The 72,089-nt window shown below is 37.9% G+C and overlaps 2 protein-coding genes across 3 annotated transcripts; both read right to left on the bottom strand.

The window, feature by feature from the left end:
- Positions 1-12,514: 12,514 nt before the first annotated feature.
- Positions 12,515-52,154, bottom strand: LOC145786088 (exostosin-1-like). The gene is made up of 11 exons (XM_082597732.1): positions 51,355-52,154; positions 50,549-50,701; positions 32,934-33,135; positions 32,041-32,160; positions 29,194-29,326; positions 21,803-21,921; positions 19,274-19,471; positions 18,742-18,902; positions 18,310-18,440; positions 17,538-17,664; positions 12,515-16,821 (listed from the first exon to the last, which is right to left on the bottom strand). The coding sequence occupies exons 1-11, from the start codon at positions 52,152-52,154 to the stop codon at positions 16,704-16,706; spliced, it is 2,262 nt and encodes a 753-aa protein (XP_082453858.1). The 3' UTR covers positions 12,515-16,703.
- A 6,924-nt stretch (positions 52,155-59,078) lies between these two features.
- Positions 59,079-66,618, bottom strand: LOC145786711 (small ribosomal subunit protein mS35-like). 2 transcript variants are annotated; one of them, XM_082598432.1, is made up of 7 exons: positions 66,470-66,618; positions 63,249-63,338; positions 62,187-62,382; positions 61,103-61,227; positions 60,548-60,687; positions 59,863-60,045; positions 59,079-59,522 (listed from the first exon to the last, which is right to left on the bottom strand). In XM_082598432.1, the coding sequence occupies exons 1-7, from the start codon at positions 66,567-66,569 to the stop codon at positions 59,244-59,246; spliced, it is 1,113 nt and encodes a 370-aa protein (XP_082454558.1). In that variant the 5' UTR covers positions 66,570-66,618; the 3' UTR covers positions 59,079-59,243. The 2 variants fall into 2 exon arrangements, with proteins under 2 accessions (XP_082454558.1, XP_082454559.1); XM_082598433.1 differs by having other exon boundaries at positions 63,264-63,338.
- Between the last annotated feature and the right edge of the window lie 5,471 nt (positions 66,619-72,089).

Here is a 72,089-nt window from a genome sequence, read left to right as displayed (position 1 = left end):
GAAAATGAATTGTTTAAAAACTCGGTAGAAAAAGCATTTCCTGAGTAAACATTCTTTACAGAAGAATAGTAAAAGTGAAGAATCACTACATAATACTTATGCGAGGTGTAGGCTACCTGCTGCCCAATTTTTTAGACTGCTTTCAAAGGTTTCTTTTGAAACATTTTTTTATTTTCCAGCACTAGAAGAAATTTCCAACAACCTTATCGGTTTACTTTTCATGTTATTGATGTATCTCAAGTTACATATACATGGTAAGGTTAGCAAGAAAATGTACCGACATAAAAACAATAAAATGACAAAGTCTATATTCCTCGAAAAAGCTAGAGCTCGGGCAGCTCTGGTCTTGCAAAAAAATGTTGCCCGATGCTTTCAAATCAAACAACAGAAGGTTAAGAACTAAAGAAGTCCACCATAGGCTAATGCTTTTTTTCTAATAATTTTAAATATTTATCAGCATTAGTCGGACCTTTCAGTATGTAGAAAGAGTGATTTCTTCTAAACAAAATTTGGAAATTATATTTTGGAAATCTAAGCAACTTTTTGACCTTCATACAGATTCAACAAAACAGGTTAAAACATTCTTCAAATTCCTCCGTGTTACCTTCTTGGTATGTTTGTGAAATAATAGCGCATGTTGAACTTTACACTATTCTGTGTCCCAAAATCCTTCAAATATTATTTTATTGTTGGTAACCAGGCAGCAGAGATATACGGATTTTAGAATTTGAAATCCCAATCCACATCCGGATTTTAAGTTAAATATCCGAATCCAGATTATAAGCATTATAAAATTTAAATCGGGTGATAAATCCGACTACAAAGGTAACATTAATAAACGTCTAAAAGTAAGAAACATGCAGTAAGCTACATTGCATGTAGCCAGAAGTTCGTTTGAAGACAGTCTACTGCGCAACTAAACTTGAACAAAGATTAATTACACGTGTGATTTGGAAAGAAACGATATAGAACCCTATATTCCAACAAGCACACATGACAATTAGCAATTATTGTCACAATAAAAAGATTAGGATCATTAGCCAATATACTATGGATATAGATTTTAATACAACAAGTTTATAAATACAAAATCAAGAAAAATTATTTTTTGATAGCTTTTAGAAACAGCTTCGGTAGAGAGTTTGTCTTGTTGAACCATAGGCATACGAAGCCGAGCAACGTTATCAAGTCTAACATATTTAAAGATTATTATATTTACAAAAAAACACAAAACTACGTAACAATTAAATATCAAACGTTTTCGACATCACAAGATGTCCTCTTCAGGAATAATATACATACAACTTAACTACATCTGAATAAAATACAATGGTTAACTAAATCTATAAACAGGAAAAGACAAAAACTGCACAGTACATCTGACTAGCTCAAACTCAACGATAGGCTCCACGAGAATCAAAGGTAACTGCATCAAAAGGTGTTAAACAGATCACATGATATGGTAGAAAGGCAAGGTGCGAAAAAACTAATTTTAAAAAACATTTTAGAAACACATTAAAAAAGTGATATCCAAACTAGCAAGTCAAAATCCAAATCAAGTGGTTAAAATAGCTCAAATCGAAATCTGGTTGCAGATCTCATACCCGGCCGATTTAATCCCTGTACAAATTGTACATCTCTGCTAGACAGTCTCTCAGTCAATAAAACGTTGCCATATTTACATCGTTTTAACGTCATTAAAAGCGATATTTAATCGCAACCTCTAGCAAACATTCATCACGTTTGTCCAACTCCTAGTACCTTTGGTACTTTTAAGCCTGAATTAGAAATTCCAAAATCTGAATTTCCAGAAATTTTAATTCATAACTCTGGGACTTTCCTGCATTTACAAAAATACAAACGTCGGCACATCTTACTAAAGAAAAAATGTTTAGCTCAGGCTATGTACTGTATTACTGATTAGAGCTAGTTGAAATAAAAAAAAATTGCCTTGATGTGAAGTAGACCTTTGCTTCGTCTAGAAATCTAAGCAATTTTGATTTAGAATGCGTTCAAACCGAAAACAAAATTATTTCAGAATGCACGAAACGCAGGAAACATCACACTGGATAACAATTTTGTGACAATTTTTGTTTATCATAACTTTAGAGTGTTTTGTATGTTTTTTGGATCGCTGATTTCAAAAATAGCGTTAAAAATTTTTGTAATGTTAATGGTTCTGTCACAAATGATAAGTTTATAAAACCATGATTTCAAGTTAATATGTATTACAAATAGCTCTGGAATGACATAAAAATTGAGCACCACATCTAAAAAAAAAACACAGTAAAAGTACAATAAAACAAACAGTAGGAACACCTAACTAACCTGCACATTGAAAAAAGTCTTCTCTACCAAGCTTCAAATGTAACCTCCCATCATGATTTCATTTCACCAGCCTTGGTAGCGTTTTTCCATCTAAAACGTCTTGATGAAACCGTTTACCATGCTTCTCGCTGACATCGCCTAAGTTACCACGCAAAAGTCCAAATGAGAATGCAAGTAATGCAATTTCAAGGGCATGAGGCATCCAAGCTTTCAGTAGCTTTCAATCAAGTTTGACACGACCATAACGTGATCTTCTCTTTTTTAGTTACCAAGGAATCCTTCCACTGTCATTCGAAAAGCTTACCTAGCACTTTTTCCAAAGCAGTCATTAATTCCTTCAGTTCTTTTTATGCCAACATTTTTCTTATTTGAGGCCCAACAAATATCCCATCTTTGCTTTAGCTTTAGAAAGGTTTGAAAACATTGAGCGAATATGTTGAAAGGCATAACTTGCTGGACCCAATGCTTTTGGGTGTAGGCCTAAGCTTTTTTTTGTGTAAAGGTGGCAATAATACTTTAATCCTTACAATGAGGAGTAGCCTACGTCTGTGACATTGTGGAAGCCTGAGGTAATTATCCAGCCTTTTATCAAGTAGTGCTGCTCATTTACTCTGATATTCCACAAATAAAGAAAGCAACAATGTTTGGTACAGCCTCCTTGCAAATTCAGCAAAAAAGAAATCATTTTAAAGTCTTTACACACGATGCAATTGTGGTTTTTGTATTGTGTCAAGTCCAGCAATATTTTCACAAATTTGCGATCTTTCATTTGAGTAGAATAAGTAATGTAGCTTAAACCAGGCAACTTGGGTCAAATGTCGCGGGCTATACTGCTGGCGCGGTCCCGCGTTTCGGAATTCAATCTAGCAATGAATTTTTGAAAGATGCCTAACCGCATTCCGACCAGTAGGCTACTTCATCGACACGTAGATCTACCGTTGTGTTGCGTTATATGATTGTACGCAGCGTTTGCAATGCTTGCGGTGGCACTTTCTAACTATGATTCCTGACACTCATTCTTAATTTTCTGAAGTTAAGTTAACAATGTAGAACGACAGCATACTGTAGGCTAGGCTACTGAGTTCTGGTGGTGGAATCGTTAGTTGTTCTGGTGCTTTCAGTTGGTGTTCTGGTTGAATTCTGTCGTCCGACGCTACTCTGTTGAGACAAGTCAATAAAACAAATCAATAGTAGATATACCGGTACACTATATAATGGACGCTGTTCTCTGGTCATTTCCACTGCACTCGGAATGCTACTGTGCTGACTACAGCTGTGTGTGGGCGGTACACACTTAAATAGTGCCGTTACAGTAGACTGCACCTGCAAACTTCACTGGTCACGAACGTCCATGCCTTTAACGGCTGACTAACTAATAAATTACAAAGACTTGGCCATTAACCCAATTCTCCTAGAAATATGGCGGTAGCCACTTTAACAAGTCGAAATTCTGCCACTGAAATTGATTAGAATGCAACCGCCAACCAATCAGAACATGTTATAAGAGGCTACCGTCCAATTGTGATCCTTCTCGCACTCATCCAGAGAGTTAATGCTTGTTTTAAACTTTATTTGGTAAATACAGAAGAAAAAGAGCAATAGCAGTAGTGGGAATCGAACCCGCGTCAATGAAATGACTACTTTCTAGCCCTAACCCTAACCCCTAAGCCAACCAGTTGACAAAAAATCCATCACTTAATTTGCTTTCTATCATCTTCTTTTCGCCATTTTTTACGTCACTTAAACCGTAGCTTGTGATTGGATGGCGGTTTCATTCTAATCAATTTCAGTGGCAGAATTTCGACTTGTTAAAGTGGCTACCAAATATGGCCAGTTGTAAATAACCAAAATTTTGACCACTCACGTGTTAAAAACTTTTACGTTGCAAGTTTGTAGCTTTTCACCATCATCTAGCGAGTGATGAAAAAGAATAATAAATGATTTAAGCAAGTTGTGTGATATTGAACAGAACTAGAAAATGATAATCCCAATTAACGCACTATATTTTAACTAATTTTTAAATTTCCGTAAAAATGTTTTTGGCAAATATCTTCCAAACCATTGACACCAAAACTAGCACCAAATTCAGCATCAGCGACCCCAAAAACATATGGAACACTGACACTGGCGTAGCCAAGGGGGGGTTTGGGAGTTACAACCCCCCACCCCCCCCCCCTTTGGCACGCATGTGACGTCACGACATTGAGAATGATGCTTTCAGTCTCTATGTCTCTAAAACAAAGTTTGTCTAATTTTAAACGAAACTGCATTAAAAGAGCGAGTTTTGCCAATACCAAACATTCAAATAACTCAGCCAAGAAAACATAGAAACTTAGCTTTATTTCCGAAAAATGCCGAAGAAAACATAATCTTATCCTTTTGTCATGCCACCGGACAGCACCATTTTACAGGAATGTTTATACCCACATTTTTGTTGAAAATGCTCTCAGAATGCACCAAATTCAAAGTAATTTTTCAAAATTTTCTGGGGGAGGCTCCCAGACCTCCCCTCGCAGGGTATCGACTTTGGCGAAAACGCCGTCGGGCTTAGCCCGCCGGCCGTCAAACCCCCCCCCCCCCCCCTTTCACAATTCCTGGTTACGCTACTGAACACTGAATAAGATAGATAAACAAAAAATTGTTGTCTGGTGCGTGCGTGTCTTTGAGCCACGTTAAAGTTTACCAATCACTCAGGCTAACGATTAAGAAAACAAAACTTCAAAAAATTTCGTTCTGTTTCAATTCAAAATTCCTTCGTCTGGATTTTTTTTTTTCACGAATTTATTTTCTTAAAAACTATTAATAAGTCAGATTTCGAAATGCCTTTCATGGAACAAAATTTCGCTTTGACTTGATCAAAAATATCTATTCCGAACAGACCTGAAGTTATCGGAAAACAAACATGTATCAAGAATGTAGCCACGGAATGGGAAAACAATCGCCACCCAAAATTTTATCTTGCTTTCCCGAATGGGTTTCGAATGCTATCAGGCTCCAAGATTTTGACAACATTGTATCACATGTTGAATTACGTTTCGTAAATGTTTGGCTGCATTCAGTAGATATATTTTTAACAAACTCTTCATTTCAAACATTAAAATATCTGCTCCCTACAGTTGTTTTTGTCCCTTCTTCGTCACTGGTCAGTGACAAGGATTTCTGATTTGATTGACTGAATATTTAATTCTTAGGGATGAGAAAATATATTCGTTTTAATAGGTCGATATTCCCCTGGAAAAAATCTTTCAGAAAAACATTCAACGAAAAAGTCCACCTTGGTAAATCTTTTTTAAAAATAATCTACCCGTATAAATATCGCCCTGAATAAAATCTCTCTGGTATTTTAGTCTCATATTCTCCAGCCCAGGGAAAATTGAAACTATGCGATTGGGAGACATCTTTTCCGAGGCTCATTTATCTGGATTGATTTTTTTTTTCAATTAGCCTACCGGTCTTAGTTGAGTCAGCCTTGGTATAATAAAATTAATCTTGACCGCCATTAAAAAATAGTAAGTTTTGTGGCTGTTTTTTACATATAAATTTTCAGCAAACTTATTTGAAGCCAAACAACTTTTTGATACCGTAGTAGTCAGGTAGCCACTTTAACAAGTCGAAATTCTGCCACTAAACTTGACTAGAATGAAACCGCCAACCAATCATAAGCTAAGGTTTAAGTGACGTAAATAATGGCGAAAAGAAGATCATAGAAAGCAAATTAAATGATGGTTTTTTTTGTCAGCTGGTTGGCTTAAGGGTTAGGGTTAGGGCTAGAAAGTATTAGTCATTTCATTGACGCGTGTTCGATTCCCACCTCTGCTATTGCTCTTTTTCTTCTGTAATTACCAAATAATGTTCAAAACAAGCATAACTCTCTGGCTGAGTGCTAGAAAGGTCACAATTGGACGGTAGCCTCTCATAACACGTTCTGATTGGTTGGCGGTTGCATTGTAGTCAATTTCAGTGGCAGAATTTCGACTTGTTAAAGTGGCTACCTAGTAGTCAGTAACAGAAATTAAAGTTTTGGGACTTTGGGATCGAGATTTTCCGGAATGCCAACTCAGGAAGTCCAAAAATCTCCGCAATTCTCATCTGATTCTTATGTACATTAAAAAAAAAAATTACACCTAGATTCCATTATAGCTTACTTTGGCTTGATATTTTTTTATCCGCTATAGATTGCCAAAAAGTGCAGACGAAAAACCATGCTCGGCATATGTAGCAGAAGGAAGGTTTCCCGTGTCGATGAGTGCTTTGGTACCGTCAGTTGTGTCGTAACGGCCTGACTGACCATTCACTTGGTTAAATAAATAGTCTTGCATCTTGCAACCGTCGGCTCGTCCCAACAAATTGTGAAACACTTTTACAACAGGTTAAGTTTTAATCAGATTGACGAAAAGTGTTTGACCGAAATTAATTCTTTGGCATCAAGATTTATCGAATGTTTAAGATATTTCAAACAGAAACTTGCTTGGAGCGTGCACGTTTTGTGTGCACTGTGGGTTCGGCGGAAGAGATAAGCCAGGTGTCTTCGTGAACACGCCAAACATGTTTTTTCTAACGATATAAGACTAAAGTGTGACAAATTTAAACAATAACACTTTGAAAAAACAACATACAGTAATCTTTGTATGAACTCTAGAACGTGTTTTCACAGAACAGATGTAAAAAATACGAAATCATCATTGTTTTTAATGATAAATGGGTCCATATGTCATGTTTAAAAAAAAAATTGATCTTCTTGAACAACGGAAAAGTGCAGTGTTTTGCACAATCAAAGGCCGCTATTTCCTGAAGATTATTTTCTATTGAACTATTTACTACATTTTAACAGAAAAAAACTTTGAGTCATTTATTTTTAATGCGATTAAACGTAGCAAACAACGAAGATTTTCAAATAGCAAGATTTTTCAAAGAAACCAACCTACAAAAAATTGATTTCCGTCCAAACCACAAAACTGCTGATCTAAGGAAAAATTGTATTTTCTTTACACTGAACATGCAAGGAATTTGAGTCTACCAGCTCAAGCGCCGGTTGCAAGTTATTGTTGCACAAATACCAAAGACGATTAGCAGTCACAGGTACCTCAGAAAAAATTCTATTTACCTTTTATAAGTAGGGTAATATGCAGTTGCGCGGTGCGCCATCGACACCGTTGCAGCGAAAAAACAAAAAAACAACGGCGTAATGATGATGATGATGATGGCGTATGAGCGATCTTTCCAGGCTAGATTGGAGGGCAGGAAATCTTCAGCCACTCGGCAGTCTCGTCGTCCAGGATTCTCAGACCATGCGCACCGTGTGGAGGCCGGTGGGTTAGGCAGTGGTGGATGACATGGTCTGCGGTCTGTTCCGTGGCACCACACTCGCATTCTGATGAAGGAGCCAGGCCCCATTTGTGCATGTCCGAACGAAAGCGGCCGACGCCAGTTCGCAGGCGGTTAAGCCTGACCCACGCAAGCCTTGCTAGGGACATCCCTGGTGGACGGGGATCGGCGTTGGGTATGAAGTCACGGAGTGTGGAGGTGTGATTTTGCCACTCCGTGTTCCACATGTGGTTCGTCCAGTGTGCCGCACTTAAACTAAGTTCTTCTGCGTTCTTAAGGAGTTGTTGTGCGGCAGGCACAAAGGGGCGTCTTGATTTCAAGCGCTGCTTTATAGGTGGTGGTCTCTTGAGTGTTGCATGGAGGAGATGGTCGGGGTCCAAAGCGCGGCGAGCGAGAGGAATCGTGGCTCCTTTACGGCGTAGCTCAGCGGGTTGGATGCCTGCTAGGATGGGTAGGCAGTCCGTTGGAGTGGGACGCAGGCATCCAGTCACAGTACGCAGTGCGTCGTTAATGGCGGTATCAATCTGGTGGGTGTGAGAACTACGACACCAGACCGGCGCGCAGTACTCAGCGGTGGAATGAACAAGGGCTAGGGTAGCTGTACGAAGAGTTTTAGCACCAGCTCCCCAGCCGGAACCCGCCAATCGCCTCAAAAGTGCGACGCGTGTAGATAGTTTTTTGCGCAGTGACTTCAAGTGCCGGCGGTACGTGAGTGACCTATCCAGGGTTATGCCGAGGTATGTAGGTTCGGCACAGTAGGGCAGGCGTTCCCCATCAATCTTGATGTTTATCTCACGCTGTGCCTCCCGGTTGTTAAGGTGGAAGGCCGCCGACACTGTCTTTGGCTTGCTGAGCTGTAGCTTCCATTTCTGGAGGTATGCTGATAGTGTTTGCATGTCTTGGCTGAGGTTCCTCTCCACTGACTGCCAGTTTCCTGCTGAGTGCAGGAGTGCCAGGTCGTCTGCGTAAGCATACATCCTGGAGGTGGTGGGGGGCAAGTCGTAGGTGTATATGTTGAACAGGAGAGGAGCCAAGACTGAGCCCTGTGGGACGCCATTTTTAAGTCGGCGTAGTCTGCTTCGACGACCGCTACCGGTTGTGAGGGTAAAACTGCGGTTTTGCACAAGTTCCATCATCATATGGACCATGTGTCTGTCAGGGAGCAGACGGAGTAACTTGCAGGTAAGGCCGCTATGCCATACGGTGTCATAGGCAGCCGTGAGATCAACAAACACGGCGCCAGCCTTCTTCTTAGCCGAGAAGCTGTCCTCAATGTCTTGGGTCATAAGTGTGACCTGATCTACGGTTGATCGTCCGTGTCGGAAACCAGCTTGTTCACGGGGGAGCTGCGGATCTATTATTGGTTCGACACGGGCGTAGATGAGTCTCTCGAGGATCTTGAAGGGGATGCAGAGCAGTGAGATTGGACGGTAACTCTTCGGGTCCCCTGGGGGCTTCTTCGGCTTAGGGACTGCAACCACAAGGGCTCTTCTCCAGATTCTGGGAATTCTCAGGTGGCGCAAACAGCAGGAAAGGAAGTCTTTTAACCAGGACTTTAAGGAGGCAGCAGCATGGAGTATCAACTCCGGGCATAGGTGGTCAGGGCCCGGGGCTTTACCTGGCTTTATGTGCTGGAGGGCGGCGGAAAATTCTTCCGGGGTGAACTCACCCGAGATGTTGTCCCCGTCTGGGGTTGTTACCCTCCAGAGGTCCGTCATTTCTTGCAAGACGGATCTATCAGATTCACGGTCTCTCGGTTTGTATTTCCCGTTCTCCACAAGTTGTGAGGCGATGGAGTTTGCTGAAACGGGACATTGTTGACGAGAGGCACGTGATCTGCCAGTTAGGTTGTTCAGTGTACTCCATGCTATGCGGCTGGAGTGCGTGAAGTCGATTGATTCAACGGCTTCTGTCCAGCGCTCCTTCCTCTTTAAGTCCAGCCTTGCCAGCAGAGCTGTGGCTGAGCTGTTGGTGTCATTGCCCTGAGGGGCGTGGAGGAAGTCGGAGTAGAGGCTTTCGCACTCCTTATCCCAGCACGGTATGTAGGTCTTTCGTCGGCCGCGGGGGATGGATTGTTTTGCCGCTGATGTTATTGCATCACAAAAGTCCTGGTAGGCTTCTTCCATGTTGTTGGTGTGAGGGGATGGGAGATACTGTGTGGCTTCATTGGTGAGGAGGCTATAGTACTCCCAGTTAGCCATTCTGAAGTTCCATCGATTAACAGGCTTGCTCGGGACAGGCATTATGAGCGTTGGAGCCGTGATAATCGAGGGTCGATGTTGGGACCTGGGGAACTTCTCTAGCACACGTCTGTCCGGTTGGCAATTATCGGGGTCATCACTTGCGAAAGCCAGATCGGGGTTTGTACCAGTGTTCCAGCGTCCGGAGAAGAAGCTCGCTGCACCCTTGGGATCGTGCAGTAGGGTGAGGTTGTTATTGGCTGACCATGAGGCCAGGCTTTCTCCGTCGGTGTTGGTGGTGTTGTAGCCCCAATCAATGTGGTGGCAATTAAAATCGCCAGCATAGAGGCTGGGTTGGGAGAACACTGGGATGGCTGTTGGTGTTAAGCGTGAGGGTGGTGGCTTATAGACATTGATGATGTGATAGCCTGATATGTCTATGCATAGCCACTCTATCTCCGACTGGGCACTGGACTGGTCTATTGGCGTCCAGCTCAGTTGCTCATGGACAAACGTGGCGAGGCCGTGTTTCCTGCTGATGGTTGCGCCTGCGAGTGTGAAGTTGGGTAATACCAACTTATCCACAGATGTGCAGTGGGTCTCCTGGAGGAGAATAACGAGGGCCTGATGTTTTGTGGCCAGATACTCGATGATGCTGAGCTTGCTGGCCGTGATGCCCTCGGTGTTCAGCTGCAGTACGGTGGGTCGTCGGTACTTTTCGACAGAGGAGCTGCCGCGCCCTGACAAGGGCGTTTCCCTATCCACCCTGGGCTGAACCTGGGCCTGGTTTGCTCGAGTGTGACAAGCTTCGTTTCGCATATCTTTTCTCAAAGATATGGTACTGACGGGAGGGACCACGAGAAGGTGCTTGTATACAACCTTAGATAAGCAACGACAAACAAGGATCTGTAGTCGCCCATATAAGTCTTGGTGATTTCGTTCCGCTTTTATTACTTGCAGTTAACCAATTAGAGCAGCAACAAAAGTAAAAACAAGTAAAACATCACAGGTTGCATTCGAAGCCTAAGTGGATCATAAAATATGTCACTGTTTTATTTTTTTTCAATTTCTGAAAAGGAACCCAGAAGCCTCTCTCCAGACATCGGCTATTGAATGATCTGATAGGCTACAGGAAGTCAGAATATCGTCGATAAATTTGGAGCAGTAGGGATACAAATGTCATATGACGGTATGTTTTGTGTTTGTTCAATCCATCACTACTAACACCACCGAATTACAGAAAGGAAAATTTCACAACCTGTTAAAATTGCATCGAAATGTGTGACTGCAAATTGTTAAAAACTTTTACGTTGCAAATTTGTGGCTTTTCACCATCATCTAGCGAGTGACGAAAAGAAATAATAAATGATTTAAGCAAGTTGAGAGATATTGAACCGCAGTTTAAAAATGATAATCTCAATTATCAACGCACTATATTTGGACAAATTTTTAAATTTCCGTAAAAATGTTTTTCGCAAATATATCTTCCAAACAATGGACACTAAAAAAAAACTAGCACCAAATTCGGCATCAGCGACCCCAAAAACATATGGAAACATTGAATAAGATAGATAAACCAAAAACTGTTGTCTGGTGTTATCACGGGTGTCTGAGGAACGTTATTTAATGGTTTACCAATCACATGGACTGCAAATAACAAAACGTAAAAATATAAATTTCTTAAAAGATGACCAGCTGGTTAAGCTACAAACCAATACCTATGACGGTTTTGACACCACTCTCCCAATCAAACTGTGTGACGTCGTGATCTTTGAAATTTTGACCGGTCACTAGTTTGAGGTCCTTCTGTGCCTAAAAAACGTAGGCGTCACTTCCCAAACGATACCGTCTTTGTACATCTTGCAAGGTTCTACTGCAATTGTCCTATCATTGGATTGCTGGAGGCCTTTATCAAATGGGCTACTGTTAGCTCGAACTTTCTCATTCGCCTCTCTCGCACACGTGACGAAAAAGTATGGAAAGCTCAAACTACTTGCTGATGACTGGATTAGATTTGTCGATGAGGTGAAACAAAAAAGGTGAAATGTGACGAAATGATTCAGGTTGACTTAAAGCGCCGCCTAACGGCATAATTTTTTCAACGTTACTTGTCCTTGCAGTGATAAACTTTACAGCTCTATCTCCACTATCATGGTGGTTGAAAACAGCCATTCGCGTTTTGTCGCTTCTGCTTTTTCTATGTCAATGGAACAAATATTTTTTTACTTTGATCTTCTTTGCTACTCCAAGGGTCGAGGAGCTCTGCCTTTTACCACCATTTTTTTTTTTTTTTTAAACACCATTGATGATCGGACATAAAAGCAAACTCTGATAGGTTCAAATCAGTACTGCATTAATACGTTTTTTGGTCTCAGCGCTATGGACATTAGCATATAATGATAAAACAATTGCAACTCTTCTAGCAGCAGCCTTGATCGTCGCTAAACGAAAAAAAACTTTGTAAGATCTAACATTTGACAAACCGTAGATTTTCGAACCCAGTAGTTTGCTGCATATTCTGCTGTAGCCTAAGTGAGAGGCCAAGTAAAGTTCTATCGCTGCTAAAGCCTCTTTAAACAGGGTGACGTTCGCATCGTCCATCGACAGTTCTGATATTGAATAGACATAATACCGCATCTAACTTCTAACTTTCCACTTCAGATGAATAAATTCGGTTTCATGAGAATGCTTCAATCTATTTGAAAAAAAGTAACAAAAAAGCCGCTTACAAAACGCGCACCATGTTTACATTGATTCAACGCAAGTTGATGTTACAGTTGAAGGTGGATTTGATTGGCTTGGCCATCCAATTCTATGCAATCTACGATCTTCCACGCTACCAATAACCATACAGCAAAAATCTGTCATTTTTACATTGATACAGCGTCTGCAGATTTTGCTGTCTGAACAGTTGCTTGTCATTTGCTCTGGAGTTTAATCCAGGTCAATGTCACTGACTTGAAGCGGGGGGGGGAGGCAAAAAGCAAACCCCCCTCTTTAATTTTGGACTGGAGAGAAGGTTTATGCGCGAGAAACGACATCAGACGTTAAATCAACAAATGCGCAATGCAAAAACAGGTTAAATTGCATACACTCTGCATATTGCGAGAAAAAAATGTTGTCAATTTCATATCTCAAACAAACCATGACATAAATTGTGAAAACAATGCGTCGCATTCACGTCGAATTTGCGTAGATGCGACATGAATAAAAGGAAACCCAGTGGCCATGGAACGAGACATAACCCAGATGCAAAAGTGGTTCTTTTTTCCATTGATTTAACGTCTGCAGACGTAAACAGTTAAACAATCAATGTAAAAAGAAACAATTTTATTAGCTGGGACAAATCAAGGTGGGAACAATAAAAGTAACACGATTTGTTTTTTGCAAAAACTCCACATTTTAACCGTAAAAATGATATTATTTTTTTTTAGATGAAGATGAAGCAAAACTAAGTTCAATTTACCGCCTCCATCGGTGACAATCCAGTTGGTTGAACCAGGCCGTACGCAGACCGCAGCGCCATGGGGCGGTCAATCTGCAAAGAGGGAGGAAAACAGTCTCAAAATAGGCAAATTGCAAGCACAAGCATCGGGGAAGGGTTAAATAAATTACGAGCATTCGCCCTCTCTCGCCTTCCAAGTAGCTTCCCTTACAGGTGGACCATGCTAAACGAGAGGATTGACTATTCTCACAATGAGAACCTAGACATCAAAATCCGTCATTTTTACATTGATTCAAAGTCTGCAGACGTTGAATCAATGCAAAAATGACGGATTTTGTTGTTAGGGAAGTCAAGCTTTTGAATGTTGAACGATAATTTGAGATATTTTCAAGATTTTTTTTATTAAATACCGGTAGCTGAGCAATGGCATTGTGCGATGGGGCACGTAATCAATTGCAACCTTTAATAGAAATATTTATGACATTGTTCCAACATAAATCTACGAAATTTGCAAACTACGATGAAGCAAAAGGACTTTTGAGAATTGGCACAAGTTTTCAAAAACAAACAAAAAAGCTACACAACAAAACTGATAGTTGATAACACGTAGTAATACTTGGAAATAATGTGAAAGCGCAGAAACACGACAGAAGGCGAGTTATGGAATACACGCACAGCACCCGATTAGCCAGCCCTTGATTGGCAAGCGCTCAGTGTATTGTACGTCAGCGATCAGGAAGACGCAAAGACAGAAAGTTTTCAAATGTTTGAGGCAGTGCATTGTAAAAAAATAAGCGTTTACGTCGAAAATCTGTAAAAATAAGTTTGTCAAAACAAAATCAGTTCGCATTAATAAGTTTCTACTTTTTTATTCAGTTCACATCCTGTCTTGGTCTTCCTGTGACCATACGGACGTAAATTTACATCATAACAGCAACGAATAGGACGCTGAGCTGGAACGTTGAAACTTCAAGCCCAACACAAAATAAACGGTTTATCAGTAACTGATGCTGGACCCAGCCTAAGCTTGTCATGTTAAAATGATGTAAAGATTAAATAAAAGTTACCAATGACAAGTTAGTATCTTTCCGTGTCGACCGATCTCGATTCGAGTCGACAGATCCTGGGTAGTTTTGTCCATCACTTTTGCATTGATTCAATGCATGCAGACGTAAAGGGTGTAAAAATGACGTCTGGGGTGTAAAAATAACGGGTTTTTCTGTCTGGGCGTGACTGTAGACAACAGTGGCTTTGCTTCAAAAAACAACAACAACTAAGAAACTGATACAAAAAGCATCGCAGCACCCACAGACCAGTGCAGCTAACAACTCAGACAGCAAAATCTGCCATTTTTACAACGTCTACAGACGTTGAATCTAGGTAAAAACGACGGATTTTTCTGTCTGGAAAACACAACATAGACTTATGAAATGCAACAAGAGATATTTTTGCATGGATTCAACATAGGGTGACATTGTATTATTGTTCAAAAAGTTGCTTACTTTAAGAAAATGCTGAAAAATACAGAATTCACAGCGCCGTTGCAAAGGGTATGCGTGAAGATGAAGTCACTTGAGCTTTTTGATTATTAAAAGATGTGGCAAAAAGATCATCCGAAAGAGTTACAACAATTAGCACAGCATTTCTGCACGGATTCCGTGCTAGTTGCGAATACCTTAACCTGTAAATCAGTCGTTTCTTTTACATTGACACAACAACGTCTGCAGACGTTGCATCAATGAGAATATTACTGGTTTGCTAGCTGGGAAACGCTTCAGTGAGAATTTCAATCAGAGATAACCGTCAAATAACGTAATATTAACGTTTAAAGTTACAATCCCGCTTGATTCGAAAATACCTCTAGATACAGTGCAATTCAAATATAGAAGATTTGAAACTAAAAAATATACATATAATAGTTGGATATTATCAAAAATATCATTTTATGTTAATTAAAAAAAAACGATGTATTTTGCAAAAACGCCCCTTGAAACCACAGCACCAGTTGGTAAGTGCACTGACACTTACAAACAGTTTGGCACCGTTCAACTGTTAAAGGAACCCTAAAATGCGTCAATGTGCGTGATATTATTAGCTTACAGAGGGAGCATTTAACCTGTGGCACCAGATAGTGAGATAATTCCAATATCCGGTACGGTGTTGATTATTTGGCCTGCAGTGTTTTTCAAATGAAACCAGTTTAAAATTGCTTCAATGCTAAACCTAAACAATTTTTTATAACTTAAAGGCAAAAGCCAGTTCTAGCTTCTTTGCTCATAACACAACAAAGCAGGCTCTCCTGCAAACGTCAGAAAACTGTGATTTGACAAGCAAAACGATGCTGTGAAAATAGAAAACATGAAGCAAATTGAGGCTCTCGGCTACTTCATGTCAATGAAAAATTAATCTGACGTAAGTGACCGACATTACAGCGTAGAAAATTACCAAAAACTAACTTGCAACTTGCATTCGATGCACTGCAAATGAATATAATCTGCTGCTCATTTAAACCCCTCGGGTGTAATCAAGGTGAGTTACCCGGGAATAACTCAGATAGCAAAATCCGTCATTTTTACGTTTGCGGAAGTTGAATTAACATAAAAACGATGCATTTTGCTGTCTGGAAAATGAGCTTATCACAGCTAGCCAATCAGTCTTTTTTGCGTTGCTTCAACGTTTGTTTCAATATATAAAGACTAATTTGCTGATTGGGATATAGCCTATATCAAAAGAAAAAGAACAAAGTCCATATCCAGTGATACGCATCTTCAAAGTTACAACTGATTGAATACTGTGAAAAAAACGACTTCACTCAATTCACTTTGCTTCATTCACTTCTAAATTGCGAGAATTACGAAATCACAAAAATCAGTAACCGGCATGAAATTAAACCGTGACGTTTGCACAGGTCAGGTTGATTCTATGTTGAAATTGCGGAAAATGTTGACTGGACACAAGTAACTGCGAAACAATAGGCTCAGTAGTACCAACGACACACTCAACTTGATTTGTGGACCCTCAAAAAAACTCAAGCCAGCAACCAGTTTTTTTTTACATGGATTTAACGTTTGCAGACGTTGAATCAATGTAAAAAAGGACAGATTTTCTGGCTGAATACGAATACATTTACACTTCTCAAACTATAAGCTGTATTTCGCAAAAATCACACGCGACAAAATAAACACTTCCATGATGCTACAAACGAAAACGCGGATGAACTCATAAATTAACTAAAATAAAGCAAAATAAAAAAAAAATCAATTAAATAAAAAAAAATAGGAAACCATTGCGATTCGGATACGATGGACTATCATGTGTTCCCATAATCCTCTGCTTCTAAGCTCTTGGCTCCGGCTGTTGGCGCGTGGCTTCTTGCGTGACGTGGATAAGCGACGTCATCACTTGATGACGTGGAAACGTCGTCATCAGGTTTCAATCTTCGGATATCGTTTCCGTTTGATGGAGACATTATCCTTGTAAAGACTGGGGTCAAACCTTGCTTCAGACGAGAGAAGTGGAAGATAGCCAAAGAATTCAATGAATCTGCAAAAATAAATCGAGTACGCCGGATTAAAAGCTGCGTCATGAACTGTTTAGAATCAGGGGTGACGAACCTTTTTGCAGTCGCGGGCCACTTTGTCAATTACACATGAGTTATCGGGCCACACAACTTAGCGCTTGTCAAAATTCCATGACGTCATAATTTGGAATCGACCGAAAATGCAAGGTGAAGTTGGTTAATAGTGTTTTCACAACTTTACCTAATAGCTTTCCTATTTTCTAACTTTAAACCTTGAAAGTTAGTGTTTAGGGCTAGAAAATAGAAAAGGAAAGGTGTACCAGTGAAGGCATAAAACAGCTTTGAGATGTCTTTTGTCTTTAATGCATGAGCGATTGTCAAATTGTTTTGCGGGCCGCACAAAATTCTTTGACGGGCCGCAGGTTCGTCACCTCTGGTTTAGATAATTGTTACCCCAATTGATTATGGGTAAATTAGGCAAACAAGTATTGTAGTTATTACCCAGCAAGTTGTGTGTTTTATAACTTAGATCTCTATACCTTTCTCACCTTGCTGTGGAAGTATCTGCGCTGGTAATACCATGACCCCTTACGCTTTTATATCAAAAATCTGCAGTTATAACTTTTAGCCATAAAATGGATCGTTGAAAGGTATACGCGAATAGCAAAATTGATCCTTTCAACATTGATTTGACGTCTTCAAACATTGAATCAATGTAAAAAAGGATATTCAGACTCACTTCGCCATGCAAACTTGTCGTTCAGCAAAATGCTTTGGGTTGGACCATTCTATAACCACGCCGCCTGGGGGAAGAGATTTTGGATCAACATTGCCGGTGGTGTCCTTGTATTGTTTCTTCTGGGTTACTGGATAGAAAAAAGGTACTTGCATAAATACAAAGACAAAACATAAAGAAAACAATGTTTAAACTTGGTCAAAAAATAATAAACAGGTAGCAAAAAAATCGTTAATGTAGTGAAAAATGAACGACGGTTAACGGTGGAAAATAAAAAAAAGTACGTTAAAAGTAAAATACAGTTGTACAATCCAGATTCTGCAAAGGAAGTGTGTGAATAAGCTATTTACTCAACTTGCAAACACTTGCTCTGTCTTGAACCGATGTAAAAAGGGAAAATTTTTCTAGCTGCCTACACAGAGCAGACTAGAAAAGGCATTCAAAGTTATACTGCGTCATAATATTTCGTAAGGCAGATTGCACAACACGAATCAATGACAAGATAAAAGGGCATTGAACAACGCAGTGTACCCCTGCTGCGTTGAACAAACGATGCAAAACATAAAATCAAAATACACATCATTTCTAAGAGACTATTGCCAAAGTTTACTTAAGCTGGGGTTTCGTGACAACTAAAAATGATGCTATTTAGCTTTGAGATGCAACAAGGACCAGTCATTGGCAGTCAATGCAAAGCCAGGCTATCATCAGAAATTGCTAATAAAAACAGTGTAAACAGCAAAACCGGTCACTTTTACATTGATTCAGATCTTACCTTTGACTGGTGGTCGTTTGGTGACATGAGTCACTAACATGTTCATCAGGATGTCCTCGCAGTTGCTCTTCTCATTCACGAGGTCGTGTATTTGAGAAGGAAACCAATCAGAGTAGAGAGCAAAGTAATACCTAAATAAAAACAAAGAAACTGTTCTTTATGCGTGATTCAGACTTTGAGGATTCTTCTGTTGGCGGATAAATTCACTCCTGGGGTACGTGTCGAAAACGTTTGAGTTTATTTTAATTATGTTATATTTTTTGTGTGTAAAAAAGTGTGTTAAACACGCTAAGGTTACTCTGTTTTATTTCTCTATAGTGATAAATGTAAAGGGATTATTTCTGAAAAAGCAACTCGTATGACAATAGTTTGACTAGCAAACAGTGAATCGTTTCAGCTTTCAACTCGAGTGCTTGTGGTTTTGCCACATACCTATGAACGAAAGCGGCCCCAGTGAGTACCATGCTGTAGCTATTAGACCACTTGGAAGTGTACAGCCACCGCGAGGTCTTCTCGTCCTGTATGTGGTTCCTTGCAGGAAAACCGACAATGCGTTCAGGAAATGATCTATATACCTCAAAGGCAAAGTCAACCTGAACGGGAAGGAGATTTATTTAATTTATGACTTTGTCGGACGCACAAGTTATGGATGGAGCAAAGCGACCTTGTTGTGAAACTGCGACTGCAAAAGTCTGAAAAAATTACGTTACACGTGGATTATTGCCAACAATCTGGTGACAGAGTTATACCAGAAGAATAGAAACGAAACTTAAATATAAAGCCTAAAAAAACGTTTAGTCTCTAATAACCAAAGAATATAAAAAGGTAAAAGTAACATCTTGTAAACTAAAAAGTTACTTTTCGAACAAGTGTAGGAATATCTATATTCGTAACTTAACGTATACTTTTACTTCAAAACTACTTTAAAAATTTATGTTACAAGCAAAATAAGGAAGTAAGGCACCTCTTGGACGTTCAGCATCGTGTCGTCATCGAGGCTAAAGATGACGTTGTTGCGAATTTCAGGGAAGAGATGGAACCTCCTACTCATCACCTTTGGATGGTCATCAATCACTGTGATCTCCTTACCGCTTTCTAGAGAGATGGACTGCCACCTGGTGGGAGGAGGTGTAGACTTGGCACAATGCCAGAGAATGATCACCTGTGAGATAAAAGTCAATTTAAGGTTGAAAATCTTATTAAACTGGTTTGGAATTAGTCAGTAAAACAACCAACTTTTGTAACTAGTACAAAATTTTATTTTAAGCCTATCACTTCAACTGAGAAGAAAAATTCAGGTGCTATGCCTGCTTGCTTGCTAAAACATTTAACAGGAAAATACGTTAAGTTTTCCACCTTTCAGTTTCGTAGATGAAGAAACATGCCAATTAGTCATGTCTCACAAACATGCAGCCTACAAATACTCTATCATTGGTATAGTCAAAGTGCACTAAACATCCAAGCTTTAAGAAACTTATTTCTGACTAAATCGAAACATAGCGTAAATTTGGTTAATTTTCATAAATTACAATCTAGTTTAACAAAGACAGTTTCTTGGTACATCGCAATGTGTGTCGACGTTGAAATGATGTAAAATGCGAAGTTTTTGCCTGCTGAGAAAGTGGTGTGTAAGCTTCCGCGCAAGAAACAGACAAAAACCTGGTCAATGATTAATTGAAGAAAAGGGAGATGGGCTTGCAGCACAATGGTCAGCTTGTCACAATCGCCTTATTTCGGGAAGTAACGATGTTTGCTTTCTGTGCAAGGGCAAACATTTCGTCATCTGCTGAACATGAGACTATCCTTAAGAACTTTGGGGACATAAATTTTAATGAGGCAACTTTAATGCATTTTAATACAGCACAATCCGTCATTTTTACATTGATTGGACGAATTTTGCTGTCTCGCCACCAACGCGGAAAACAACAACAGCAAAGTCAGTAGTAAAATGACTCACTGTATTTACAATACTTGGAGGTGGGGTTGAGCAGCCAAAAGAACTAAAAGTCGTACGACGTACATTTAAATACAAAGTATTGCAAGTCATTTGCTCTGAAGATGCATCTTACCGTCATATACGAAACGTCAGAAAGGTATTAAACCGGTTTTACAACTACAAATCTTTGCTTTCAATTTCACCAAGCGAACAATGCTATCAATGCTAGAAAAGTAAAATTTTAACCGTAGTCCGGACAAGTTCCAGCGTGTTTTGGTTTCTATTGCAATCGGTGGAATAAAATGAATCAACGCTACTTTGGTGAAGTCATAGCATTGTTCACATTACTCAGACGTAGGTAAAAAACGCGAAGGTGATATACTAGCTACAAAAATCTTGTAAAGTGCAATTTTTCACACTACGATAGTGAAGTGATATGCATCACACAAGCACTGTACGGAGTACTTGGGCCAAACTAGCTTGCTACCACGTAAAGCGCAAGGTGCGCCCGTACCGGTAGCGCATAGCATCTTTACAAATACAATACAAACAGTGGTGAGACCAATACAAACGCAAGGACGCCGTTAGCCTTCTCGGTGACCTCAGCAGAAACCTGAGCATCTGGCGGTACAGAACACGTGATCTATTTATGGTGCTGATTGTGGGGTTGGCAAATAATGACACTCTTTAACTGCAGTTATGTTCATATGGTCGGTAGTTCTTCGACATTTACGCTTGCGCTTATGTACGTTGAGAATTGAGATACCAGAAAATGTGAAACCACTGGTGAGATATTAGTGTATTACAAAGCATTGTCCAAGCTTTTTGATACATTCATCGAATTGTAGCATTGACCATACGAGGAGTATTTCGTAAGAAACAAAATTGGTATTTTTTACATTGATTCAACGTATGCAGACCTAAGATCAATAAAAATAATCAATTTTGCGAGCTGGGCTGCGATGCTTGACTATTAGGCATTGGAACTGAGCAACCCAAAACTGCCTTGTTTAACGGTCTTCATGAATTGTACATTGGCGTTGAAACAACGAAAAAGCAAATTTCAACAACAGGCTTTTTGTAAACAACGACACTTCTCTTCATAACAGCTGTGAAAAAGGCCTTGTTTTCTGGGATGATCTTATCGTTGAACGGATCCAGTCAAGATTTCTTAGAAGTTCGAAGTACGTTTCAATGCAGGCTTGCCAAAGGTCATGGACAGGTCGAACGAGCAAATGCTCCTTTTTGTTCGTGAAAATTGCATCTTGTAATGTTAGACGAACTTGAAAACACTGTGTTTTTCTTCTATGCAAAATCAGTCTATCCAAGTACGTAACTCTTAATGTTTGTTGCGAGTGTTGGTAGAATATATGAAAAACGTCAACTGAACTGGATATACAGTATAACAGTTAGCTAATCAGTCGTTTTTAACATTGATTCAACGTCTGCCCTGTCTGGGATATACTCACGCTATGGGGCTAACAAACATTAGTTTTTATGTCTCACGACGTTGAAACGATGTCAAAATAGCATTGTTTGTTGATCACAATAAGTTACCTGTGAACAGGCTTCGGACTGCACTAACGTCTTCACCAATCTGACGATGGGAGAGGCCGAGCTGGTGACCGGAGTGGTAGCCTGGATCACTGCAGTGAACTTGATAGGCACGTCCAGCCCTGCAACAACATCAAACCTTTTCATCTTGAAATAAGACGCCGCTTGGCAAGTTGAAAGACGTTCCTAGCAAACAAATTTTATTTTTACATATGGAAAGTACAAGTTTAGTGTGAAAATGGAAACTTTTGGTAGTTGGGCTGTGCATATGTAGCACCGGCTTGTGTTGAGCCGTGCTTAGCTTTTCAGATGTGCTTAGGTAAAGTTTAGTTTTCAGCAGCATGTTCGATTCCTTTTTTGTGTGGTTAATGTGTTGTAAATTAAACTAATGACAAGAGCCTCGGTGATGCCTGGGGTTTCAATGTTTGAAATACATTTTGAGACGGGTGGTAAAGGTAACTTCGAAAATTTCAACATGCAACATAATCTGTTGATTGATTGAATCTTATTCTTTATCCTCGGACTAGGAAAGCTTCTTGAAGAGCTTAATTCAGGCAGTTTCGCATATTTGTAGAGGCTTTGACGCAGGCCCAGTCATCTGAGATTGACAGAGTTAAGTTTCCGATTGTTAAAGTCTTGTTGCCTGGGAATTATTCCATCCATTAGATGCCGCTGAATGGAGAGCAGTCCTTAACGTGCGTTGCTCAAGCGCACACCCCGAGAGTCGAACCAGCGCAGCTTGATCTTGAAGCTTCTTCGTTCCAGAAGTCACGCGCTTACCAACTGAGCTATCGGGTTATGTTCGTTCATTTCACCCAAAAGCACACAAGAAAAACAAGTATCGCGCAAGATATTCCAAAACAATACTGAGCACATTAAGGTGTGCCAAATCTCTTAACTTCGATTACAAATAAAAAATAAACTAGGATTTTCTGAAATATAAACCACGAAAAAGTGCACAGGCATACACTCCTCTCTGCGCAAATACAACCGGCACTCCGGCAGTGTTCGAGCTTACAGCGTTGTGAGGGTCAGGACCGGAGGATACTTCTATCATTAGGCTCAAAGGTGGAAAGGAAATGCTATGATTACCACACCTTATCGTTTTGTGATGTTTTTTCACACACTCGTGTTGTCATTTCCCAGCTATACACACGGCCAAATAGATTTCGTTTCAAACATAACATTGTGAGAGCATCCTTCAATAACAAAAACAGAACGTTTCCATATGAGAATTCTTATCACCAAACAACATGTCTCCAAATAGTCGACATGAAGCATGCTTCAGCCGACATCAATTATGACTTCCATGAAAGCATAACCGGATGTCAGTGAATGACCAGCAGATAACGTCCGTGGAAAAGCGGATGACGTGTGTCGGTGTGTAGATCACCTTGTCAGCCAACGCAGTCTTTCGGTCCACCTAGCGGCAGGGTTCCCAAACCATAACCGCCATTGATTCAAGAAAATCTCTTTTTTTTTCACAAAAACGTTTCAATTTGTGTAATTAGTAGACGTTTAGTCATATTTAACAATAATTAAAAACTAAACAAAATACTGTGTAACCTACACATCAAGGAAACTATCGTCACCTGATTAGCTGAACTTAATTAAACTCGGCTTTCTCTGGAGGTTTCAGATTATAAATCTTTTGACGATCTTTTTAACTTCCTAAATGCAATGCACTGGAAGTTTCCATACGGACACAAATGGTGAAAAGGTAACCTTTACCACTTAGTTTTCTTTAGCAATTTTAGCGTTAAAAGATACTCTCCTTACGATGCAAATAAGAACTTGTTTGTTGAATCTCTATTGTATTGGTGTGCGCAGCTGAGCTTTGTTTGTATAAAATCACCACAAAAAAACGGTTAACAGATAACAGTCTTAAATGATGTTGGCTGTATGCCGTCACCTTGCCAAGTCATTTGAGAAATGTAATGACTTTCAAAGAAAAAAAATGTTTAAATGTCATTATTTGGAACATGTCATCTGCAAAACGTCACAAAACAACGACCAATGGGAAGCTTGTGGTGAAACCAGACGTTATACGTTCCAACTCCCCAAACAGATTAGGTTTTCGAGAACCGATAATGCTTTTGAGTCGTGAGAATAATACAAGTGCACGTCGGAGGTTAGGACCATATCGAGAATGTTAAATGTCACATTAACACACAAGGCCGATAAGCCGCGGGGCAAAGCGACCATTGCAAGTGGCATTATCACCAACGACGCATTATGAATCAGCTCAGCACGTACAAACGACCTTGCTGTCAGTCTGATAGCACAAACCGACTTTTCATTGCCATATCAAAGCTTATCCGAAAAATCACACACCGTGACAAAACCAAGTTACTTAATGAGAACGAAATAAAAATTGCAATTTTTTTCGCAGACTTAACGTTTGAAATATATCGTTTCTTTAACAAAAGAAACAGAGAGACACGAGTCTGATTTAACCCTTTGTCCTGTGGGGGGGGGGTCGGGTGGGACTTGGCGCTTTTCAAAGCAATATCACTAAAGAACTACGCAATCCACACCTTTGAAATTTTTTGACTTTTCCTAAAAATTATTCAAGTATTTATTCCGCTTGAAATGGCATTGCTATTGTCTATAGTTTTAGAGATATGACATGATTTTCATAACATACTCGGATATTTTAGCCTGTTACTAGCTAGTCCTTTTGTTTTCTAATTATACGGATTAATAGGATTACTGAGCGCCGTCGTGCGTGGAACTGCGACGCAGATATCTCGTGAGTTGGCTTTGTTGTAAAGCATTCGACCGTAATGATTCCGCCTTTTGTTTGCAAACTCGAGTTTTGAGTTGCTTTGATTAATCTTTTAATTACATCTGGGTTTCTTTGAAGTTATATCAGAGAGTAAGTATACGATAAGCCATGCTGAAAAAGATGTAATTTTACATAGTTTTCTATGGCCAATACATTTTGTTTCTAACTTATAACAAGAAGCCGTACGAAAATTTCTTGACAAAACTCAGTCTATCTCACAAAACAAACAAACTGATGTGGGAAGTTTTTTGTTGATTTCTTGTCGGAAAGCAACAAGGAGTGAGTTTTTGACCCGCCAATAAACTTCTGCATGTACCTGTACACTTATATTCACATAAATATTTATGGATGTTGTTAAAACGTTTTTATAAAAACGAGAGATTGAAGGATACTGAAAAGAACTTGACATCGTCTATCTAAACTGCTCTGCTTTTGTGGAAAAACACGCGCAGCGAAATTGTTGTGCTTTGACAAACATTGCACATACTGTATTGTCAGCAATGAATCTTTACCTAAATGGTAATTTTGCAGTTGCTTGAGAGATTACAAAATTATTTTTTCTCTACGAGGATTGAAAAGTTTTGATATATCTCAGCAGAAACACTATTAGGACCGACTCAATAATTTCAAACTTTGTTTTCAAATGTTGATCTTCAAAAGCTTATTTTCACAAAAGCTTACCTCAAAAAGGTGTAGGCATATATCATTTTCCCAATAAATTTGGATGTTTATGTCATTTGGAGCAAAGTTGTTTGCTTGGTTGAAAGAATCTGAAATCAATGCCTTGTTTTTGTAACGTATCGCAACGTAACCTATCAGTCAGCCGCTTTTGAGCCTTTTTGTTTTCGAATACATTTCCGTGACAAAAGATTGGCTTTTGTAATAACGCCATCAACCGCGAAGTTGCATTCTCTGACTGCATCTAAAACGCGATATCATACTCAGCAATTTTTCTAAAAAATTGTTGCACGAAATACATATCTGACAAAATAAGGGAAATATGTTGAATTGAATTATTTTTTATACGGATTGTTTTCCTTGTCTCCTAAAAGTAACTAAAAAAAAATAAAAACGATTTTTATCGTTTGGCATAAAAATATGATATTGAGGTTCACCTAGGTTTGCATGATGAAAAATGAAAATCATAACAAACAATTGCTCGAAGTGATTTTCACAGCTATTTGATCCTTCGCGATGATATCAATTGTAGTTTCTATTACATGAAACCTGTTCAAACTAATTTTTTTTAAAACTGTGGTTGATTCAAGAATATAATACTTTGTAAATATAACTTACTTCATTTTTGTGTTTTTACTTCGACTTTTTCACAAGCAAGACTTTACACAAAACAACTTCAGTGTGAGCCTACCCAATAATTTCGATAAGTTATTTGCAACGTGAGTCGATTGACCAGAGTAGCCTCAGTGGACCAGAAAGCTGTGGCCAAAACTTGATTACTTTTATCAAAAGGTTTGCACATAGGGAACAGCAATCACTTTGTTTCAAATCAGCAAATCACTTTTTGTCACTGGTTCAACGTCTGAACTAATATACAACAAAATTGGTTTTCTGGGTCTTTGGTTCGGAAAAACATCATTATGATGTATTGTTACGTGGTCTATCAGCCAGCAGTAGTTGATGCGCCTTTTGTTTTTGGTTATGTATCAATTACAAAAGATGGCTTTTGCAGTAATGCCGTCAACCGTAAACTGCATCTAAAAAGTTATTTCAAAATTTGAAGAGAAAGAAATCTTCTAATGCGTAAGAAATAGCTTGACACAAAATGCATGTCCAACAAATTAGAAAAACATGTAGAAAACCTTATCTTGCAAATCTAGTTGACAACATAAAAAAGCCGTTTCAATCGCTTAGACATAAACGTGCATTTTCAAAATATCAAAAACCTTCAATTTTGCCGAAGAAAAAAGTCAAAATTTTAGTGATTTTTTTGTATGATAATAACAATCAGCCTAAAAAAGATTTTTTTTGCAAGATTACGTCCTATCGTTATGCCACGACTTTGAGTTTGTCACGCAGAACGGGAGTTCCCTTTGGCAATGTACAAACGACCTTTTCTATAGCCTACCAATACGATTTGACTAAACGATTATTATCACTTCACTTTATCAAAATTGTTGCAAAATTATTTCATTCAAAGTGATCATTGTTGGTAGGTATGGAAACAAATCAGTTTTGTAATGCATCGTGACATAGTTTATCAGTCAGGAGTTCTAGACACTTTTTGTTTTTGAAGTGCATGAAGGTCCAAGTTGGAACGAGCTCCTATCGAAGCAAGTAACTACCTTTGGATAGGTTGTGGTTCAAACACCATGTGACACCAATAGGCTACCTTTCTTTTCTGTATCAACCGCTAGCTAGAAAGCAAATCAGATACTTTTACATCAATTCAACGTCTCTAGACGTTGAAACAATGTTAAAAACAAATAAATAGCTCCCTGGGATGTGCTGTAAACTGCAAAGTGTTTCTTGATCATGTATAACCAAATTGGACAGTATGAGTGTGAAAAGAAAACTGAACTGAACACAATTGTTACAAATAAAATGTTTACTAAAGCTCATTGCTTGATTTAGTTTTAAACCAAGCGATGGCAGTACATTTGAAAATGTGTAGACTATAACATATGGCTCAAAAATGACTTGAAACAGTTTATTTTGCCGTGATTTTGTCTCATTCTCTGCAAATATTGAGACAAAGCGAAAGATTTTTGCAATGCCTCGGGCAAAACAACAAGCAAACGCAAGTCAGACGCCAATTACGATTTCATTGAAGCGTGGACGACGTCCACGCGTAAGAGATTAAAATCCAACACAATAGAATTATCCCGTCACACTCAATTATAAAGTAATTAAGAAACGATTTCTCAAGTCAAATAAAAAAATATGACCAACCATCAAATTATTTGATTTTTCAAGTTACGCTGTTGAACAAATTGCAAAAGATTTTCGATGCTATGTTGTCAGATAAATTATCTGCATCATGTGAAAATTTGATTGATCTATTTTGCGTAGTTTTTGAGTTACACGAGCTGAAAGTGATAGTGTCGCACCGACCCCCCCCTCCGCAAGTCAACTGGCCAAAATACGTCACAGGAAATAGGGTTAAGAGCCATAAAGCGTGTCAGTTCTCTATTTAGTAAAGATATTTGGTCGCACGCTTTTCAATTCGCATGGGCAATTTCAAGTCAAGACAGACGAAGATATGAAAGACATTGATAGTTTCGTGTCAATGCAAAATTACAAAGAAAAAATTCTCCTATGGCTTTTCAAAAATATTCAGAAGCCGGACTGCAAATACCTCAAGCGCCAAACACGGTTTGCTGGAAGTCTGTAAAAAAAAATTCAGTAACGAAGTTAAAAAAAAATTATTTTCTACGAAACACCGTTTTGAAGTCAGCAGCTTCCTGAAGCATGATCTTCAGTCAATACTGTGATGTCACAGTAAACAAATACAGAGATGCCAAGACAAAGGACCATTTTGGCCTGGCTAGTCCACAGCAATCGCACTGGTGGTAAATCAAAACTCTTATCGATTGTTGGATCAACATGTCAACTTACTACTCGTTTCTAAAACAAAAACGAATATACGACATTGTTTAACATCTGAGCTATGTAAACTATCAAATCCGCTGGCTGGGGCATTCAAGGTGGCAAAGGAAGTAATCAGGCCAGTAACAAAGCAAATATTCAACAATTCCTCAGCAACGGTGTTGTGACCAATGGCGTGTTTCAAAAAGTGCTAATTGGAAAAATGCAATGCATTTTATTTTTGTCATTTTCGAAACCCAAAGCTTCTCAAACTAGAATCGAAAGCATCAGACTCATTCAACGTTGCCAGATGTTTTTTTAAAACTTCCAGCCCAATTGTTGAAAAGTAGCCCAATAGTCACAAGTGATGAAACAAGCCCAAAATATGATAAATTTGCGGAAAATATAGTCAAAAGCGAAACAATTTCGGTAAAAATATACGAAACCAAACGAAAAAAACGCGACTGCTAAAATTTTCTAGCAACTCCAAAATAAAATTTTCCCAATTCCGTGGAAAGACCGCGAAACCGGCAACTTTGCGCATGACGAGAAAAGCCACGACGACAACTCAAGAAATCGATTAAAATCGATATTAAATATGGTTTCGAGTAAAACAGAGGCACAGAGCTAATCTGTTCGGTCTTAGAAACTGGCAATCGAGGAAAGTCGTTTCCAACACAATGACAAACAACGAACCAGTCAGCATATCAGTCAATCATTACATTGATTCAGCGTATGCAGACGTCTGCTGAGGCACAGAAGATAACTGTAGAAATTGAACGGCAATCGATTCATTTCATTTAATAATGTGACATTTCACCTCGGTCAGACCAACAGGTATTTTCCACTTCAAATGTGAGAAAATTAAAATTATAAAAAATCTAAAAATACAAACTTGTACTTTTATACAAAACATTTCAAAAGGAAACGCAGACTGAGATCGATTTGCTACTTGATACTGAATACAAAAACCGTTGTTTTGACAGAAAAATGCTTCTGTTTGTTAAAAAAAAAATTAAAACACAAAAAAGGCGAGCACGCAACGCAGGAAGGAACTTACCTAAGTATCCATAGTAGAAGGGATAGTCCTGTGGTGCAACGCTGTACGAAGGGAGGTAGAAGAGGGCTCCAGGCTCCTGGTTCCATGTAAATGAAGGTCTTGCATTTTCGGGATAAATTCGATCGTGGATGATCTGATAAGATATATGGAAGATACTCGGTTCATATAGGATTAAGAAAGTTATGTAAAAATTTTGGTCAAAAATATATATGAGACTTCAAATGAAAGAAAAGAAATTCTTTATCCAGACGCAAAACTTCCGCATCATTTGTCCTTTTCTAAAATTTTTACAAAACTCAAATGTCAAAAATACATGCGAAAGTTTGAATGAGAGAAAAGAAAATGTCTATTCAGAAGTAAAATTTCTATATCATTACACCGTTTGCGTCGTCTGAACGTCTCCAGATGTTAAACCAATGTAAAAACAGCACCTTAGGCTGGCTGGGTGAGCAGCAAGCAACCACAGAGTAACACACAGCAAACTTGTTCTTCAACATTTCGGGCATACTTGCACGACTTCACACGTACGAACAAAGATTTTTTTCAAAACAAGACTGCACAAACTGACAAAGCAAAACAAAGAAGAACGCAAACAGGCTTTTGTCTCCACGCCTCCTAATCAACAAAAGTTTTCAACCTGCTCCGTTGATTTATAAGGTTCTTGTTACACTACAGTACAGTACGCCCCCTGTGGCTCATAGAACCACAAGACACTAAGAAAGTCAAATTGTTTGAGCAGTGTTAATATCAAAGATAATTATCATGCTGAGGCACAGAGGTGGTTATTGTTATGATATATGAACTTGTAATAAAGTGGGATATTGAAAACGGAGAAAATTACCGCGTATCTCTAAGAATGTGAAGCAGCGGTTCGAATAATCACCGTTTTAATATCCGGTATCTATATCTCGATTGATCGTCGTTGAACGTTGAATAAACGTTAGTAAAACGTAACTTTTACCAAACTTAAGTTTATGATCATTTTAATATTGCTCCTGACGGTGTATTTGAAAATCCCGTAACATAACCTGTCATTAAAAGACCTTTATTGCAAGCCGGTTAAATATTTTAGTGAAAGGGTCGCTATTAAAAGCTAGCGGGAATAACCGCCCAGACAGCAAAATCATTTATTTTTACATTGATTTAACGTCTGCAGACGTATAATGTAAAAATGACGGATTTTGCTGTCAGGCACATGTACGATGTCCAGTTAAAGTTATCATAAACTGTGTTTATGTGGTTGAAATTTTCTGTTTGAAAAAAGGGGGTTTCGATCACCACAGCAGTGCATGTGAACTATTATATCGTCAACATTTAACAAGGTCACCAAGCGCTGGCTCCGGGGAAAAACAACATTTGTGAAAGTGAGGATAAAATCGGTGTTGAAAAAACTGAAATTGAAAAATTAAAAAAAAAACGTTTTTAAAACGTAAATTCAATAAAAATACTTTGCAAATGTGTAAAAGCAGTTCCAAAATCATCAAAACTAAGAGCAATTTTGTATCTCTGAACATAATGGTTAGGAATAGTTCTCCCCACCAACTATGCCACCAACAGTTTATGTTGAGCAGTTTGCTGAAAGTCGACGTCCATCATGACTACTTACACTTGCTTACGCTACACATATGATGGCACAGAAACTCTAGAATTGTTTGTGTTCTTCTCACGTCATCATAGTCATAGCTAATAAAAAGCCAAGATACGCTTTTTAATGACATAGCGCAAATGCCGATTTTTTCGCTAAAATGTAAAAATTCCGTACAGGTGAATACATACTTTTGGTGGGGAAAACTTACTCTTGAAAAAAAATGACAAAACGTTTAAAGGTGAATGAAAAAAAAAAATTTGGCGAAAAAAATTTAAAATTATTTCTGGAAAAAAGTCTAAATTTGAAAACAGGATTATCTTGCAGAAAATTACCCAAGCAAGCGGCGTTCGAGCGTGAATTGAAAAGAAAGTAAAGCATCGTCAGTTGCGCAATGTGCCCAGACGTGTTGGCAAGAAGGAACTGGAAAACCAACTTGTATTTGCTAATGCAATGAGCGTGAATCCACGAGCTAATCTGGTTAGCAAGTCATTACACAAGCAAACTGTGTGGTTATAACAATCCGAAAAGCTCAAAAAGCAAATATGAGTTACGTAACTTATCTGCCGGGGGTGCAAAGGACTCGAAAAAGCTGCAAAAAGGCACTCTGGCAAAAATTTAGTGAGGCAAAGCTAATAGCTAAAAAACTTTAAAAAAAAAACAGACACAAGTCATAGTTTGTGCTGTTCTCATTACAAAAAACTTCCTACCAACGTTTTGTTGTACGTGTTGTTTTACAAAAATCATTCCCAAGATGTTCAATGTTCACCCATTCCCATTCGTGACATGATGGAAATGCGCTTGAGTATTGTGGCAATTTACAACCCGACTGAACCGGCTAACAAATAAAACAATATAAACACACTATTGACAATGACAACACTAAGGGCTGAGATAATTTTTCAATTTTAAGGCAATTAACTAGTTAACATAGTTGCCTTTTTCGCATGCCGTACTTTCAACGTCTGCCGACATTGAAATGATAAAAAGGCAAGTGTTGGTGTCTGGGCATTGAAGTGAAGCAATGAATCAATTCACAGTTCATCTTAAACTTCAACGCAATCTTAATCAATCACTTTCAAACAGAAAATTCATACAAATGCGCGCTTGATCGATGGAACTTGGAATAATTCACCAGACTCAGCATAACGAGCCCAGACAGCAAAATCCGTCATTTTCGTTGGATCAATGTACGTTGGATCAATGTAAAAATGAAGGATTTTGCTGCCTGGGGATGCGTCTCGATAAAAACCCGGACCCACCTCGAAAGTCGTTTTTATGATGACGTCAACAGACGAGAAGTATTTCTCCCATAGAAACTGGCTTTTGTGACGATAAGACATGATGACGTCATCACCGACGCCTCGAAGCACGCTGGGAACCTGGTAAACAATGGGGAGAGTTGAAACCTTGGTCTGTTGTTCTTTTCTCCATATACCGTTCCTCAAAAGCTATGTACGCAAGACGGAATTTCTTTCATAACGCCCGACATTCCTTTGTTCAAGGTGAACAACTTAGCCAGGAAATCAGTTGTTATTTTACATTGATTTAACGTGCGCAGATGTTGAATCAACGCAAAAAAATGACTTAGTTGTAGGATAGAAACGATTAACCGCCACTTAAACAAATCAAACTTTGTATTGTGCCGTTCCCTACAATACCTTCCCTGGGTTAAAATATGTCAGCAAAAAGATGAAAGTTTAACCAGTTCACTAACGTTCTGAGAGACTTGCTGACACGCACTATACGAAACTGCTAAAATTGAATCGATGTAGCATCACCAACTTCGCTGAAATGCAGGAATAAAATTGCACACGTGGAACGTTTGGACTGCATGTATTATATCTTTTTTTACACAAGATGGGAACGGCACAGTTGAAAAGTAATTCCAAGCTAAATCAGTCTTTTTAGACGTTAAATCAATGTAAAAAAATACAGATTTGCTGGCTGGGTTTGTCCAAATACAAAGGCAAACAACCATTCACAGTCATCACAATCCGGATCGGTTGCAGTGGTAAATGGCTCATCACTCTACAACACCGCCTAGGAAACATCTGAGTAAAACTTTATCTTTTAGCCATCACAACTAAATTATGCGTGTAAAAAATGCAATCGGAAAGCAATGAAAAAAGAATGACAAACGCCTTAATGCTACCTGCAAAAGGAGACGTTCTTCCCATGCCAGACTAGCACTGGACCAGTCAATGACTTCAGCAAAGGGTAGGAGCCAGCCGTTGGCCAGGACCACCGGGATACAAGCGGCTTGGAGAGATTCCAGGAAGCGAAAAGACCCCAACCTTCTCCCACGCGGGACCATGCAGAAAGTAGAGTTGTGCAAAAGCTCTTGATAGTCCCACCTAAAAATATATTTCAATTTGGTGTTGTTGAAGTGTTTAAAAACATCAACGTATGCGATGAGCTGCAACAACGTTAATACGAATTTTCATTTGACTTCAAACGAGAGTTTGCTGAAAACAAAAGGATTATTCTTCTGTTAAACAACCAGCCAGAAATATCAGCTGTTTTCCATCCTTTTTGCATTCACGTTTTCTGCGTTGTTCACAATAAGAAACTTCATACAGTTGATACGAGTTTGGTATCGAAAGAAGTGGTAATTCACTATTCAATGATCAAATGTCTACCCACGCACAAAATCAACTATCAAAACGTGTGTTAAGCAAAACATCTCAAAACATGTCATTATAATTGAGATCGATTTGCAAAAGTATGAAGATGTCTGTAAAAGGCAACTGTGGTTACTTTTAACAAAAAACTACAAAAATATATAAAGAAAACGGAAATCTTGGACTCGATGTTGGTAAACCAAAAGCTACTATTTCCCAGACTTAACAAATTAAGGAATGACAACAGTTAAAAGTAAAACCCGAAAGCTCCAGTGAAGGAATATTTTAGATGCATAAGCTATATTTGTTAGTTGGAATAAACTAAGCGAAAAAAGATTGGTCGCAAACTGCTGGCACATTAGCGTCCGAACTACTGCGGCCATGCTCATTATACGTTGCAGTTTCACCGACCAAACAAAAATTGTCATTTTTAAAAATCGCTTCAATGTGGAAACAATGTAGAATAGCAACTTTCGGTGGCTGGGAATAAGCAAACACAGTTGCATTGTGGTAAAACTTTTTCGATGAAAGTATCTGCACACGCTCACTTAGTTACCAGGAAACAAAGCGAAAAATAATTCCGCAAAAACTTAACGATTTACGACGTGTAACGTAAGTGACGTATACGAAACGATGAGATGTGTGAAAAACAAAAGCGATTGTTGTCTGCAGACGTTGAATCATCGTAAAAAACGACTGATTGCTGTCTGGGCAAATGAAACAGGATTATTTACCCAATTTAGTAATCCCACAAGACGAGCGCTAAAAGTACAGATATCAAGTGTTTAATGTCTAATAGTTTTCTTTGTTACGGATTTAGCTTTGTAATTGAATCCCCAAAGAGTGTGTGAAGACACTGAAGACACATTACACTGAAGACGCATTACAACAAACACGCATCATTAGCTACCGAAAAGGTACATCTGTAAACGTATGACAAAAACATAATTTTTTTCCTTGTCACTCGTGAATGAAATAATCCAGGTAGCAAATCAGTTATTTTTTAAATTGATTTAGCGTCGGTAAACGTTGAATCAATGTAAAAAATGAATGATTTATTGTCTGGAAAAGAGTAAAGGTGAGCAGATGGAACAATGAGAACTGTTGTAAACCATGAACTTCGTGATACCTCGACCTGTCACTGTTATGTGAAAGTTAAATCTGTTGCATTAGGTTATGGGTTATCATTGCAAAGTAAAACATTACAGACAAATCAAGTCAAAGACTATAATTGTGTGGCTGCTCCTGTGTGGGACCCTAATAACTTTTTGACCTTGATACCAATACTGAACTTTTCCACCGTATCAACAGCAGCAGATTGTCAGATCTATGGAACGTGGCAGAACAAGACAACAAGTGTCTTGCTTCACCAGTCGCAAGCTGAGGCGAAGATAATAACTTGGGCACATTTGAATGTGAAGTAAACATCTAAGAACGTTGTTTTGATGATAGATTATCACAGGAAGATTACACACTTAACGCTGACTTGGGATCATAAGTGTCGAAGGGTTATTTTGGAACAATTTCGGTGCTTCATAGAAATCTCACAAAATTAGTGTCAGTTGGCAAAATTGGTACTTTTTGAACGCAGCGTCCGCAAATGTTGAATCAATGTCAAAATTACAAAATTTGCTAACTAACGAAGAACGCAAGTTACTTTAATTATCAAATGCCTGGTGAACAGTTTCACTCTGTTTTTAAATTTGCTAACTATTACTAAGCGTGAAGCGTTTCAGAACCTGGTTTCAAAACCTTCTTTTAGCTGGCGTGTAAGGTGTAACCTGGTTTAAACTCTAAAGAACGTCCCCTGCAGAAATCAACCGCGAAGGTACCTGGTCTTCTGCGCCAGACGCTGGTCTTAGCTGACGAATGTAATGAAATCATTGGTGGTTTTGTGAAAGTGAAATTGAGTCGAAAGGTTAATCGATAACATTCAAAAAAACCGTCGTCACCTGCGGGCTGCGGGTGGCAAAAAAGTTGTGAAAAGAAAATCAATCAATCACCCGTCTGATCAACACTTTTACGACAGGAACTACCCTGAACGGCAAGGCACACATGATAACGGATGAACTTGTCATGAAACTGTTAAAACAAATATCAGTTGCAGCGGCGTAGCACGATACAAACATCCCAGACATCAAAATTCCGTCATTTATACATTGATTCAATGTCTGCAGACATCTCAAAAGCGTCATCCAAAGTATTTCAGTATTTCAATAGAGCAGGAATGTCTAAGGGAACTATTGTATTGAAACTGTTCAATTAATGTTAACAACGTCAAAAGAGCAATGACGTCATACGCACGAATACATACAATGAAGCATACGCAATAGGATTGGAAGTCAATACGGTGCTTTCATATTGAGGATACTTGGCTGAGTAGCATTTCCATCGCAACGTCGCGTTACATTTGATTCATTCTACTCCAATCACTCTCTATCAGTCTTTATGATAAACCATGAAACTCCAGAAGGAAACAAGAAGCAATCTCACTAAAATTTCAAGTTTTTACTATTTGTGAGAACATCTTGGACTGAAGAGTTCAAGAAATGTAAATTTGTTAGGGAAGTTTCGTTTCACTGAGCAGGCTTTGCAATAGGGTGTAACACTTTACACACTTTTTTTATAAATTGCTACTGGCTAGTTATTGTGGTTTGCAAAATTACCTAACTTGATCAAGGGGGAAAAAATTTTTGAAAAAAAAAATCATATAAGCAGGCCACACTCCCCATTTTTGTGGCAAAACCCCAATAACCCCACTATTTGCTATATTTCATCCAATGATGGAGGTAGAGAGCTAATTTTGCCACCAAAAGATGCAGAATACAAAAGTTTATATCCAACTTATGAATGTACCATAGCCCTAAACCCTTTAGTTTTTTCTATAATTGAGAAAAACTGTTTTTGACAGTAAAATTTGCATCTTTTGTAATCAAATGCTTGTATTTCAGGTCATGGCTGAGATGAATGTCATTCAGCCATTACAGATAGCCTTTATTCAAACTCACAACTGTGTAACTAGTACAGTCATTGAACAGAAGACAGTATTGTTGTTCTCAAACTTTTTCACAGAATTGAATCAGTATAATTTTACAAGTGTCCTTCACCAATATACAGCACTGGTATACAAAATTTTATGATGTTTATCTCAAAATTGATTACAAAGATGTAAGAAGTCGAATAATGAATTTTCCCCAGGTTACCAAAATAATGCTTTTAAGCTGGTTAAGTAATTACCTCAGGTTTTAAAACTGCTGGTGTTAAATATCACATCAAAATATACTCAGCAATATGTCTGTGATAGAAACTCTTTCAGCATTTCTTATATGTATATACTAGACTAGCCGAATCGGACTGTAGCCAAATAGGGAACTAGCTGAATCGGACTAGCCGAAACAGGCCATTTCGCCCTTGCACAGACCATTGGAGAACAAAGGTTATTTGCTCTTGTCCAATGTCTTCAAGAGTTCACCCAAAAGAGCTAAGACTTCTTTTAGATCAACGCTCAGAACGTAACATGGTGATTGGTGGTGTTGATGTGGCTGTCTGAAGCAAATACAAAACAGAACTCTCAGAACTTGCCATAAACACGCTAGTGATGAGTTTGATCTTACTAGTAACAGTGATGAATTAGAGACATCTTTTGAAGAGGAAATGCCAAAGTCATCATCCAGTGAATTTGAGTGTATGAGTGGCAGTGAAGAGGAAATTGCTTCAACATCATCACACCTTGTGAGTTCTAATGTTTGTAAATTAACAGACAAAAGACTTGCATCCCAGTGTCGTACAAGGTTCATCAGTTGTCTTAAAAATGAGAAGCTTCATGAAAGCATGTAATGCTTCTGAGCCAGCGAAGAAATGCTTCATTGACCACAGTGAGAAATGGCTGAACCCAAAGACAGCTGCGCTGGGTGCACTGCATGCCAACATTGATGTATCTAGGATTTCAACAGCAAAAAAAGCAGACACCAAAGCTCTGTTGTGGTCAAACCGTCCGCTGGCAGCATTTATGGATGCAACTTTTGCATTTTCACTATATCTGACAGCAGGGAGTAAGGATGATTAGGAAGTGTTTCGAAACAACAATACTTCTTGTGATCGATTGATAGGCCACGTGAAGGAACCAATTAATAGCAAAAAGATTCGTGACACAAGTGATGTTGACATAAAGACAAAGAGTTACATTAACAATGCATACTATTCGCAATGAGAAGTTAACAGGACAATGTACTTTGTCTACAATGTCTAGCACAGTGGTTCTCAACCTTTTTGTCTTGGTGGGACCCCTTTTGGTGCCTTCGAAGCGGTCGCAGACCCCTAAAAATTTCTATTTGAAATTTTGGTATATCGCGTCTCCTTATGGAATGATATGTTATATAAGTTTCGAAGGAACACACTGAGAAGAATTTGCTGAATTCGCAATGCACTTGACGATTGATGAAATTATGTTATGACTTATGAGCTATAATTTGTTGGCACACAGGATCAAACATCAGTAATCTATATGCTGAGGATGTTTTTCTATAAATTTTATCAAAAGTTAATAGAATACTTGTGACCGTTACAAAGAATTTCTCTCTTTTTTCATTTGTAATCAATATTAATTCGTTATAATCACAGTCATTGCAAAATCTGTGAGTTGCATTTCCAAGTTAATCATTGATCAACAATCTGCTGTCTCAAAAGAATTAAGTTGAACATAGCCAACATTGCTTTATTAAAAGGTTTAAGTCATTTATATATATGATATTTTTTAGTTAAAAAATCAAACCTTTGTGCAATGTTCTTTGCAATTTTAAACGACACACCAGTGGGTTGCAACTTACAGTTTGAGAATCACTGTAAGCTAATACATAAACAAAGCACAAACAATTTTTAAATTTCGTAATTTATCAATCATGCTGAAAACTCGGAAACTTTCGCGGACCCCCTGAAATCGCTTCACGGCCTCTTGGGGTCCGTGGACCCCCGGTTGAGAACCACTGGTCTAGCATGTATTGTATAGTTTTGTGTTGATTGTTTCCTGCCTCATTATTGAATAAAACATCACTGTTCTTATACAGCTTACAAGTTTGATTTAAAGGTTATGTTTAATGACTGAATGACAATCGTGCAAGCCAAGATCTGAAATACAAGCATTTTGTTTCAAAAATGACAGATTTTACTCTCAAAACAGTTTTTCTCAATTATAGAAAGAAGTAAAGGTTTTAGGGCTATAGCATGTTCATAAGTCGGATAGAAACTTTGGTATTCTGCATCTTTTGGTGGCAAAAGCAGCTCTCTATCTCCACCAGGATACGAGATATAGCAAATTGTGGGGTAATGGGGATTTTGCGACAAAAACGGGGAGTGTGGCCTGCTTAAACAATATTTTTTCTCCAAAATTTTTTTTCCATTGATCAAGTTAGGTCATTTTGCAAACCACAATAACTAGCCAACAAGTAAGTTGGTCGGAGCGTTACACCCTACTTTGCAAAGTACAATCGAACTAGCCAACTGGGGGGATTGGAACTCCACATGCAAAAAAAAGATGTACGAAAAAAGCGGAAATGCATCACGAACGAGCAGAATCGAAAAAAAACTGAATTGATTTGTGTTAAATTTTGAGTTTAGCAACGTTTCTGCATCAAGGTTTGACGCAACAAAATTAAAATGTTTCCGAAAAGATTAACTGCGCAAGTTTCGAGAAGTTTTCATTTACATTGCGAGTCGTGGACAGCAGCTCGATAAAAAGCTTAATTTAATCAGGCAACACCAACACGACATAGCACTGAACAAAATCAAAGTAGGAAAGCATAACAGGAAATAAGCATAGCAGGAAATAAGGAGACAAACTTTTGACTTTGAAACTAAAACTAGAAAAGTTGCTCCACCAAAAGAAACTTCGATAAAGGTTTAATGACGTGGCAAATCTAAAATGAGTTTGACTTTATCAGGCGGGCTCTAGCCAGACGGCAAATGAATCACTTTTTACCTTGATGTCTGCAGACGTTGAATCAATGTAAAAACTGATCGATTTGTCGGTGATAACCAATTGCGCAGCCATGAATACATGAGTTTGTTGCTGCTGGGTCTGCTACTATTCGGTGAGTCCGATTAGGTGAGTCCGATTCGGTGAGTTCCTAACCTCTAACCCTTAACCCCTAACCCCAAACCCTAAAACGGCAATGATAATTAGGCTACGGTACCCGATAATTTAAAAGGGATCGGACTCACCGAATCGGACTCACCGAAACGGGCCATTCCGGTTGCTGCTACACTGCTGCTTGGTTAAGTTGGTTTGAAATGTATTTAAAAATAAATGGATATCACGAAACCATTTATTTCACAAAAATGAATACAGCACAATTGAACTTCAAACAGTTCTGTGAAAGCGCCTCTTCAAAAGCACCGGATACAGTCAACTAAGCCTGGCATAAAAACGCCGTTCGTAAAGGATTAGGTTAAAAAGAGACAAGCAATTTGGAGTGCAAACGGTCAAATTTCAAGGTAAACTTTGAACTAAAAATAGCAATTCCAACACATCATGTCGTCTGAATGCTGCAAAAATGTTAAAAATGCAATACAGTGACGAACACAATTGTGTTGTTCTCTCAACAATACGATTGGTTATGTTCTGTACATAATTCTCCTTATAATAAATTGAACATGTGATGACAAAATATTGGTTTTGATAATTTTGAAAGAGGAAAAATGTTTTTATTTTCAGATGGATAAAAAATCAGTTTGCTTTCATTCCACATCTACGATCTTTTGTGTAAAAATAGCGCACGTGACAGACAATAACGCACGAAAAAGCTCATTGTCTCTTGCGCCTTTTCGAATATGACTTAATAAAAGATGGCACAAACAACAAGAGAAGAAAACTGGGATGCTAAGGTTATTGCAAAAACAAATAAGCGGAATTTGCGTTTTCTATCCGTTATCAGAACAGACATCAAGCTGAGGAATTCTTTTACCAAAAAAAGCAGCAAGTGCAGTAGTAATCTATGCTATTCAAGTTGGGCTTAAATCGTCAAAAGTAGGATATTGAATATCGACCGCACACAAAGTCTACGCATGACCAATCACTTTGCATAGCTAGTTATTTTCTTAACTAAGCGCAACAGAAACTTAACGGAAGGAGTCGCACAATACTTGTCCAAACATGCAAGTGAAGCACAGTATAAAATTTTGAACGCAAGAGACTCTTCTACCACAGCAAAGCAGCTTCGTTACAATGCAAACAACGGACAAACACTACGCAAACATTACAAGCTCTGGTTATTAAAGACTGCAGGAAGCTCTTGTTGCTAGCACCACAACCCGCTGTGCTAATTAGTAATAAGCTACAGACCGAATACTAGTCAAGCAGCCAGTCAGTCATCTTACATAGTAGATTCAACGTCTACATACGTTACATCGATGCAAAAACATATTTTGATATCAGTCATGCATGTTTATTGTGCAGTCAACCACACTATCAATAGCAGCTCACATTGAGCAGGCTCAAGCGGCTCCCATAACGCTTGCATGAGACACTAAAATACAAAAAAGGGGTCCATATAAGCAATTTCTTCAGCATAAGTCTGCTCACTAACCCACATGCTCAACCACTTGGTGCATGATGAAAACAAACTGAAATCATAAAAAGTCGTAAGTTTGCCATTACAAAAACTGGAAACTTTTAACGAAAATGTGCTATAGCAATATTTTACATTAAACATAAGCACACAATTCGAAACAAAGCCTTGCTTTCTCCTTTATGCTTGAGACAATAACATGCATGAGCGCATCAAAGAAACAGGGTGCCGTGTGGTAAGATTTTTAATTTTTCAACACCAGCCTGAAGCCAAGAAGCAGACAATACAGCAACAAACTAACCGCAAGGCAGACTTTGTATAACAAGGTTTATCTTCGCATTCATCATTACAAACCGAGATGACTGACTCATAATATCGAAAGCATTGAAGAGAAAAGTTCATTTTTGTTAGCGTGCACTTGATATTCTTGTGTTCTAATAAGATTGCCATCATTCTTCTTATTTCCCATACAGAAAAATCCGTCATATTGATTTAACGACGTTGAATCAATGTAAAAATGGCGGATTTTGTTGTCTGGGTTATTATTATTTAACATTATTATTCCAAAATCAGCATCAAAATATGTGTCACTTTATCGCAGCTATCGTGGTAGTGAACAAAGTTCAACGCGAAAACAGACGACGAAACCAAACTTCACAAACAAGAACCAAACCGCAAAACAACCAATGAACGTTCGAGCCGCAAACTTAATTTGAGCTATGAGTTTGGAAAAGTTTGCAGTGGACAAAAACCAGGCAAAAACTAATTAGGCTACTGAGTTTGTTCGATGTTCATTCATGTAAGTCGTCTATTACACTTTTCGTTCACAATACAAAGCATTACGACGAAAACAAAGTTAAGAATACTTCTGAGTCTGTAATCAAGGTAAACCAGCCATCTTCACTTGCGAAAGAGCCTCTTGACATATCGATTCAGAGGGTGGCAATTTCAAAATGTTTACCTAACAGATATTTAGGAGAATATTAGAAGGTTTCGTTTATCTACATCGATTTAACGTCGACAATCGCCACATCAAAAAAAAAGCATTAATTTCTTGTTGTTTTGGTCAAATCCATGTGTAGCTGGGAACAGCTTTCAGGACAATTCAGTCAACGGTTTTGAATATGTCTACAATCTACAACGATACACCGCATTAATATAAAAAAAATGCAACATTTTTCTAAAGTTGTCAGTCACTTTCCTTGATCGTACGTCTACCCTAATCTGTCTAAAATCCCAAATAACTTTTGGAAAACGGATTTCGTTATGAATCAACCATTACGTTCTGTATACGCACTACAGACGCCTTTTTATTTGTTTGTGTGAAAATGTGAAAGATAGATGTTCGGTTTCATAGACACCTGTGAAAATTGTCGATAAAAATGTATGTCTATCATCAAGTGGAAAGTTTTATAACTTATGATGCGTTTCATCGTGTCTATCAACCTACAATTTAAAAAAAATTGTCATTTCTCTAGAACTTTGACAACTTGAAGCAAGCAGGAAAATTTGGTCAACTTGGTCACGCTAAAGGTGAAGACCTAAAACTAAAGATATGATGTGATGTTGAATTTAAATTTATTACGAACCAAAAGCCAAACACTCATGCTAAGGCTATGGCCACCATGCAATTTGAATATCCATCAGTAACAGCGTAAAAAGGAAGCAGGCCACATACCAGCCCAGATTACCTGACCAAAAATAAACAAAATCAGACATTTCAATGACAGCGGCTTACCTTGCACTCGTTTGACAAATTTCAAAAAGTGAATTGTTTTTCAAATTATTGTCGATAAATTTGACCTGGTCAAGTGCACCAGAATTTTCCGAACCGTAATTAAAAGTTGATTCAATCATTATTATCTGGTATGCTTTGGTAGAAAAGAACGGCGTCCTGGCCTGATGTGGTCGAATTGGTTTATGACATGCTTTTACAATGGGGCAGCGATACGATTTAGCAAAACTGTCTTTGGAACATCAAACGGTGGGCGTATTTATAATCTGAAAGTCACTGCTCTGATGTAAAGTAAATTAAATGGATGATTTGTTGTGTACACATTGGCGAACGGTTTGGTCAAGAAATCATTTTGATGACGTGGGTTCGATTCCCACCGCTGCCACTATTTTTTTTTCTTCTTTAATTACCAAAGTGAAATAAAACAAAGTAACTTCAGCGGGTTTAACATGATGTATTACATTGTGTATGTAATACATCATGTTAAACCCGCTGAAGTTACTTTGTTTTATTTCTCTATGGTTCAACAAAGCAAACTCTCTACCAAAGCTTTATAATTAGCGAAGTTCAAACCAAGAATTAATTCTCTGCCTGAGTGCTAGAAGGGTCACAAGGACTGTACCAGTCAGCTGGTTCATACAGAAAATTGTCCTTTCTTTGAGATGTTTACCGGCCAGAACATTCCATCTGCTGCAGCGACCTGCAGATTACAAATACGCAAACGGGGAACATCTGTTCAAAAGCCAGAAAGATATTCATTGTTGAGAAGAGGAAATATATACAGTACTACTAATTCACTCAAAATCGAGACAAATCCAACTTTGACCCTTTCGAAGATTTATATGAAGAGGCCGGTTTGTTGCAAAAAATTTCTTGGGTTACAAAGCATATCTATTCTTCTTTAATAAATGCTTCCTTCACCTCGCAAAGGCAGACTTCTGATTCGACAAGCGATAGACACGTGACTTTGGCCACTAAACTTGTCCAAACCGGTCTTCAACATGAAATATACAATGAACAATGAGACCTCTATGTCGGAAATAGAAATGCAGTGTCAATCCTTTACGTCCAAGTTTTAGATTGATTCAACGTTAGCAGCTGTTAATACAAACATCACAGATGTGGTTGTTTGACTGAAAAAGTTCGTATGAAACTCACAGATTCGAACATTAACACTCAGCAAAAAATGACCATCTTCAATTACGCACATCATTCTGCACTTCACAAATTGGGTACGAACTACGAAGTAGAAAGTTTTAAGATGATGCATGAGAAATCATACTTGCTCGAGTACAGTACTGATTACAACATTTTTTTCTACATGATAGAAATTCACTTCTATACTCGAAATCTAGCTGGATTATAGTGTACATAAGGTTTACACAAACCCATGGCTACCTAGAGTTGCGGTCTGATTTGTCACATTTTGCAGATTTTGATTATCACTACTGCTACTGTCTGAAAATTTCTAAAGTTGTTTTACTTTTTGCTGACTCGTAATGATATACAAGCTCTGTGTGGCCTTGGGGAAGCAGTAGAAAATAAGAAAAATTAAGTTGAAAAACGCTCAATCAGACTATTAAAACCCGATTAAACCGACTGAAAATGTTGAAATCAAATTGTGTTTGCTTTTCAACGTCTGATGATACAGGCCATTGTGCCACCTGGAGAAAACAGTAAAGAAGACGATAAAATAGATTGTTACAAAAATTTATTCAGACAGCCCATGCAACAGTAAAACGTCAATATATCTGTGAAGTTTACTTCGCTTTCATGTTATCTTCTGCCAGAAACAAAGAAAGGCGAAACTAAGGTAAAAACTAGAAGATAAATGTCTTTCGATTGGGTTTATTGAACAATAAGCACGTCGACTCAAAAAATCATTTTCGGTTAAGCTCATTCAAGTGGCTGAAACCAAAATCAATATTTTAATAAACATGATGTAGGTTCGCGACATCGCATCTTTTTATTAAGCATTGTTTTGCGTTGACTTTTGTCAAGATATCCTTTGTTTTTGTCCTGCTGAAACTATATGGGGAGAAAACATCCAGAAAACTGAATTTGTTCAATGCCATGTATCAAACTCGTGCATTTGACACAGGTGACGCGATGAGTACTTGGGGTGCATTGCCTTGAAGGAATTCAAGAATTTTGAGTGTGGTATGTTAAATAGGCTAAGAAAGTGTTCAGCACATTTTCATGTGAAATAATGTCACAATGTTCCTGAACCCACTACCAATCCATCTCTTTCCACAAAGTGTTATGTTTAAAACCGTTCCTTCTTTTCCCCACTTGACTCGTTTTTGCTGTTCTTTCAACGTTGCTATGCAAAAAAAAGATCGGTGAAGACTTATCAAAACACGAGTAAAAATCACATCAATGGCCTCGTTTATGCCTACAAAGTTTTTACAAGCTTTAAAATGCGATTAAGTGTTGAATTAGATGTAAGGCGAGATAAAAACAATTATGGCCACTGAATTGTAATTGAAAACCAGCGAGTAGAAAATGAGAACAAAGATTTTGACACAAGAGCCGATGGAAAGAAAGTGAGACAGGCAAACTACCCTACTCGTATATCAATCCACCAATTCACGCTGTCATCCGATCTCAGTTGTTATGTTTTATCGCCTTTAAGCATGTCAATCAGCAAGGTAAACAACCCATGAGAAAAAATGCACGATTGAGTCAATTTTTCGTTTGTAAAATTTCGTCGACATCGCCATAATTAGTTCGCATGCTCGATATAAGCTTTGTTATTAATAAAATGATTTATCATATCGCATGAAGAAACTACTGTACTTCGAGATCAAACGCAAAACTCTTGCATTTTACTGTTTAAAATCGTGTTTTGTGGAACAATTTAACAGGTTTACCGCAACATGTTAGGCTGTTAGACGACAACATATGTTTACCCTGAAGGCTTAATCTACCATCTACATTATTCATACGCTAAGATACTACACAAATGTAATGGCGCCTAGAAAAACATGTGTTACAAAGCTTGTTTTAAAAAAAAAACTAATTTGAATTAAGCAAGATTTTTCAAAAAGTATTTATTAAACTATTTGATATTCTCTTTGATGCTTTAAAAATAATAACAAAATGATATTCGATGAAAAAAAACTTTTCACAAATCGACAACCCCTAGGGTGAATACTGAAAGGTTTGGGTGTCAATCAAGACATAGACGATCGGCCCCAGAGATTCAAACAAAGGTGAGAAATTGACAAAAACAAAACTACCGCAGTCACTTTTCAAGTCAGTCCTTTTCACATTGATTCAAAGTTTGCAGACGTTAAATCGACATGAAAGAGATTGATTTGGCTGAGTTAGGGCGTAACATTGCGAATGATCTAATCATGGCTAATGCCGGAAACCTAAGCGGTTAGATCTTTCGTGTCGCATCGTTCCTTTCGTAGAGAAACTAGCCGCAGAGTCCTTGCAGAAGAAACGGACATAGCAAAAATAGACGTTTTTACATGTTAAGTTAATGTCTTTTAACTTCTGTCGGCGGCCAATAACGTCCGTAAGCACACAAAGGCATATGAGAGTAGGAATGTCAGTAGACGTCTAACATCAACAGATTGCTACCGCAAATACACTTTAGTCATGCTCATAGGTGCCAAGAAATGAACCTCTAAACACTTTCAGAAGATAACAAAAGGTGATATAAAACGGAAATAAAAAAATTTTCAGAACAACGCTAGCAAACTTATTAAACGTCTCATCTACTCTAAACTGATACTAAATATCATGGCCATTAAATAAATTGTGAAAACTTTCTCAAGATCTGGTTTCATTGATAAACGTTTTAAATACTTTCTTTTTTTCTTGGCAATGCAATCCACATTAAAATGACCAATAGTTGGTAAAATTGGGAAAAGACTTGTTGTTGAAAATAATGCCACGCTTTGACAGAACACTTTTGAAATGAACACACCAAAATCTGGGGCCAATTCAACGTAAAACATGTGTATCAGTATAAGAACCCTCTTCAACATTAAAGACAAAGTTGTCTCAAAACAGCTAAATCAATTGCTTGAGTGACCATGTAAGAAGACAAGTAAAGCGATAAGTGGCGACTTGTGTAACTGAATTTCATCCATTTGCTTACAAAACACACACCGCTCGTCGTAAGTGCGGAACGCCAATTTAGCAATTGATGCTAAAACTACACATTTTAGCAGAAGTGGCTCACTTTGCAATGAACACAATCGGTTGTTTTTTTATAAACATCGAAGCCAGGCAATGTGTGGATGATACTAGAACAGCAAGTCTATTGGCGAAGATATAGACTAGATACAAAGTAATATGAATATAAAGTTGAGGAAAATGTTGGAAATTGCTGCAACTTCAATGCTGACATGAACATAACACCCAACAGCACTACAAGCCCTGAAAACTGGTCTAGATAATTGATGGCCTAGTAAAAAAAAATGAAGTCATGCTGCTTTCAAATCAAACGCATAGAACACAGTTTGCAGTTAAGGAAAATTTAGTCACAGTACACATCCGTAAACCTTTGAACAGTAGGCTACACAACTTAGAAAATAAGACAGTTTGAATCAGCTAAAAAATTAAATCTGAACATCAAAACAAAATTTGCAGATATAAGTTAAGGTTAAGCGGAGGTGCTTCACACCACTTAACCTTCCACCAATCCAGCTGAAGGCATAATTTGAAACAATTCGATACAATATAACCCTTTCATAGTAATCACAATACAGCTAATTTTTGTCTGTAGGTAATGATTTTGTGATCTTGACTTAAAAAGTAATAACTTATTGAAAAAACATTCCAGTATATTGTAGTTTTAACATATTTTTAACAAGAAATTCAGATATATATACTTGCTACTACTTAGCAAGTATATATAATATATACTTGCTACTACATATTTCAAACCAATTGCAATGACTTAAAATCAACACTATTGAAAACAGGTTACTCAGGACTGGGACAATTGCTATTCAGGGTTGTAACAAAAAACTTGAGCATAGGTAAATAGTACATGCAGTTATGCAGTATACATAGTATCATACTGTACACACATATCGTAGTAAATAAAACAATGAAAACTATTATATAATATATATATCGCTCACCTAGAACCGAACTATGTTATGTCCATTTTTCAAGTTTTGAGAAAAACAGGAAAATAGATTTTGAATTGGGTTTTTGTAAATTATCTCCCGATATATATGCAATATTTTATACCAGTGTGACTAGTAATATCTTGCTGGTTGTTGGGCATCATTTATGATACTTTTTAACCACTAGGGTGAGCAATATAGTGTTTTTTTTTAAGTATCGGACGGACTTAACATTGTTTGGTTTTGAAAATTCTAACTGGTAATTTCATAAAATAATGGACATAGCATATTTATAAAATCGAATGAAGTATTATAACCACTGTTTTTACATTGAAACAATTTTAGATGGAGCTATAAATTGAGATGGAAGCATCCAGGTAGCAGTTGTAAACTTTTTTACAGTGTAGAACCATGATTTCCTGTTTTGGTACTACACAATCTTTTCACTTGTGTGATATTATGTTCAATTGTTTCTTTGCCATACTCTTACACATCTTCTGCAATAGTGCTATAAAATGTGCCAGGTCTTATTTGGACTTTTGGTACATGGCCTCCACAAAAAACCTAGCTAGTAAATAGCTGAAAGATTTATTGCTCAATGCCGCAATCACGTTTGTTAGATAGAACCATAACTGAGATTTCTGAATATCAAATTTAGCTGCCTAATCACCAACTTTCATCAGACTTTGAAATAATCTCCAACAGCTCAACTAAATTAACATCTGGACATTAAAAAACATCCCAATCATAACACTGTAAGTTATTAAACAACACTGTGTTTACTAAATTAGTTGATCTGACAACCTTAATCATTGTCACAAACCAGTGATGCATTCATGAAACTAGAATTCAAGGAATGGTTAAATAAAATCTCTATGCTAATTTCTAACAGTATCTACAGAACGAACAAACAACATAATGAAATTACAAGGAAAGATAATAACTCTGCAACCTAAATATCAGCAAAATTGATACTTAGTATCTCAGAATTTTCAACAGTTCTTTTGAGTATTGTAGTCAAGATGAGTCCAGCTGAAACAAAAGCAAAACTAGCATTGGTGTTCACTGTTCAGCTACTTCTGGAATGTCTGCATAAAAGTGGTGGTGGTGTGGAGGAATGAGGTTTTTTTGCATAATTTCATCAAATCGGCTTTTTTGTCCTTTTTTACTGCCAGCTGTGATTTGTAACATTTGGGTAGTTCCATAACTAACGGCAATGAAAATTCAGTTGCAAGTCGTCTGCTGCTCTGTCGACTTGATTTTATGAAGTCTATCTCACTGAAAGACGACTCTGAATATTTGTACTTGAAGTATAGCTTGACTGGATTTACCTAGCAAAACTTTAATTGCATAATCTTGGTTCACAGTATTTTTTCACCGTCAGAATCAGTGAGCAAGTCTTTTAGGCGCAGACAGTTAGGCGTTGGACCGTTGGTCAAATAGGCGGCAACACTGGCGTCAGGATATTTAGATGCGGAGCACTGTGGCACCCGTTCATTTACATGCTATTCTTAGAAAAGTCTGCAGATTGTATCAGCTTGGCAGGTAGGGCAATGCTTTTCACACAAAATGTTATATTGAAAAAAAAAATATGTTGTTTTGTTAATGTGCATGCATTTATTTGTGGTTAGTCATGGCTTCAGTGAGTGAAGCTGCTGTATCTGGCAATGCTTTAGTAAAAAATATACCGTAGGCTATATTCAAGCGGGTGGTAGGCTTGAGTGAAGAATAACTTAGTTTTTCGTCAAAACTCCGACTAGGTTTTGCCAAACCTGAGCTGATACAGTCTGCAGACTTTACTAGGAATAGCACCTAAATGAGTGGACGCCACAGTGCTGTGTACCTAAATATCCTGATGCCACAGTGTGCGCACCTATTTGACCGGCGCTTAACTGTCTGCGCCTAAAAGACGTGGACCCCAGAATCAAAAGTTGAGCCTCGAATGATATGTGAGTATTGTGGTGAATCATTCACAAATTTTTTGAAGTCAACAACTTGGCTAAAATCAGTGATTGTCACTATGGTAGGATTGGTTTTAAATGACCCATAGCAACCAGCCTTACACAGCCTGTGTCATCCCTGAGTGACACAATGTCAAAAATGTGCTGAGAATTTATCATCAATACATCAACCAGAAGATCACCTTTTCACAACATGTATTATGTCCAGCATTTTCAATCAGTCAAAAGTAGCAACTAGTTTAAGTCCAACATACTATGTTATGTCCAGACACAGTTAATAGGTTGACATTATGTTAAGTCCAGGGAAGGACATAGCACAGTTCTGTTTGAAAATTTTGAAATTTCTGCTGGACTTAACATAGGCTAAAAGCTAAAATAATTGACATAAGAGAAATCTGAGCATGCCATCAGATAGAGCTATGTCCAAAACCCAAGAAAAGTTGAAAAAGTGATTTTTGCAAAAATTGGACATAACATAGTTCGGTTCTAGGTGAGCGATATTATATAATTAAATCAAATATAGTTATTACTATCTGAAGCCTTTACAAATTGTTTCACCTAACGGATCATCAGAAGGTCTGCAAAAACATGCAAAAAAAGCATCTGATGATCCGTTAGGTGAAACAATTTGTAAAGGCTTCAGATAGTAATAACTATATTTGATTTAATTTGCTCTGCTTTGCTTTTTTGCTTAGCATTGAGCACTTTTTTGTAGTATTGATAGTTTTCATTGTTTTATTATATAATTATTAATTACACTGTTAAATTTTCTAAAAAAAAGCAGAATTTGCTTACTTTTCATATTCTTCATTGTCAATCGCACATTTTGCATCACTGAAACTCTGCCAATTTTTTCCATGTTTGCATGTTGTCAGTATGATGATATCTTCTCCATTATGGATATGATAAAGTGCATTGCGTGTGCTTGAACCAATGCCGTATGTATAGCTAAAGATAAAAGCATTATATACAAGTCTTACAAATTATCAGAAGGACATAGTCAAGTAAGTATTTATATAAAATCAGTCTTTTTTACATAGAGTCCATGTCCGCAGAAATCAAATACAGTAAAAAAAGACAGATTTACTAGCTGGAAATTAATCAAAAATCAATGTTATAGCCTACTGAGTACTGGCCTACCGGTAATTAAAATCTGGCAATAAAAACTCTCAAAGCTCTGATGAGAGCTAATTGCCCAGTTATTCTTGGAGTCATGTAAGTCATAGCAATCCGGACAGAAAGTAAGAATGTAAGCAGCTTCATGACTACTGAAAATAACGGAGTGGCCCATTTTGGTGAGTCCGATTCGGTGAATCCGATTCGGTGAGTCCGATCCCTTAACAGGGGATTTTTTCAATTTTTTTTTTTAAATTATTGGGTACCGTAGCCTAATTATCATTGTCGTTTTAGGGTTAGGGGTTAGAGGTTAGGAACTCACCGAATCGGACTCACCGAATCGAACTCACCGAATAGTAGCAGACCCGAAAATAAAACTGGAACAAATAACATCAGCACATTTAAAAAATTAAAGACAAAAGCAACCTTGCTTTATAATATTAGGTATATACACACTACGGTGCATGTTAATATAAATAACTTACCGCTTTCCTTTAAAACTCAACAAGTATTTCCTTCTTGGTGGAAAATAATTAGATTTAAGCAAACCACCAGGGCCTTGAACATAAGGGTGAGCCTTTCCAAACAAAGGCAATGATATATCAAAACCAGTTCTATAAAATGCATCACTAAAGCTTGCTTTTGCTAAAATTGCTTCTCCTAAGTTGAATCCCACTTCTTCTAGGTACTCTGGCCATGTGCCAGAATATAAATTAAATACAACATGATTTTTTCCATTGTTCCAGAACCTTAAGCGAGAGATTTTAGCTCCAAGGTTATGAATATAGTCATTTGAGAGTGGATCTCTGTCTAAAGTATCATATGATAAAACAAACAAACATGCTTTCTCAGGATTGCTGGTATAATATTTTGACTTGCGAATTGCAGAAAGAATGCTTCCATAATTTTTGGACATTTTTTCACCATTGTTTGGGTAAACGTATATTTTGAACCCTGTTTTGCGGCAAAGTTCAACATCAAAACACGATTCCATTCTACATTTCCGATTTTTATAAACATGTTCTCTGGTTTCACGTTTCACACTTGGACTTTTTATGTTTTCTTCAAGATCACTGTCATCGTAGTCATCACGGTCTGCATAGGACGGCAGTTGTTGTAGCAACTGTTTTGAAATAAATCCATGATGGTCTGACTGGGTATTTTTGCCATCTCTTACAACAAGTATTGACCTGTCATAAAAGCTGAAGAATCTCCATCCAACATTGTAAAGCAGTATCACAAGTAAACATCCTGCTAACAATGCATATCGCTTTGTTGCCTGCATTTATTTGTCGGCGCCCAAGCGCACATGAGCTCAAAAAATACACACAACTCTACTCAGACAAGTTTTATTTTCTGTTTAAAGTTAATTCTTAATGAAGTGGGCTGTAAGAAATGCTGCATAAAAGATTATTGTTTTATCAATTTATAAGTCATTTATGTCAGTTAGTAAGCAATTTATAAAGACCACAAATATCTGTGTAGCATGTAGTAATGAACGGGGGGTAACATTTTGGCCGGATGTTCCAACTAAAGAATTGCAACTCCGGCCAGAGACGAAGCTTCCAGCCTATGGTAATATCTCGGAATGACTCGTTTCAGTGAGTCCGATCCCTATTTGGTGATTCTTTCAACTTTTTTTTAAAAATTACCGGGTACCGTAGCCTAATTATCATTGCCGTTTTAGGGTTAGAGGTTAGGAACTCACCAAATCGGACTCACCGAATCAGACTCACCGAATAGTAGCAGACCCGTAATATCTACTTCATATAATTAATGTTCTAAACGAGCGGTTGTATACCACTCTCACCAAGCACACTAAAGGGTGCTTCATGGCAATGTTTAGGGTCGTTTGAAACAATCCATTGAGGTGCAAACTTTCAAGTAGCCTAGATTTCAAATTTAGTAAAATTTTCTATCCAACCCATATAGAATTGCATTTAAGATATTAAAGATTTTTTATTTACTTCCTTGATCCGGTTTTCATTGTTACATTCCCAACAGTGCCCAATGTTGCATATATATGCAACAAAGATTATTGGGAAGTACATGACTTTGGGAGAGTAGAATGAATATTTGTTAAGAAAATAAAACAAACACAAAATAATTTCAATTTCTGTCTTGTTTGTAGTCTGCTACACTTTTTTAAAACTATTTTATGAAAATTTAGCTTAGTTTCTTAAATCTTGAGCGCTACGAGGTTGACTAATGTTACAGGCAATATCTGTATTGTGTAGCCTTCTCTTGAATTACTGTAGTACCACAATGATACAAAAAATTAGATTTATCCGAGGTCATGAATCTGACTATAGCCACACAACCTGCACAAAGTGCACATATACCTCCAGCTCTTGGCCAGAGCCACTATCACCTAAGCTAAGAGATAGGAATCGAAAAAATTGAGCTCCAAAGCGGGAGTTGAAAAAATGGCTGTAGCCGAAACCGGTACATAATTAAATTCTGATCTGCTTCATAGTTTTCTGTATCAGAGTGTGAATAACTGGATGTTAGGAACCTGCACAACCAAAAGAACTTTTGATAACCAAGTTTCTTTTTTACACTTCATACAAAAAAAGTTAAGACCTGGCTATGTGTAAGTGTAATCACACTAGCACTCGCAACATATATACCTTATGTTTTTAAAAATATCTTAAAAGCTAAAAACTTTGTATGTACAAGAAAATGGTAATGATGAATGCAGCTATCCAAATTTCTCTTTTATCAAGACCACATTCTCAAACATGAAACTCTTTAGGAACATTATGGTGAGAATGCTTGGTCAAGATGAAAACTCAATCAATAAGATAACTCATTATAGTCTGCCCGTTTAAAAGTTTTGCCAGATTAAATTACTTTAAAAGTCTTATAATTAAGAAAAAACATGTAAAAATACTATCCACAAAAATACAGGATAAACTAGATGGCATGTCAAAATAAGTTTATGCCAACCAAAGCAAGATGAGAAGCAAATAAAACTCTTGTCATTTGAGCTTTTGGGTGGAGATGGTCTTTTACCATTCCAAATTTGGAGAGTTACTACACATATAGGCTTTTAGCTCCATTTGCTGGAAGGCACAGGTGTTGATATGGTCTGTAGTTTATTTTTCAGCATCACACTTGTAGAAAAAAGATACTTCCTATTAGTGCTTGATCAAATGGAAGTGCCAAATACAACTTCCATCCAGATAGCAGCACTACAAAAGACTACAGAAAGTAAAGGTAATAACTTCAGCAAGTACACATGTTAAACCATCATGCAGCTCAGAAATAAGGCTACACAACTAGTTGTAAGATATATACCATACTTTAACACAAAAATGAAAGTAAAAAATGTTTTCAAATTTTACCAACAAAAAACAATACAGGCCTATACATGACAATTGACAAGTTGTTTATGATTTGTTTTTTGAAAAAAAAAATTTAGCATACATCGTATATAAGATATTGATATGAATATCAAAGTTGGTTTGCCAATGTCTTGACATCAGCACTAATTTGTTAAATCTACCAGTTAAAGTGTTTGGCCATGTTTATTTCCATTCACTTGTGTTTTGCATCAAACAAAATTACATGATAATCATTGAAAATAAAAATTTATAAAAATATTGCTTGAGGTAGACTGGTAGAGGCTTCAATGTTTCTTTTTTGGATGTTATACCACTTGTAGTAGATGTAGTCTCAAAGTCCACCATTGATAAAACTAAATAAAAATGACTAACTTGACTCTCATTAAACGGATGCAACCTAGTTCGTACCCTGAACAGATTGTACCCTCAGTTCGTACCCTGAAAAGATCAAGAGAAAAAATTTAAAAAAAGCGGAAGTCACTGATCGCAGTTTCCACAAACATTTTAAAATTTTTCCTCTGAAAAGATTGAGAAAAAGAAAGCCGAAGTTGCTGATCGCAGTTTCCGCTAACCCTAACCATAGACTTATCTATGCTCTAACCCTAACCGTCGCTGATCGCAGTTTTTGCAAACATTTTTCTGCACTTTCCGCTAACCCTAACTCTAACCATAGACTAATCTATGCTTTAACCCTAACCCTCGCTGATCGCAGTTTCCGTAAACATTTTTCCGTAGTTTCCGCTAACCCTTACACTAACCTTAGAGTAATTTATGCTCTAACCCTAACCCTCGCTGATCGCAGTTTTTGCAAACATTTTTCCACAGTTTCCGCTTACCCTAACCATTGACTAATCTATGCTCTAACCCTAACCCTCATTGATCGCAGTTTCCGCAAATATTTTTCCGCTAACCCTCGAGTTGTTTGCAGAAACTCCGATCAGCGACTTCGGCTTTGTGCTATTAAACTGCAATCAGCGACTTCAGCTTTTTTAATTTTTCCACTCAATCTTTTCAGGGTACGAACTGAGGGTATGAACTGTTCAGGGTACGAACTAGGTTGCACCCTCATTAAACTAGCTACTTTTCTTAAGATAAGAATGGCATATTATTTGCATAAACACCCTACCGTAAACCTATCTTTTTTGGCTTGCCAATGTTTAACTAAGTTACATGTTCATTGTAAGTATCAACCTAATAACTTTTGGAGTGACGACCGGTTAACCTTTAGGCTGTTACTCAGCCACGTGCTCAGCCAAAGAAAGCTATTTACAGTACATAGCCTACGGTACCTTATCTAATTATCTAGCCTAAGAATAAACAAATATAGGCTATATGTTATTATGTTATAAAAAAATAATGTAGGCTAAAAGCAACATGTCAAATACCGGTAATGGATTTAGTGCAACTTTGTTGAAAAATTTGCAAGATATAGGATACGGTACAGTACTGTACCTTACCTACCGTACGGTATGAGCTTGACCTGATCAGAACTAAGCAATAATTATTATACTTTATTGGATGCAAAACAGCACTTCTCTTTCTAAACTACACTTGGTCATCACTCCGTTGATGATGATGCATGTCTACCCTGGCACATTGCAACTTCAATTTGATTTCTGTTTCATAAGCACATCCTTCTTTTTGTAAACAATAAGCTTGCAAAATTGCTGATTCGCGCACATTTGGGTTATGACCAAAAACATATAAATTATATATTTAAAATTGTAACAATTTAGTAGGATTAAACTAAGTAGAGACAACCAACCATTTGTATCGTACACACGAACCAGCTAACCTAGTTGCGTTTTTATTTTATGAGCTTGCATTGCAGTTTCGATTCAAAAAGATTTCTATGCAGAGCTGCCAGATCAAAGTTTAGTTATTTTGTCATACTGCAGTCATACGGAAAATCTAGAAGACACCTTGAGCCAGGACATGACAGCCCTTTCAGCTTATCTCCAGAACTGGCGACTGAAACTCATCGAAACTAAAACTGTGGCAGCAGCTTTCCACCTACACAATCGGGAAGTTGATCGTGAGCTACATGTTCAAAACAATGGAAAGCCTCAATTCTTTACCAGCCAAGGTATCTTTTAGTTTGTAATTGTGGTTTTGTTTGTTGTCACCACCAAGTGTCGAAACCGCGCCGCTAGATTGATATGGGGTGACAGAAGACAGATCGCTCATACACCTCTACCATTTGGTGTCACTGTGCAAGATACTGACATCACGCGCTGCGCTACTCAAGCGACTGGCAGGCTCAAGCTGAGGGGCGAGGGCTAAACATTGTGTGTAGCAGCCTTGGCTCTTGTATACTCTTCAGCAGAGTAGGCTACTTTGCACCTGTCTGGTGCCGCAGTGCTCACTATAGTCACTGCCATAAACAGCGCCCTACGCACAGTGACCGGCTGCCTGTGTCCCATACCATTGGACAATCTCTCCATTCTCGCTGGCATCCAACCTGCTGAGCTTTGCCGCAAAGAAGCCACTCTGTGTCTCGGTCGAAGGGCAATGGAGCTTAACCATATTCTCCACCACTCCAGCTGTTCAACTTCTGGTCAACGAAGCTGACGATAAGCAAGACATCTCTGCGGCTACTTGGGGGGCCGGACCATAAATGGCATTCTAAATAGAAGTCAAATAGCCTACCATCAGACTCCATTCGTTCATCTCCGGCGCCGACACACGCCCCATCGGCGACACTACAAAGACAGGCTCTAACCGTCTTCGTACGGGCGTCGGGCTTTTCCGCTCAACCATGCCCAATGGGGAATGGCCTCTTCTTGAGAATGTGGTGCCAAGGAACAGACCGCAGACCACATATGTCGGTTTTGAACCTTTGGGCCTACCCTCGAATTGACAAAGCCTTGATAAGTTATTCCCGGTAGTTTCGCATGCTTGTAGAAGCGGTTAATTCCGCAAGGCAAAAGACGCATCATGGGCTATGACGAATTAGTAGAAAGGCACATCACATAGCGGTTAATGTGCCTTTCTCTCCTGCTTTGCCGTTTCATTCTTGTGCATTACGTTTTTCAATTGTGTAGACCAGTTATTTATTTTCAATGTAGACTAGATGTAAAATCAGTTATTTTTCTTTACTTGAAAAGGGCTAACATGTGTATGGCGGAAAACGTTCGTAGTTTATGTTCACTTTAATGTAAGCTATTATGTTAAACACCGTGTGGTTGTTTGTCTAGGTAATTTGATTTTTTTTTAATTTGTAAACTGAAGTTGAAACTCATTTTCGAATGCTTACCTTCAGTTCTTCCACGTTGGATGAGCGAAAAGAATTAGCCTAACGCAAAATGTGATTTGGGTCCGAAAAAACATATTTACAAATAGCGGCAGCTCAAAACGTTTAAAACACCGTGATCTAAGGAGAGCGTTCCCAAATGCTTTCATAATTATTGTTGTCATAAAATTTCCGATCCTTCATAAACCTTGAAAGTTCACTTCACCAATGTCAGCGGAAAGCAGTGGCATTTAAGAAGGTTCCGGGGGTAGCCTACTTTTGAATCAGGAACCTGAGAACTTAAGAAAACCACCGCATATCCTTTGTATATTGCCTAGTGCGTATTTTCTAGAAATGTCTTGGTACAGAAAATTAAAGTTTAGATTTTAGAAGTTAGAATAGCAGGGTTGTCTTCATTTCACGAAACTGTGAAGATCTTTTGCCAAAACTCCCCTTTGCAACTCTCAAAGAGCCAGAAATTTCCCAGTAGAATTCCTACTTGTTTGTAGGTGACTTAGGATTACCCTTCGCGACTTAGCTATGTTTTTTGTCCCTTTTAGCGGGAAAAAAACTCTAAAAAGGCCACAGAAACGACAGTAGCCTACACGTGCTCCCAACAAAGGGCTTTAAACGGCACATACCATGTGTGTGCTATAGAGTAGGAACAAACTCATTAATTGCACACACGAGGAAAGTAGTAGAAAACCACTCGTTTGTTCCAAGAAAGTTTAAAAAAAATCACAAGAATTGAAATGCAGTAGAACTCGGTTAATCCGGATCTTCGCCTAATCCGGATAAAACTGGAAGTACAAATGATTTGTAATCTTTTTCTTGAGAAACAGCTTTGGATTATCCGGATTATTTAATCCGGATCTTCGCCTAATCCGGACAAAAGTTGCGCTTTCTTTATCGCTTTATCCGGATTTGCCCGTGATTACTTTGTTTGACCGTGATTTTTTGTAAGTTTTCCATAGAAACTCGTCTTCGGTAACTGTTTTCAAAAGTTTGGAGTGACTACAGATTATTCCGACACGCATGTCTGAAGATGTAACTTTTGCGAGTGTGTTCTTGCGTTAGACGCAGAGTCTACAAATACATTCATTTTGCATGCATACTGCATTTCAAAAGAACTCTATCACTGGGTCGCTAATGTGGTGATCGTGCGTCTCGGAAATGGCAGATGACCACACTAATGCGTTCAATTTCGGTGATTTTTACCGATACCCTTCTATCTAGGTAACGTCAGGCTTGATAAAACCGTCATCGGTTAATCCGGATCTTCGCCTAATCCGGATGGAATCGCCGGTCAAATCGAATCCGGATTAACCGAGTTCTACTGTTAACACACTCGTATTTCGAAGCAGACCAGAAAAAATAAAGCCCAAATATAAAACTTGAAGCATACGGCCATCCCGTAGTGGCCATACATGAATGCGTAAAAATTAAGAATATAAGTGACTTTAGTCTGTTTGCAAGCTTTTTTTTCTTACAGTATTTTTTTAGATCTTATTTCCAGGATGTCGAGATTGTAGGGGTCTGGCAAGCTTTTAATTTATATCGAAATAAAATCAGAAGGTTTTCAACAAGTAACTTAGCTCCGAGCCTAAGCTGCAGACGATCGAACGAAGCGAAAACTGAATTTAAATTTAATACAAAACGTTTTCTCTTGCAACACCAAGAACTTCAAACCGCAGCTTTGACGATACTGTGAAGTATAACTTTATGTGTCTGTTAGGTCTACTGTAAGACCAAACACGGAATTACCGCAGCAGCGAACAGATGTTGAAAACATTCATTACAATGGTTTTAAATTAAACAATTTTAACACCGCCTGTTTGTAGTTATTTATCAATTTTTCTCTTTCGTCCGTCACTTTTCCCAAGATAGTAGGTGCAGGTTCAAGTTTTATATCAGTCACGGCTTGACGATAGTTTTCAACCTCCGGTCTATCACTGGAACCGTCGTCACTGTCGCCAAATATGTTTTTAAAATTTTTGTGTGAAACACTGCCTTCCCACCAATAGTAACCGTCATGGTCATTCATGCATTCAGCAGATTCCCACTTTTCTTTAGCCTGCAAAAGAAAAATATCGTTGCCGTCATAAAAACCGTGAGATTGATTGCTTGTAACTAGCGTATGGCTTTTTCATTGAACTAATACATCCACGTGTACGCAAAATCACACCAATGTATGAGCTTATTGAGCTAGCATCAACAGAAGTTAGAATAGAAGTCAAAGAAGTTTCAAATCTCAAACATCGTCTGTGTAATTGATTGTTTAATAAAACAATGTTTATAGATTTTTAATTCAACTTACAGCATCTATCTAAGTGTACGCAAAGTCTCGCAAACTTGTAAGCTATTAATATGAGTAAGAAGGAAAGTACACTCGGCAGAAGACTCTTCAGACGTACCCAAGATTCGAAGTACAAGGCTGTCAGCACGTAATCAATGAAGTCACTGTTCTGCTTTCGCGTGGGACATCGCTGAACAACGATTGTTGCAATGTCTGTCGTGCGATCGTAGCGCTTGTCGCCGAGGAGTTGGATCAATTTTCGTCGCGCATGCGCATTGAGAACAAGACTGCTGAGACGAACCTGCGTGTAGCCCAGGTGATTAAGTTCTGAATTACCGTTGATTTACCCAAAAACACAATATCCAGCACTGAGTACGTGAGTAGGCGTAAACTACACAGAAAACATCAAAGCCTATTCTATGACCAAATGGTCTATCGCTGCTCCTGGCTAATCAGATTAAATTGTTCAACATTGAGCGTATTAATCGCTTCTATATGTTTGTAAAATAAGCGTCTTACACATTATTATAGAATCTGACTGGCAAATAAAGTTATTCTTTTCCGATTGCACAAGTTCAAGATCATTCCCTTATATTTAGAACACTTGACAGTGGTTTTTTCTCAGCCCTAAGCTTTAGCGTTTAGACTGAAAACTGTTGGAAATTTATCGTTAAGGCAACTATGTTATGCTCAAGAGCGCTAGCATTCCCTAACGCTTGTAAGGTGTGTTTTTAGAGCTTTTGAAAAACCTATAGTAGCACAATTTGCAACAACAAAAAACTGTGAAAGAGATTATTACTTACTTTTTTTGTGACAGTCCTAGCACGGTTATCTTTTACGCTACTGTTTGAAACAAAATAATCAACAGAGTGCGATTCGAGAGGAAAGGCTTTCTCGCATGCTTCATCGGACTTTAGGTTGGAGGGAAAAGGTGTGCAAAACTCTGTATAAAATAAAGACGTATATACTTGACAGCACGTTATAAATATGCATCACTGTGTAGTGTACAGTATATGTAATATACATAACTGCAAACGAAACCAAGTAAGACCAGCACTAACTTTCACACGAACGGTTCGGTCTCTTGTAGAGCACAGCCAGAAAGAAATGCGACAGATGACTGAAAATCGCCAATTATGGAGACTTTTAGTGACGTTATTTTGCACCCAACTGGTGTAAAATAAATGTTATTATATAACTACAAATATGCGTCAGACAAAATTGCGCGGCCAGAAATGATATCGGTGTTGAGCATGTTGTCATAAAAATTACGTGTTTGATGAAATCTCGTTGAAGAAAAAAATGCTTAACCTTTTTGAAATGAAAGTAACACATGTTCTGTAAAATACACTTCTTACTTTTCAGTGCCTTGCAATGTCTCTCTATAGCTGGAGGGGTCAAATGAAGAAAATTTTGTACTTTCATAAGTTCTAAGTTCCGAAACTTGTCAGGCATGACACATTTGTTTTGTGCATATCCCATCCTGTAAAAGTCAACAAGCGTGCCGATAACACAGGAATGATTTAGGTTTAAAGGAGAGTTTACTTTTTATTTTATGATTATATGAAATCAAGTAACAAAACAGGTTTCAATAAGATTTCATTACAACACAAAAAGGGGGTAAAAGATGGAAAATCAAATATCATCTCATTGGTCTGCTACAATAGAATTGATTGTAAGTTTCGAGACTATACATATACAACTGAAAACTTTCATATGACCAAAATGTGCCTAAGCAAGAGAGCAAGTTAAAAAGCAAGTTAAAAATGTAATGTACCAATCATATTGTATGCCAATGTATGGTTCGCAGCTATGGTGTAACTATAAAACTTCTACTTTAAATCGCATACGAGTTGCTTACAACGACTCGTACAGAATTATCCACAAGTTGTCGAGATGCGACAGTGCTAGAGTGTATCAGGTACAGAACGACGTGTTAACATTTGATGCTCTATTAAGAAAAAATTGCTATGCATTTGTAGAACGTTGCAAAAGATCAATTAATCCACTTTTGCGCAATATTATGTCTTCTGATTACTATTTTAATTCTACATTTTATATTCACTACAACAGTATTTTGTACGTTGTTTGATGTAGCCTGCTTGATGTTGTGCTAGTCTGATATTTTGTGTGATGACTGTTAAAAATTTGAATTCTATGGACTTTGAGTCTGATTGCAAATAAATAAATAAAAATAAAGTGTAAAACATCACTCTAATTGAAACAGCGAACAGACCACTTCAGTGACGAGAGTCGCATTTTGTTATAGACAAGTATGCCAGCAAAATAACTCTTACAGACAAGAAAACATACAATCCATACATAACAGCATTACGTATGATGTATGAAATCAATGCTTTAGAAATATAAATTTATAATTACTTATAAATAAAATTAAGTATTACAGTAATCCATAAACAAGTGTTTTAGTGCAAGAGTTACCGGATGGGTAATGGCACTATGTAAGGATTAAAAGGTTGCTGAGTTGGCCATTTACTAGGCCAGTCAAAATCCAAGCCATATGGTGGATATCGATACAGAATTTCTTGGGCTTGTCTAAATGCAGCAATCTTCTTCTTGTGGTTCATAACATCTTTTTGTAAAAATGGCTTTGCTAACATCTTCTTTTCAAGTTCAGCTGCAACAAAAAACAACAATTATGATACCAGATAACAGCCTTTCTTCCTATTATTATTTACCTATACAGTTTACACCACACGCAATCACTGAGCCTATTTATATCAATTAAAAGTTATAAAAGCAATTTTTTGTATAGACCACTTTTATGTTAATCAAGCTATTAGTGAAATCAACAAGATAGAACAAAGATCGAGTATTTTTCCAGCAGCACCGTGCCTTCATCAAGAATATAAATATTTTCTTCATGTGGCCAAAATGTGTTTACTTGTTGCTTCAGCTGTCCAAGGATTGCAAGGAACATGTATTATCCTTCTCCAACACCATAATTCAAAAGCATCAATATTTTTCTGTCTGTTTTGTTCATTGTCTATGTTTCCCATTCGTAATTGGAAATATACACAAATAATAATATATTGCTTAAGGAAATTGTAAAAAAAGCAAAAGTAACAGTTTAGTCACCACATAAAGAAACTACCGGTATACAAACTACTACGTCCTACGACTCATTCATAGGGTAATGTTTTTTTAATTCATCTGAGCATGAAGTCTTTGCACTTAAGCGTAGCCTATAGCCTACTTTCACAATGTGCAAGCTTGCACAATGCGCATGTACCAAAAACAGACAAATTCAGCATCAACAGACAGAAAAAATGGCAAAAAAGGTGAATTGCCTATACAATTTATACAAGCTTTACTGTTTAGTGACTCTGAAGACATAGCATTAAAAGCTATGGTTCCTCAGATGGTAGATATCTATATCATATCATATCACTGTAAAAACAAAACAAATTATAGCCTTATCATTTTTTCATTCAAAATCAGGACTCTAATAAATTGTTACTATTATGCTCAGAGTAGGCTTACAGAATTTATCTTCACCTTTCGAAAGTTCTTCATCTTCATCGTGTTTAGTTGAATCAAGCTCATTAGCTGACTTATCAGAAGCTGCATGTTCTGCACATAAATTAACAATTTAAGTGTCTTATTATTATTGTAGTATTATATTTAATAAGAAACTACACTTTCCCAAAAACTTTATTATCATGTATTGTATAGTCATCATCATCATAATCCGTTCAGTCGTTTACGACTCTCGGTCACTCTATACGTCATCTTTCTCCACATCTCTCGATCCCACGCAGCCTCCTTCAATTCATGCACTCCTATGCCACTGTCATTTACAATCGTGTCAAGCCATCTTGTTTTCGGGCGCCCCCTTCCTCTTCCTCCGCTCACCAAACCAAGCATGATGTCTTTTTCCATTGATTTGCTTCTCATTATGTGGCCAAAATATGAAAGTTTCTGCCTGACGATTCTAGCTTCTAGGGATATGTCCGGTTTAATTTGTTCAAGAATTTTCTCGTTTGTTATTTTGGCTGTCCAAGGAACACGCAGTAACCTTCTCCAACACCACAATTCAAATGCGTCAATCTTTCTTCTGTCTGTTTTGTTCATTGTCCATGTTTCGCATCCGTAAGTTGCAATTGGGAATATTATAGTTTTGATCAGCTTCTTTTTTGTTTCTAATTTTATATCCTTGCTCTTCCAAATGCTATTCATTCCAACAAATGCATTTCTTCCCAGCGCTATTCTTCTCCTTATCTCTGGTGAGTTATTAGAATCCCAGCTTATTTTTGAGCCTAAAAATATGAATTCATTCACTGTTTCAATTTCTTGATTTTCGATCTTGATGTTTATGTTATCTGCTTTACCAGTTGTTATAATTTTTGTTTTTTTGATGTTGAGTTTCAATCCAGCCCTTTCACTTTCCTTTTTCACTTTGATGATTAAGTCTTCAAGATCTTGTGCGTTCTCGGCCAAAAGGGTAGTGTCATCTGCATATCTCAAGTTGTTTATAATTCTGCCACCGATTTTCACTCCTATATTGGAATTACTCAACCCTGCTCTCCTCATGACCATTTCTGTGTACATATATATTAAATAGAGAGGGAGATAAAATGCACCCTTGGCGTGTTCCTTTTTCAATTTTAAACCAAGCTGTATTTCCGTATGCTGTTCGAACTGTAGCTTCTTGATTTTCATACAATGACCTTATGAGTTCCAGCAGGTGCATTGGCGTTCCCATGTCTCTCAGACTACTCCAAAGAATGTTATGTTGGATAACATCAAAAGCTTTCGAATAATCAATAAAACACATGTACAGATCTTTTTCGTACTCCCTGCTGGTTTGCATAATCCATCTGAGATTTGCAATTTGGTCACGGGTACCTTTGCCTTTTCTAAAACCAGCCTGCTCATCTGGCATTTCTCTTTCAATAATTGAGCCCAGTCGTTGTTGGATGGGTTTTACTAAGGTGTGACATTATTTAAATGTTATACACGCAGTCGAAAATCGGTTAATCGCATAGTCAATTTGCCAAGCTTTTCTATGCAATTAACTGATGTATGCGATTAACCGTATTTATTGACAGTTATCCAAGTATCATAGATGTTAATGCCGAACGTTTATCTTACTCAAAAGCTTGAAAGCAGACTGCTAGACAGTTTAACCGTTTATGCGATAATCTACAGTTTGTAAGAATGAATGCGGTTGTGCTCCTGTTAGAGCTCGACCGATATCACTTTTTCAGGCCGATACCGATATTTATGAAATTTTTAGGCCGATATATATTTATATATATATATAGCCGTGTAGCTGCTTAATATGCCGCATAACTCATTAACTTCCACCGAACGAGGTCGTGTGGCTTCTTGCGTCATAATGCTCTAGGCACGAATCGGAAAACTTTTACAATGACGCTACTATTTTCTTCTGTGCAAAGTTTCACTAGGCTTTCTTCTTTGGGTTTATTTTTGCATGTCATGTGAGCGAAAGTTAATTTTTCCTGGGCCTTTTCTTTCTTACTCTAATACCAAACCTTGACAAATTTTGCTGTGATAGCCTACTAGTATGATCTAATTTTTTAACGAATCTTGACTTATCAATATCACTCGGAGATCAAAACCTTCTTCGCAAAAAATTCACCTTTGTTACAATGATTCAATGTCATCAATCGTTTTAGCAACGTAAAACTCGAAAGTTTTCCTGCTTGAATGGAAGCTAAGGGATACAGTATTAACATTTTCTAGATGCGCGCACTAGAATGGGTGGGAAATTATATTCTCGCAACAATTGTTCGTGCTATGCAAGCACGTTTGAACAACTTATGTTTCTTCTAAAGGCATGTATGGCTGGTTTTGAGTGTGCTTTTGCTGGCCGATGTTTATCAGCGAAAAATAGCCGATACATTATATCAGCTGCACCTGATATCAGCCGATACATATCGGCTGACCGATAAATCGGTCGAGCTCTAGCTACTGTTACAGTTGGTTGGTTTCAAACCTTTATTCGCGGACTGACAAAGCCTTGATAGGTTATTCCTGGTAGTTTCGCATATTTGTAGAGGCTTTTAATGCAGGGCCGGTTACCAAGATTGACAGAGTGAAGTTTCTGATTATAGAAGTGTTGTTACTACATCTATTAGGTGCCGCTGAATGTAGAGCAGTCCTTAGAATGCGTTCTCAAGTGCACACCCCAAGAGTCGAACTAACGCCATTTGATCTTCTTTGTTTAGCCAAGCTTCTTTGTTCACGAAGTTGCGATAACCTACTGAGCTATTAGGGCAGACTGACAGTACTAAGGTGTTGCAACAACAACACATAGACAATCTTGAGCAATTTAACACTTCTTCAAAGGAAATATGCGGTCAAGTGACACAGTTCTACAGATCAATCAAAAATTCCCATTTAATTTTAAAACCGATTTATGCGATTAAGCCTTATGCAATTAATCATTGAATTTTCTTCATAAGTGCATGGGAATGGTTTGGAATTATGCAATGTTATGCAATAGAGTGATTTATTCTTTTAGCCGATGTAAGATTAACCGATTTCGACTGACTGTATATTATCATCATGTGGTTAAATAACATAATCTTAAATCACTAATAGAATGGCAACCAATCTAAGATTGACAGCAATATAACAATGTATTTCAATATTACAGTTAAGTCCACATTATTGTTTATAATTACAAATATAAAACATTAAAGATTCTCTGGGCTATCGGCTACAAAGCAACAAACCTTGAATTGCAGTTGAACTTGAGCGAAAAAGCAGCAAATGTACCTTAGATTTCTGAAATAACCTCACCAGTGCGGTTGGATGAGAAAGAAAACACTCCATAATTCACACTCTTTTACACTTCAAGTCTATTAATACACCATGTTAAAGTTTATGCTGAAAAAATACAAGTTTTAAAGCAATAATAAAATAGTTAATATTTAATGGATTAATTGCAAAGTCACAAATTGAAGCAAATGTTTCCAGTTTTATGAAGTTAGTTTTGTATCAAAATTAGCTTACACAAAGCTTTGTAAACTAGCCTGGGATATCCAGATGCAACCTAGTTTGCACCCTGAACAGTTCATACCCTGAAAAGATCAAAAGAAAAAATTCAAAAAAGCCAAAGTCGCTGATTGCAGTTTCTGCAAACAAACAAAAACTCTCAGGATCATTACTGGAAATTTTAAAATGTTTGCGGAAACTCCGATCTCAACCCTAACCCTAAAGCCTAAACCTTAACCCTTTTAACATGTTTGCGGAAACTCCGATCAGCGACTTCGGCTTTGTTCTATTTTTTTCTCTGGTCTCGATCTTTTCAGTTTGTTTGTTTGCGGAAACTGTGTTTTTCTTTCGATCTTTTCCGGTTGAAAATTTTAAAATGTTTGCAGAAACTGCGATCAGCGACTTCGGCTTTTTTAATTTTTTCTCTCGATCTTTTCAGGGTACGAATTGAGGGTACAAACTGTTCGGGGTACAAACTAGGTTGCACCCGGGATATCCAGACTAAGTGCAATGAACATGTAGCTCCCGCAAACTTTCTTTGATGCCACACATTCGACATTCATGTTTCACTAAAATTCTGGAATCTGTGCAACACCGTAGACATAAAGCGCACTCTTGTGTCTCGCAATGGAATTTAAGGCACTGGATTTTTAAGCATCCTTAATCACACCCTGGCAGTGGCAATTGCATCACATATACTTTGTTTTGCAGTCTTCTTAAATTTTGTGTTTGTGAATAGTGATTGCATTGCTCCGGCAGTCATCATCATCATAATCGATCGTCGGTTTGTTCCCCACTAGTGGGGGTGGCCGATTGTTTCCGCGCAGCAATTGTAGTACATTTATGCAGTACATTTACAATTAAAATTGGGATTTCTTTTTAAGTCGTTGCAACAATGGTATTTAACTGATTACCGTAACTAGCAACTAAAAAAAGTTACTTCAGACTTCAGTAGGCTAATGTGTAATGCAGCATAGCGTTATTATTACCGTATTAGTTTCTGGTTTCAGGGCTGTTACTGGTAGCTTTTAGTTGTAGTGCTTTCTGTTCAATGTTCTAATTTTTGGATTACGTTACGCTTGCTGTGTTACACCTTTGTTTCGCGGCAATGAAGTTGATATTAAGCAAACGATAATTAGACACCTGGAACAGTTTGCCAAAAAGTTTGTGCACTACTATGGAGAATCTCTAACACTTTATAACCAAAATGATTGGATAATTGATCCATTTGTTGGAAAAGATCTGCCTCAACTTTCCACCCATGTTGCAGAACAGTTTATGGACATAACGACAGAAGTAGCAAACCGTATTTCTTTTGCGTTCTTCAAAGACAAATACCCCAAAGATTCTGCAAACATCCACTTTTGGGCTTCCATGTAACCTACAAAGTGTATCTCACAGTTTCACAATTAGGGATTCAAAAACAGATTCCATTTGCAACAACTTGGCTTTGTAAGATTGGATTTAGCGCCATGTGTGTATTGAAAACTGAACAGCGAAACCAGCTGGAAGTTAAAGCCGAAATGCGGCTATGCCTAAGCAAAATAACGCCTCGATTTTAAAAACTCACTGACAGCAAGCCAGCGCAGCTATCTCAATAGTGATTTGATAAACATACGGTATTATTTTCGAAAAAAGTTACTGCTTTGTAGTGCTGTTTGTTTGCAACACAATCTTGTATGGCTTTTAAAATATTACGACAATTTGCTTGGGTCGCAAGATTTTACCGAACTGAATTTTTTTTTAAATGGGTCGCCTTAAAAACGAGTTGGGAACTAGTGAATTAATGCATCTGAATAAAGAAAGACATCAAATATAATTACTAGCTGTCACGATTTCTTTCTATCTCTTACCAAGAAAAAGACTTGGAAAGATTCAATGACGTAGTTTAATGGGATATAACCGAAAAGCAGTCAATTAAATGTCGAATCCCAGTCAGCAAAGGTTCGTGGGGCCCACTTGGGCTGCATATGGGTTACCCACATTGTACTGCGTGGGCCCCACTACCTATGTGTCCACGGTTTGCAGAAATGTCCCAAGTGGGCAGCCCACCTACGTCTAATGGGTGGGCAGCCTACCATGAAACCATTATTAAAATGTAAACCGCCGTCGCATTGTATCGTTGTATATATTCAATTTTTATGATTATTGCACTTTAGTATAGCATAATGGACCGGTGCAAACGTATATTTTATAATTTTTCATCATGGTGAGTAGCCCACTTCATGCCCACAGAAAGCCCAGAAAGTTTATTTCAAGAAATAAAAATAAATTCCCAGATACATTTTCATGATATGATAACTTTATTAAGATAAATTCAATAAAAGATGTCGGGAATCGGTTGTAAAGAAAAAAATATGAAGTAGGCCGCGCACTTGGGGCCTAATCGGAAACATCAGATAAACTCACCTTAAGCCCACAAGCCCACGAATGCCCATGGAAATCCCACGTGGGCCCCACGAACCCTTGCTGACTGGGATAATTCTACTAGTGGAATGATAATCTAACTTCTTGAAGGACTTTAACGAACGGCTTCTCAAATAACTCTAATTTTGATCAGAAATTATATCAGCATCAATTCTCATCTACTTGTATTTGATTACTTCAACTCTCAATCAACAATAATTTCTGCATCAACTACCAATCCACAATTCATAACACAACTCTCATAACCAACTCAATAATAATCACCATAATAATCCATTACGCAAATTACACCACTATTTATAAAAGGTTTGTTTGGTCTAGTAACTTCGAGAAGGTTACGTAGTGTTGCATCACACGAACTCATCGTCGGTCACGTAGCATTGAGCGGCATAAACAAGCAAGTTTAAAGAAGTCTAAAGAATGTCACGTAGGAGTAGAGGACTGTTACATAATACAGATTTCGTAATCAGAGGTCCATTCGTAAACAACCTTGTGACATCATGACAAACGATATTGGCAATTGTGAAAACAACAGAACGTTCCAGATACAGAATGATTTAGAATTACGTTGCAGAACAACGACTTCACAATTAAAGGTTACTACTGGTCATTGACCGATAATAACATATCGCTCAAAATTCCATAATGAAAACAGCACATTCTGTCAAGACGCAAAGCAGCCCGACGCGAGGCCTTGCACATTGATTGTGACACTAGCCTATAGAATGGATGCAACCTAGTTCGTACCCTGAACAGTTCGGACCCTCAGTTCGTACCCTAAAAAGATCGAAAGAAAAAATTAAAAAAAGCGGAAGTCGCTGATCGCAGTTTCCGCAAACATTTTAAAATTTTCCCCCTGAAAAGATCGAGAGAAAGATAGCACAAAGCCGAAGTCGCTGATCGCAGTTTTCGCTAACCTTAACCATAGGCTAATCTATGCTCTAACCCTAACCCTCGCTGATCGAAGTTTCCGCAAACATTTTCCGTAGATTCCGCTAACTGCAGTTTCCGCTAACCTTTACCCTAACTCTAACCATAGATTAATCTATGCTCTAACCCTAACCCTCGCTGATCGCAGTTTCCGAAAACATTTTTCCGCAGTTTCCGCTAACCTTTACCCTAACCCTAACTATAGAGCAATCTATGCTCTAACCCTAACTTATCGCAGTTTCCGCAAACATTTTTCCGCAGTTTCCGCTAACCTTTACCCTAACTATAGAGCAATCTATGCTCTAACCCTAACCCTCGCTGATCGCAGTTTCCGCAAACATTTTTCAGCAGTTTTGCCAACCGCAGTTTCGGCTAACCCTAACTCTAATCATCGAGTAATCTATGCTCTGCTCTAACCCTCGCTGATCGCAGTTTCCGCAAATATTTTTCCGCAGTTCCGCGGTTTCCGCTAACCCTAACCCTCGAGTTTGTTTGCGGAAACTCCGATCAGCGACTTCGGCTTTTTTTAATTTTTTCTCTCAATCTTTTCAGGGTACGAACTGAGGGTCCGAACTGTTCAGGGTACGAACTAGGTTGCACCCCTATAGAATATATTCTATTTCAATAAGGACCTTCTGATGATCCCCCTTTTAGGGTGAAACAGGCCGTAGAAGTTTCAGAGAATAGTAACTATATTTGATGTAATTCGCTCTGTTTGGTTTTTTGCTTAGCATTGAGCACTTTTTGTAGTAGGCAATTATTTAAGAGTAGGCTATCTATTGCTGAATAAAGAAAGATGTAAGTTAGGCCTACTGTATGACAAGTCATGCTGGACACTTAATTGCTCGCCTTAAAGTGAAAAGTGCCATAACAGGTGATCAAACTAACTTATGATGTAACCTACTGTAAGTTAATAAGTAGGCTACGCTTACTAAGTCTCTTATAGGATACACTATGCAGAGAGGCAGTGTTGCCAGATTTTTTTTTAAAAAAGAGCCCAAAAATGCGCCAAAGCAACTTAAAAGTAGCCCAATTTGCCGTCGCGACGTCGACGGTTGAGCAACGAAGGCGCAGGCTTTCTAGGGGGGTTTTTGGTCATGCCCCCAAGAGTCATGGACAAAGCAACATCTTGGTCCATCATGCTGATTGTGTAGATACAAAATACATACATTAATACAACATACAATAAGTACAATGTTCAATATTGAATCAAGCATAGTTCAATAGAAAAAAACTTAGACGAGCCAATGCTATACAGACTTCATACAAATTCCTATTTTCAAATTCAAGATACAAATGGTTCCATAGTAGATGCTAATGCATAGCATAAGCCCGTCAACTCAGATGAACTACCAAGAACCAACACCCAACAAAATTCTATCATCAACTGCTGAAGCTTCATTTTCATATATAGAGCTGTCATGCTTCCGCATTGATGACCGGGAATGAAACAGCATTTTTCCAATTGTTGCAGCAAAGTTCTGATCCTCACAATCGCTGACAAAAGTTGAAGACCGATACGATTTCGCAGTTTGGTTTTGATTGCAGAAACTCTCGAAAAGGCTCGCTCAACTACCGTAATGCATTGCTGATTGGTATAGGCTACATTGTTAGTGCCAATTGAACAACTTCTCTAAATTTATACTCCCCTGCAGCATTTCTAAACTCGTACACCTTGGTACAAAAAATACAAGAATCTATCATTGTTTTTTAATCATATAAGGAAGACGAGTTTACATTCAGTAAGTTTTTCCACTGACATTCAATTTTTCCCACTTTAATTTATAGCTTAGACACCAATAGAAGCTTCAAAAATTATGGTACGGTACTAAACCAAGATCATAACTACCCTATAATTTCCGATATTCGATACAAGTGTAATTTCGCTTTCGCCACTCAGTCCTTCCATTCTCCCGGATGAAAATGAATACAGCATTGCTGTAACAACAGTCAAAGCTGCTAATGGTCAGCAGTAAAATCAATCCTCATGCCGAAACAAAA

This window comes from Aplidium turbinatum, chromosome 17 (assembly GCF_918807975.1).
Source record: "Aplidium turbinatum chromosome 17, kaAplTurb1.1, whole genome shotgun sequence".
In the NCBI taxonomy this organism is placed as follows: Eukaryota; Metazoa; Chordata; class Ascidiacea; order Aplousobranchia; family Polyclinidae; genus Aplidium; species Aplidium turbinatum.
This window is presented reverse-complemented; position numbering and strand designations above follow the sequence as displayed.

Bases quoted from the DNA above. Each gene is read 5' to 3' on its own strand.
- LOC145786088 (XM_082597732.1), bottom strand. From the start codon at position 52,154: ATGCAGGCAACAAAGCGATATGCATTGTTAGCAGGATGTTTACTTGTG. The intron at 21,922-29,193 runs GTAAGTTCCTTC...ATGTTGTTGCAG, and splicing joins CTTCTACTATGGATACTTAG to GGCTGGACGTGCCTATCAAG. The intron at 16,822-17,537 runs GTGAGTCTGAAT...TTATTTTTGCAG, and splicing joins CGACAAGTTTGCATGGCGAA to ATTCATTGAATTCTTTGGCT.
- LOC145786711 (XM_082598432.1), bottom strand. From the start codon at position 66,569: ATGGAGTGTTTTCTTTCTCATCCAACCGCACTGGTGAGGTTATTTCAG. The intron at 62,383-63,248 runs GTAAGCCTACTC...TTTTTGTTGCAG, and splicing joins GAAAGGTGAAGATAAATTCT to CTGAACTTGAAAAGAAGATG. The intron at 60,688-61,102 runs GTAAGAAGTGTA...TATTTTATACAG, and splicing joins ACATTGCAAGGCACTGAAAA to AGTTTTGCACACCTTTTCCC.